The sequence below is a fragment of the Quercus robur genome, chromosome 7 (assembly GCF_932294415.1).
Source record: "Quercus robur chromosome 7, dhQueRobu3.1, whole genome shotgun sequence".
Lineage (NCBI taxonomy): Eukaryota > Viridiplantae > Streptophyta > Magnoliopsida > Fagales > Fagaceae > Quercus > Quercus robur.
Genome location: NC_065540.1, coordinates 9232300 through 9304388, shown reverse-complemented (window position 1 = coordinate 9304388; position 72089 = coordinate 9232300). Strand labels below are relative to the sequence as shown.

Sequence of the window (72089 nt, the reverse complement as noted above, 5' to 3'; positions counted from 1 at the left end):
CATTAGCACAAAGGTACAAGGCAAAACAAGTTTTGAGACAAAACTCAACAATGTCAATCAAACTTTTTGATTTTCTATTTTTTATGTGGTTTTTGGATTTTTGACACATAAGAAGGAAAAGATTGATAAAAAACAACAATGTAAAAACAACAGAAGCAGACAAAGCAATAAATAATCAACAAAATCATGCTATACAGATAGCCAACAAAGTAGTGTGTGCCCCAACAAATAAAATAACACAATAAAAATAGGTGAAGCACACATCACACAAGATATTCAAGGAATTGTACCAACACCAATGGTCTTACGGAGGGATTTAAACCGTGGACCATCAAGAGGTTTGGTGAAGATGTCCACCTTTTGATTGTCTGTGTGTATGAATTCAAGACACACAACTCTTTCTTCCACCAAATCTCGAATGAAATGGTAACGTATCTCTATGTGTTTAGATTTTGAATGCTGGACCGGGTTCTTAGAAATATTTATGGCACTGGTGTTATCACAGAAGACACACATTGTATCTTGAGGAATTCCATAGTCATGAAGTGACTTCTTCATCCAAAGAAGTTGTGTGTAGCAACTTCCAGCGGCTATGTACTATGCTTCAACAGTAGAGAGAGACACGGAATTTTGTTTCTTGCTCATCCACGAGACAAGATTGTTACCAAGGTAAAAGCAATCTCTTGAAGTACTCTTCCGATCGTCCACACTACCAGCCCAGTCTGCATCTGAATAACCGGCAAGGCAAGCATTTGAGTTTTTTGAATACCACAAACCATAATCTGGAGTTCCATTAATATATCGTATAATTCGCTTTACCGCAGTCAGGTGTGATTCCTTTGGAGCAATTTGATATCTAGCACAAACACTAATGCTGAACGTAATATCCGATCTACTAGCTGTAAGATAGAGTAGACTCCCAATGATACTCCTATACAAGGTGGGACTTACTTCCACCCCGGAAGAATCAACATTCAGTTTAGTAGACAAGCTCATGAGAGTTGAGGCATGTTTTTTGGAGTCTAGTCCAAACTTCTTGACAATGTTTCTAGCATACTTTTCTTGTGAAACGAATATGCCTTCCTTCTTTTGTTTGACTTGAAGGCCTAAGAAAAATGTGAGCTCCCCCACCATACTCATCTCAAATTCTTTCTTCATCTCATCAGAGAATTCTATAGCCCGATCATCAATGGTAGCCCTAAACACTATGTCATCAACATATACTTGAGCCATAAGGAGGTAATCTTCATCATTCTTGACAAACAAAGTCCGATCGGCATATCCCCTTTTGAATCCTCTATTCAGGAGGTAATGTGTAAGTCGATCATACCAAGCTCTAGGAGCTTGTTTTAAGCCATAAAGGGCTTTCTTCAATCTCAACACATGATCAGGAAAGTGAGGATCCTCAAAGCCTTTGGGTTGTTCAACAAACACTTCTTCATTTAGGTATCCATTTAGAAATGCACATTTTACATCCATTTGATAGAGTTTGAAGTTCATAGTGCATGCAATGGACATAAGAATTTGAATAGACTCAAGTCTTGCCACAGGAGTAAATGATTCATCAAAGTCTACTCCTTCTACTTGAGTATATCCTTGAGTTACTAATCGAGATTTATTCTGTATTATCTCTCCATCTTCATCGGTCTTGTTTTTGAAGATCCATTTAGTGCCAATGACATGAACATTTTCAAGCCTTGGAGCAAGTTCCCACACATCATTTCTCACAAATTGATTCAGCTCTTCATGCATTGACTCAACCCAATTCTCATCTTGGAGAGCTTCTTCTACCCTTTTGGCTCAAATTGAGCAAGGTAGCAATGGTATGTTACATGATTGGCCAAAAGGATGTTTCCTTTTCTGAGGCGAAGACCTTCATCTAAAGACCCTATAATGTTGCTATCCGGATGGTTCTTAATCACTCTTGATGATGGCTTCTTTGATGTGGAGACTTCATCATTCCGCGAGATGGGAGGATGAACTTCCGGAAGAGTGAGAGGACTTGATGTTCTAGACATTGATCTTGTTTCCATTCTTGGGTTCATGGGAGTTGATTCTTCTTCTGGTGTAGATCCTTCAACTTCTATATCAAGAGCTTTGACCTCAACATCGGGTTCTTTGGTGCTCGGCCCTTCTCCATCATCAATCATCTCTACCTTTGTTAAGGCATCATCAATTTTGACATTGATGGACTCCATTACTGTCTTAGTTCTCTTGTTGAAAACCCTATACGCTCGGCTAGTAGTAGAGTACCCAAGGAAAATACCTTCATCACTTTTTGCATCAAATTTCCCAAGATTCTCCCGATCATTTAGAATATAACACTTGCTTCCAAACACTCCGAAGTACTTTACTCTGGGCTTCTTTCCATTCCAAATCTCATAGGCGGTCTTCTTTGTTCCCACTTGGAAGAATATTCTATTGCCAATGTGACAAGAGGTGTTCACGGCTTCTCCCCAAAACTTTTGAGGTATTTGCTTGTTTAGTAGCATAACTCTTGCCATTTCTTGAATCACCCGATTCTTTCTCTTTACCACTCCATTTTGTTAAGGAGTTTTGGGGGCTAAAAATTCCCTTTTGATTCCATTCTTTTCACAAAATGACTCAAATCTTGCATTCTCAAATTCCTTCCCATGATCACTTCTTATCTTGACAATAGGAACCCCTTTCTCGTTTTGTAGTTTCTTGCAAAGGATTTCCAACTTTTCACATGCTTCTGATTTTTCTCTAAGAAATTCAACCCAAGTGTATCTTGAGAAATCATCAACAATGACCATAATGCACCTCTTTCCTCCTAGACTTTCAGTTCTTGTAGGCCCCATTAGATCAACATGAAGAAGCTCTAAACATCGTGAAGTAGCAATCACATTCACCTTATGATGGCTTGCCTTTGTTTGCTTTCTCATTTGGCATGCACCACAAATAGTCTTCTTCACCTTTCCAAACTTTGGAAGTCCCTCAACTGCTTCAAGTTTAGATACTTTAGGTACTTGTTTGAAATTCGCATGCCTAAATCTGTGATGCCAAAGTTCCAACATGTCAACACGAGCACTTCTACATGAAATTGGACAATGAAATCCTCATCACATATTTGAGTGATGCTCAAAAGATTCGCCTTCAGCCCTTTGATGTATAAGACATCTTTCAATAAAGGTAATCCAAGTATCTCAATAGTCCCTTTGCCGAGAACTTGAGCATGACTTCCATCACCAAAAGTCACATAGTCACCAACCTTCTCTTTGAGTGTCTTAAACAGTGATTTATCTCCTGTCATATGATGAGAACACCCACTATCAAGATACCATAAGCATGAATTAAATACCTTCAATGAGGTATGCACAAATAAGCTCGCATGAGACAAACATTCTTGACCTTCAAACAGAATTTTATCTTCAATTTCCATGCTTCTGTTATATTGACATTTCTTTTTCAGATTATCAACCTTCTCACACAATATTCTATTTTTTCTTTTGTACTTCTTAATCAAAGATTTAGATTCAGATATGCTATTATGTAAGATGTGATTCTTATTTTCAAAATATTTTAGCATGTGAACAAATATCCTAGCATGTTTCTTTGTTTTTAATAACTCTAAGAGTTCATTGTTAGGACACCCTTCAAACATACTCATAGAGTCATTATCATAAACACTTAGACCACAATTCAGCATGGCCTTTTCCATAGCAGCATCCATAGCAAAGGGGTCTAGGATCGCACTTAGGTAATTAAACCACAGCAAGTGCACCCGCTCTGATACCAAATGAAAGTTCAAATAGTGTATAAAACACTCTTAAATGTTTAGACCCCCAATAACAAAATTACCAATTCAAACTTTATGACAAACAATAAGTGTGCGGAAAATGAACACAAGCTATAAACAGAATTGGTAAACAATCTAAGCCAATTAAAATCACATCCACAGCAGAAAATAAAAGGCAAAGATTAAGGGAAGAGAGATGCAAACACAAGGACAACACACGATGTGTTATCGAAGAGGAAACCGAAACCCTCGGCGTAAAACCTCTTCGCCGCCCTCCAAGCGGTAAGTAATCCACTAGAAAATGTAGTTGGGATACATGAACAGTAATAGATCCTCCAAGCCTAATCTACCCAGTGTACCTAAGCCCTCCAAGCTTCTTGATCCAACGAGGTTGCGCCGAACCTATTTTTTTTCTAACTTCCCGGATTCCGCTACTTGATCATAGCATCAACCAATGTGAAATTGGTTCTTTCCTAACTGCTTCCCAAAGCACCAAACAGCCCTCTCACAGAAATGGATATGGTGAGAAACGGTTTTGGTAATAAGCCTCTCAAGGATTTGACAATGGAGAGGAAGAGAGTAGAGGAATTTGAAGAGTCTCTTATGTGAAGATTGTGGATGAATCAATCTTGTTTTTCTTTAGGGTTTCTCTCTCAAAATTCTCTCTAGAAGCTCTCTTTCTTTCATGGGTATAAGGGGTATTTATACTAAGGTGAGAATGGAATGTAAAGAGTTAGGTTTTTCAAAACAGGGCTGGCTCGCGGCTTGGTCTCGCGGCTTGACTAAGTCGCGAGTTCCAGCCGCAAGGTAACTGAACGGCCAGTTGTCCTATTTTGTCTTGTAGTCCTCCAGTTAGCATGACGCTTCAACTTCTGGCATGCCTGGCACGTGTGCAGCTTCTGGCGGCTTGCAGCCGCGAGATCCAGTCGCGAGTCCCTGTTTTTCTTGCACACTCTTGAGCATTTCTTCACATTATCTCACTCACTACCCTTACAAGAATCCCACCTAAATACAAGGTTACTAATTGCTGAAATACAAGCAAATTTGGCACGGAATAAAGCCAACAAGATGGTTGATTAAATTCAACCTTACAATCTTGTTGCAGCCCTTTGTTATGGCGATGACCTTGGTACTGAATCTGGACCTGAGGAAGCATTGACATGTCCCAAGAGCAAAAAGAGACCAAATTCTAGAAGTAGCAATAAAAAAATTCCAGAAGATAACCTAGCCTTGGTATGCAGAGATGAAGAGCCACCAAATACACAGGGAAAAGAAAATGGAAAAGCAGAAGCTCGAACTATTGAAGTTTTCCCTCCGAAAATTGTAGCAATGCGTAGGGTGAGATGGAACATGAGCAAGGGTAGTGAAAGATGGTTGTGCTGTGGTGGAGAGGCCGGAGTTGTACGTTTTCAGGAGATTGTTTTGTTTGATCGATGTTGAAAGGAAAATGGCCTTGAAGAGATGAGACGAGTCCCTAATCTGTATTTATTTGTTCCTATTCTTAACTAATCTGTATAATTTTGTTTAATTTTCTCAACAAGCTATTTAATGTAATTTCCCTATTCTATTCCACGTGAGTGAATGTATAGGTTTCTTTTGTTGTTTCCATTACGTTATTAGCGAGACCAAATTGTACGAGTGACCCCAAAAAAAAAAAAAAAAAAAAAAAAGGAGCCACCAAATTGATGGGAAATTGTTGTGCAGTGGAATGGCCAGAGTAATGTATATTGATAAAGTATCAATTGCCCTCAAAAGTTAAAACTGTTCAAATTAAATTATTGGATATTTGGTTCGAGCATCACTCACAACTCAATTTCCATAAATAATATCTTTAACTTCACTATTTCACTCCCTCAAAAAATATTTGTTTGGTTTGTATCTAGATTCTTGGGTGCATATCTTAGCTCTAAACCTCAAATTTGTGCATAAAATGGTGCCCCACTTACTGTGCTATCTCAAAACAGTAACGCATACCTGCATGCCCTTTCTCTTTCGTCCTTTTCTTTCATTTCATTTGTCTTGCCTCTCACCAACTAAAACAAAACCCATTTTCTTCAAGCACTTGGTCTCTCTTTTCTCAAACTCAGATTGTCTGCTTCGGCAAGAGAGCAAGGATCTCCTACGGAACTATTCATGGCTGACCTTCGCCGACATCGATTCAACAATAGGCTACGGTAATTTCCTTACTTGTCTCTCTCTATCTCTCTTGCTTTGTACCTATCAGTTTTGTCTTTGCTTTTTTGAGGCAACCTACGATACAAACCTCAGGTCACAGGGATGAAATTCTTTCGAAATTTTGGGTTGTTACTATGTCTTTCCATATTTGGAATTTATTTATCAATGGGTTTTGCTTATTTTGGGTTTTAAGTGATTATCTATTTTGGGTTAGATAATTTGGGACAGTTGAACTGAATCTGTTGAAGAAAAGTTTACGGTATGGATGGTCATAGAGCAACATCTCAATACAACAATGGACATGAGAGAGAAAGAGAGAGAGAGAGATGATGGTCACTTGGGACAAGATCTAGCTAGCAAAATGAAGAAGGTGAGTGATAGACCCAAAGTGATAGAACCAAAGGTTTTGGAACTTCTAATCTTCGGCTGCGCTGAAGGTCTTTTTCGGATGCCCCGAAAAATTTCAGAGGAGAAGTGAAAGGAGGAAGGCGAAAAGGTTAAGGAAAAGGAAATGCATTTATGAAATGAGAATTGGTGGGTATTGACTTCCTAAGGGTCCGTTTGGGAGTTTATAAAGGAATGGAATGGAATGGAATGATCATTAAAAGAATGGAATGGAATAGAATGGAATGGAATGGATTTAGTAGGGAAAGGAATGGAATAGAATGGAATGGAATGGAATTTAAAAATCTTGTTTGGATGTTATAAAATAAATGAATGGAAAGGAATGGAATGGAATGGAAAGTAAGTAATACCGTTTGGAAGTGACATTGGAAGGAATGGAATAGAATCATTTTATAATAACATTACTATTGTACCCCTCATTTTAAAGAACATAAAAAATAATCAATGAGAACTTATAATTGTTTTGAAATGTTTAGTATTTAGTGGATGATGTGAAACTAGTTAGCCACAATTGGGTCTGTGTTAGATTATTGAATTACAATATAGTTTTGTCAAGGTGAATAGAAATAATCACGCTAATCAATAATTTAACAAATGAAGATAATGGCAATGAAAGAGAATAATAGTAAAATAACCATGGCAATGAAAGTAACTCTCTTTGTTTCCCTTAAGGTTGTTGCTCTGGAGTCCAGGCCTTGGGTTTATGATATTCTCATCTACGGCACTGTGTATTGCCCAAGAAGTAGCAGTATATTAATTAAAATAATTTATGATATTCTATGATACTGTTTTACATCTTTATGATATTCTCACCTACCTACTATTATATTAATTAAAATACTTTATGATATTCTACGGCACTGTGTTGATATTCTCACCTACTATTATATTAATTAAAATACCTTACATTTTACTTTTTTCTCATTTAAATTTTTTTTTATTCTTGTTTTTTTCTTAACCGCACACTTGTCTGTTGTCTAACCTTGAACACTAGCTTTTGTAGATATTTCCTATTAACCATACACGTGTGAAGCCTGGGAGATATAGTAGCATTGGATAGTTAAAACTGGAAGTTCAACACACCACTTGCTTTATAAATAACAGAGGGAGCAGAGATCGTGAGGAAGCAGAGATCATAAATAACAGAGGAAGCAGAGCGGAAACAGGGTAAAAAGAAAATTGGGCGAGTCCTCCGGCAGTTCTCACTTTCAAATTTACAGTAGTTCTATAGTAGTTTTTTTAGCAGTTCTCACTTTCAAATTTCTAAATACAAGTTCGAATCTTAGCTGTACAGGTAACTCTAACAACAATTTGTGTTTCTTTTCACTTTCAAGATTTTTAGGTGTATAAAATGCTAGTTTGTTTTGGTTTTTAGGTGTACAAAAGCACTATATGTATATATATATATATATATATATATTTTTTTTTTTTTTTTTTTGGTTAAAAGGGATATATATTATAAAACAACTAACTATTTACAAACCATTCATATCCGAATACAATACAGGGAGACAGAGGGAGGCTGATCAAACAAAAACACTATATATCACTCTCATAGCAAACAGTTCATAAAAATTAAAAAAAAAAAAAAAAAAGCCTAGCAAACAACCGTAAAGAAAAAGAAAAAGATACACATACTTGGTCTGAGCAATAACCGAAAATTGTAGCAGACAAAAGAAAAAGCAAGACCAACGGCAGCAGCTTCACTCTACAGGGAACAGAGAACGGACAATAGAATGATAGCTATATTTTTTTACGGCTGAATGAGAAAAAAAGGGTTGATATTGAAGGGGTATTTTAGGAATTTTAACAAAAATTTCATTAAACTTAAATCCATTCCCTCTCATTCCTCCCAATTTTGAGAGGAACAAAAATTTGAGGTTTTGAGGGAAAAGGGAGGAATGAGTATTCCCTCCTAACCATTCCATTCCCTTCCACTAAACTCCCAAACAAGGGAATGGACATTCCATTCCCTCCGTTAAAACTCCCAAACAAGAGGAGGGAATAATATTCTAAAAATATTCTTTTTATTCCATTTCATTCCATTCCCTTCCCTCCTCCCAAACGGAGCCTAAGAGTAAAGAAAAAAAAAAACCTGCCTGGAAATAAATAACATACTATTTATTGTTGTTATACTCTAATTAAACCAAATCAACATTCACGTTATTATCCTTTTTCTTTTCAATTTTTTTATAATTTTTTTAAACATTCATTTATTTTTTAAATATATACACTTTTTCCAACCTTTCTCATTCCTTTACCTTTTTATCTTCCTACTATCATCTACTTTAATATCACTATTCATATTTTCTTTCATCTTCTTTTATTTGTCTCCCCTTTATTTGTCTCTTCTTATTGATTCCCTTTTACTTTAAATTTGTCATTCCTTCTTCTATATTTTACATATTTTTCCCTCACAAAAAGTTTATCTCTCTCTCAATTTTTGGTGAATTTTTATTTTTCTTGCATCTCTACTTTAGGTTGATAAATTTTTTGTGTTTTTTAATACTCTAATTTAGGTTGATACGATTTGCTTTTGTGTTTTAAGTTATTATTATTATTATTTTTTGTTCTTTTTGATTGTTAAATGTTATCTGATTACATTATAAAGAATTAAAGATAGTAAATAAGAATATAATATTATTCTATTACATAGCATGATTTGGATAATTTAGTGTTTATTGTTATATCTTTTAATTTTAATTATTTTTTCTTCTTCTCATCTTATTTTATTCAATTTTGAAATTCAACCACATCCTCCTATCATTAAATTATTTATATTTTCTCTCCCTTTTTGTTTTAAAAAAATAAGTAAATACACTTTTGGTCCCTATATTTTGGGGTCATTTCTATTTTGATCCCTACATTTCTATTTTACCACTTTTAGTCCCTAAAATAAAAAAACACATTCCATTTTGGTCTTTATCGTCATTTACTTAACGGAAATATCCTACGTGGCAAATATAGTGCACTATTGGTACAGTAAATGCCGACGTGTCCATTAAAATAATATTAAAAAATCTCACATCAACATCCACGTCAACCTCTAACTTAAAAAAATAAATTTATCAATTTTAAAAATTAAAAAATTATAAAAAACATAATTAAAAAAAATAGTGGAATTTAGATTTTTGTGTTTTTGTTTGTACTTGTTTCTTTTTCTTTTTTATTTTTCTTTTTCTTCCCCAGATCTCTCTCTCAGTTTTTCCACCTCCATTCTTTCCTTTTCTTCTTTCTTTCTTCTTCTTTTTCTTCTTTCTCCCTCTATCTTGGTGCTTAGCCTTCTTGAACTCTCTTTATCTTTTGATTTTGCTCAAACCCAAACCCAAATGCCTTAAGATCCTCTCTCAAATCAATGGGTCTCTCTCTTTGGCTCAATAAGGTGCTTCTCTCTCTCTCTAGCTCAAATCGACACTCCCTCGGTGGGTCTCTCTCTCAGATTGGTGGGTTTGTGGCTAGCTATTGATGACTTTCTCTTCTTCTCCGATTCCCTTTTCTGCCTTGGTCTATTGGGTGCGATCGGTGGTTGTGAAGCAGCAGTCTGTTGGGTCCGGTGGTGGGTTGAAGGGTGAGTTTGTTGTTGGAGTGGGTTTGTTTTGGTGTTCTTGTTGGTATGGTTGAAGTAGTGTTCTTGTTGTACTTGTTCAGTTATGGGTTTGTTGATTGTTGATTGCTGGGTTTAGAGAGAGGTTGAGATGTTTTGCTTTGTGTTGGTATGGTTAAGCTGGGTTTGTGTTGGTATGGTTGAGGGATTGAGCTGGGTTTGTTCAATTGTATGGGTATTTTGTTAATGGTTGTATTGATTTTGTGGGTTTGTATGATTTTTTTTGGGTTTGTGCTTTGGTGTGTTCTTGATGGGTTTGTATGATTTTCTGGGTTTGTTTGATTTTCTGGATCTATCGTGGCATTTATTTTGAGAGTAAATAGTTTATGTTTGTTATTGTGTTCTTTGTGTTTGTGATCTTGTGTTAATGTTTAAATTTGAGTTTGTGTTTTTTGTGTTTGGTTTTGGGTTTGTGCTTTATGTTCTTGTGTTGATGTTTAAATCTATGATTGTGTTCTTGTTCAAAATGAATTAGATTTGAATTTATGTATTTTATTGTATTTAATTTTGTTTTTTCTTTTTTTATTCGGTTAAAATTTATTAATATTTTTTTTTTTAATATTTAGAAGCTGAGATGACATTTTTTTAAATGCCAATTAATTTTTTTTTTTTTTAATTAGCTATGTCAACGTTTAATGTGCCAGCAGTACACTCAATTTGCCACATAAGCAATTTCCATTAGTGGGCTAACGGTGAGGACCAAAATAGAACGCATTTTTCATTTTAGGGACTAAAAGTGGTAAAATAGAAATGTAGGGACCATAATAGAAATTACCACAAAATGTAGGGACCAAAAGTACATTTACGCCATAAAAAAATGTAATATTTTACTTAAATTCAAATAAAAAAATTGTCCTCATCAAATTGTACTCATTTTTTTAACATTTACACTTTCTCCAACCTTTCCCCTTCGCTTTACTTTTTCATCTCTTCAAACCTTCTACCCTAATATCACTCTTCCTCTTTTCCTTTATCTTCCTTTATTTTGTTTCCTTTTATTATCATCCTCTTAGCGTAAAATTGTCTTTCACTCTTCCATTCTTTGCATAATTTTTCCTCACAAAAAATGGTTATTTCCCTTTCTTTCTCCCTCATTTTTTGGGTGGATTTTTTATTTTATTTTTTTTGCATTGCATCTCTACTTTAGCTTGATAAAGTTTTGTGTTCTCTAGAACTCTATTTTGGGTTGATGCGATTTAATTTTGTGTTTTAAGGTTTTTTTTTTTTTTTTTTCACTTTGATTATTAAATGTTATCCTATTGTATTATAAAGAATTAAAGATAGTATATACTTTTATTTGAATATGGTATAGTTATATTGTTGCCATTTCAATTTTTTTTTTTTGAGAGAGTTTCAACTTATGGCGTCCGCTCCTGATGATAGCTCTTTATCATCAGACCAAAACACCAATCAGTTTTTGGTGTAGGCGATGATTGAACCCCAGATATCTTAATCAACCGTCAGAGACTTTACTAGTTGAACTAACTGGAACCTACAAAGATAGTATATACGAATATAATATTATTATATTACATAGAATGATTTGGATAAATTAGTATTTATTGTTATATATTTTATTTTTACTTTTTTTTTCTTCTAATATTATTTTATTCAATATTTAAATTCAGCCACATCTCCATATATATCATTAAATTATTTATATTTCCTCTCCTTTTTTATTTTAAAAAATTAAACATGTAATATTTTGCTTAAATTCAATAAATAAAATTGTCCTCACAAAGTAGAGTAATACCAGGGAAACACTCATTCTCACTCTCAATGCATCAAAGGAAAAATAGAATACAAAACAAATGTCAATTTAGAAAAACTAAATTAAAAAAGAAAAACTAATAATGCATATTTAGTGTCATGGAATCATCATCAAATTTTGGGAAATAATAGGTTGCCAATGGAGAGAGAGAGAGAGAGATGGTAAAGAAAAGAAAATACAAAGTAATAAAGAGTAGATAAAGAAAAAAAAATCAAACGTCAATTAGTAACTGTTAATTGGAAAACAAAGAGGTTATAAGGAGAAGTAAAATATAAAGGCTTATCGACCATGATCCAGTCATAATAAAGGCCTCAGGTCCGTCTTGATAAGTGCTCCTCGGGTCTGTCGTGATAAAGGTTTAGACGGACGAACATACGGTGAATGGATACTGACAAACGGATGGTCCTCATCTCCTCACTTTTATACTGACGAACGGATGGCCGTGCTAACGGGTAGAAATGATGGGGCCCACATTCCTTTACGTAGTCTCCACACATATATACTCATATGGAAATATCTTGCACACCACGTCCAAAGACCCTACTACACACTCATATCTTCCCCATATGGAAAGACACCCTAAAATCTTGGAACCCTAATTCCAGATCTTCTCTACAAGGAAAGATCCCTACATTCAAGGGATCTTAGTCTGCTGTTCACCATTATATAAGCATCAGACCTCCTCTTCTCCCCAGTATGCAAAAAATTCTTAGCTTTCTCACTATAGAGTTCTTAGAGATTTCTCATTCACTGACTTAAACTTTGGAAGGTCTTTGGTCGGCACCCCACCAGTGCTCTTTGTTTGGTAATCATTTTCTTGTTCTTCAGGTATCCATTGGAGTGTTCAAGGACAATCAGCTCACTGATGATTTTTGTGCATTATCATTTCTAATCATAACTAAAAAAGAGATGTTCTCTGGTAATAGTAGAAATTACACAAGTAATAAAGTTAGAAAATTTTAAAATTCTATTTTTAACATTTCATTTAACCTTATTTATAATATAAAATATATATATATATATATATTCATACACTATTACTTTTGAAAATCTAATGAATGATACTATCTGATGGTTTTTAGACCCCTTAAAACACAATTGATTTAACCTAGGTAATTAGCCAAGTTGTTACTTAGTCCAATTTAACAAATCTAAGTTATCACAATTACAAAAATCATATCATGCAAAGCAACGGAAAATAAATAACACAAAGATATGATCACCCAGGAAACCAAACCGGTAAAAACCTGGGGGGATTTGACCTAGCTATCCTCAAGGTAAACTTGAATCCACTATCTTGAAAGAATCGAAGTTCATACAATAAGACTTACAAGTCCCCACACTTGACTTCTTACTGCACCAACCAGTAGAACTTACTGACACGACCACGTGCAAGCTCCGAATCCACGGACTCCTTCTTTCTTGGATTCACCACCAGATACAAGCACACCTGCTTGTGTTTTCTTTAAGCTTCAATGGCAGCAACCGAGTTGATCATCAAGGTGTAAATAAAATCTTCTCCTTGAAAACCCTAAATTTGTGTAAAGGAAAGCTCCTCTAGATCTCACAAGAGATTTACACAAACCGCAATATGAGCAACACTAAAACGTGGCTAGGTTTTGCCTTTTATACTTAGGACAAATTAGAAAACCCTAAAATGTTTTAAACAACTAGGGCTGAGTTGGAAATTTGCAGAAAAAAACATTCTGCCCTAGATTCGATCGATCGAGCCTAAACTTCGATCGATCGAGCCAGGCCGAAATGCATAATCTTTTCTGCATTAGCTCGATTCTAACTTTACATAAAATTCACAACTTTGAGCAAGACTAAAACACTTCTAAATACATTGTTTTGATCATGGTTTGTCAACAATACACATTAGAGTTCTAAATACATAAATACCTAAGTCTTTAGAACCTAACAAACTCCCCCTTTAGCAATCTGTGACAAAACACAACTAGAAGCTCAAAATTTACAAAATAAAAGCCCTTTACACAAATAATGCTCATAAAACAAATTCAATTCTAACTACTATCCATCAGTTGCAAGTGTAGACAGCAGCTTAATTGAATCAACCTGTATATTTCCTGAAACACTTAACAAAATGCATAACCACATGTGTGGAAAAAAATACAAGTAAACAAATTAAATTCTTGATTTCAAACAACACACAATAAAGACATATATCAATAAATAACTCATAAATATAAATCAATAAATAGTTTGAAACAAGAAACATATAAGGTAACAAAAAATAATACTCACATGGCAAGAGCTAAAAAGATAAAAAAACAAAGTGAAGCACCTAGATACAATCTAAATTCCACAAGTTCCAACCAATAAAATACTCTCCCCCTGAAAACAAAAACTCTACAAAGTACTCCCTCTTTTTGTGACGGAATGCCAAAGGGCAAACAAAATCCATCATCAAAAGGGAGGTGGTGTGGAAGAGCGTCTAAACTGTGCCAACTCCGCATGCAAGGCACGGATCTCATCGAGCACGTCCACCAAAATCTGTCCATGAGCCGCCTGAATGGTCAAGACATGATCCAACGTACGTCGAATGTCTGAATCATCCGAAGTAGTCAGTGGAGGAACATCAGCATCAGCAGCAGCAACACCAGACGTCTCAGTAGCATTTGCACCTGTAGAAGAGGGAGGAAGGAAAACAGCACTAGATGACGCACCTCTAGGACGAGAAGGAGCAACTCTCAAGTGAGCAGCTCTCTGTCTAAGAAAGGTGGCACCTATGGGAGCAACGACATGAACAGGCTCACCAGAAGGGAAACCATCTAGCCCCAAAAACAGCAGAATCCTATGAATGAAAATAGGATGAATAAGCGCATGCCCTACGGCAGAACTCCTATGAACCTCGTTCAAAGAACAAAGGAACAGATGAGAGAAACTGATAGATGCACCAGAAACAAACGCATACAAAAATGCACATCACTCTAGAGGGATGGTGTGGAAATGAGAAATAGGCCACAACGAATGACACACTATCCTAAAGAAAAGATAGGCAGTCTCGGTAAGCTCAGTGGACATGATTCGAGGATCAAAACCCCACTAGATAGATGACCCAGTGATGTATGACATGACAACATCTAAGGAAGGAGACTCATCATAAGGATAGTCAGGCTCCCGAACAACCGAAACCCCAAGGGCCTCAGCCATTACCCGAGGGGTAATGGTGAACTCAACACCTCGTATCCAACTCCTAACAAGGGTGTTGGAATCATAGATATGGCAAGAGAGGTTCGAGAAGAACTCTCTAATCAGGGCAGTCGGGGGTGGATGATCTATCTCTAAGAGAGGCAACTAATCTCTAGACTCAAAGTTAGCCTTAATGGCCGGATCAATCTCATCTAAAATCATAGCACGCTCAACCCAAATCTTACGCTTACGGTTCAAATTCTCAAAGGCCTCTCTGCTTTTATCATTCCTAAACATCTCACTCCTAGAGGGAGACTCAGAGGAAGTGGAAGGGGTCCTATGGGCTCTAGTTTTCCTAGGCATGGTGCTAGGATAAGGACCAAAACACAAAGCAAAGGAACAAAAACACAAAAGAAATACCAAAGGCAGACTGCAAGTTAGCACATAAAAAAATATAGAACAAAAATCTATATGATGCATGAACAATTTAAATGGCATGATGCATGTCCTAATGCAGTGCAATTAAGTTCAAATAAGTTCAAATTCACAAAATTGGCTTGAGCATAGAGTTTTAACACAAAAACCCCAAAATTTTGAAAAACCACTTGATCAATTTAAGAGATATTGACTAATTGATCATCATACAAGAAAGAGTTCAGTAAATAATGACCAATTACATCAATTGAACAAGCCAATTTCATCAATTTAGCCAAATTTGAACAAAATCCCCAATTCGGGGTAATTACAAGCCCTAGAATTTTCAATTTTTCACAAAGCCCCAAATTAATCAAATTAACCACCACATAACATGAACATAACAATATAGGAGCAAAACCCAATGATCAATTTTAGAAAAAGAGGATTGATTCAACAAAAACCCCAATAGTGAAAAGTTCCGAAAATGCCCTTTAAATGCATGAGTTTATGCATGAAAATATGAAAATAAATGCAAAAGGAAGGGTATAAAGGTCTTACCGGCCTTGGGAGACAAAAACCTTGCAAAAAATTTGGTTGAAAACGACAAAAAATCCTTAGTGGAGCCTTGCCAAGTCGGAGAGAGAGAGGAAAGTTTGAAAAAGTAAGTTTGAAACAGTCCAATCTGAGTTTTAAAAAAACTTGATTTTCGAGTTTCGATCGATCGAAACAAACAGAGACTTTAACAAAACAATTTAAAAAAATTTCGATCGATTGAAAAATAGAATGGATCGATCGAAATGGGCAGAGGCTCACTAAATTTGAGGAAAAAACACAGTTTTTGAAAAAAATTCAGAAACAACTCAAAGCATTGAAATTGAAGAACCAAATGCATGAGTATGTGATGATGTGATTTTCAAAAACAAGAATTTAAGCCCAAAATTCCCAAAATCAAAATTTCTTGCATTCTCCATAAATTTTCAAGCATCAAATTGATTTTGCACAAAATTCAAGGTATTTGCAAAAACTTGGTTGGTCAGACCATATACACACACAATAACAAGTATAATGTTTAGCAAAGAGTAACTTGTGTAGTGTGTGCAACTAGCAAAAACTTGAGATACATGTGAGGTGATATGTGAATAGCAATCAATCACAAAATCTACAAAATTCATCACATAGAATTTAAAAGAGACTAACACCTAAAGAATTACATCATATAACTCTCACATCTCCTAGATCATAAGCTTGCAATCATGTAAGTTTCTTGAATTTATGCCTCATAATATACCTACCAATTTAAAGTCATGTGATTTTGGCATCAAGCCTAATAGTACACACCAGTTTTAAGTATTAAGCAATTTAAACCGAGACTTCACCTTATGTTCTTTTTGTGCATGTGCTACACTTTCTCGAGCATAAAATCTTATGATATGCACTAAGGTGTTCATGATTGGCTAGTGAACAATGGTGAGATGGTTATTTATGCCTTTCTCTAAAAGTTCAAGTCCGACAGTTAAAAACATGTGATTTCAAGATTAAGACAGTGTAATCAAAAACCATAAACATCTTTCCCACACAACATGCACTACAAAGTTTCAACTAGTAAAGTGCAAAAACTAAGCTCATCAAAGCTAAATAAGGTACAATCGACATGTTATGTGAAAATAAATTGACCAACCTTGTTCTCAAAAACCAAGAATAATAGTACAAAACACAATTTGCTTCCTTTTTCTTCCCTTTTTCCTTTTTTTATTTATTTTTTTATTTATCAAAAAAACACCTAGAATGAAATGCATGAATGTTATGCAATGCAAATCCCAGAAAAAAAAAAAAAAAAAAAAAAAAAAAAAAAAAAAAAAAAAAAAAAAAAAAAAAAAACAAAATCAAAGAACAATGGTCACAAAGGGTAGAGCAATGAAGCACAAGGACCAAGAAGGCCAAGACAGGTCAGGGACACAGAATCACATCAATTACTTGACGAAGTGTCTCAAACTTACTTCTATCAAGAGGTTTGGTGAAAATGTCGGCATTCTGGCGTTCAATAGGAATATACTCAAGACACACAATCTTTCTCTCAACAAGATCCCTAATGAAGTAATACCTAATCTCTATGTGCTTAGTCTTAGAATGCTGAACAGGGTTCTTAGATATGTTAATAGCACTAGAGTTATCACAGTAAACAACCATGGTATCTTGGGATATCCCATAATCAGTTAAAACCTTTTTCATCCAAAGAAGTTGTGAGCAACAACTTCCAGCAGCAATATATTCTGCCTCGGCAGTAGACAAGGACACAAAATTTTGCTTTTTACTCATCCAAGCAACAAGATTAGCTCCAACATAAAAACACCCACCAGTGGTGCTTTTTCTATCATCAGCATTACCAGCCCAATCAGAATCAGAGAACCCAGCAAGAAACAGATTAGACTCTTTACTATAAAATAATCCATAATCACAAGTTCCACCAACATATTTAATTATTCTTTTGACAACATTTAAGTGTGAAACTTTAGGATTAGATTGAAATCTAGAACAAACACCAAGACTAAACGCAATATCAGGCCGACTAGCAGTCAAATATAAAAGACATCCAATCATACTTCTGTATAATATAACATTAACATACTCACCTGACAGATCATTTGTTAATTTTGCATTGGCGGCCATTGGTGTTCTAGCATGTGCAGCATTGTCCAGTCCAAATCTCTTGACTAGATTCCTTGCATATTTTGCTTGGTTGATGTAGATCCCTGAGTTCGTTTGCTTCACCTGTAATCTCAAGAAATAAGTTAGTTCACCAACCATACTCATTTCAAACATTGTCTTCATTTCATCTGCAAAAGAATGAGCAAGAGAATCATTAGTAACACCAAATACAATATCATCAACGTAAATTTGAGCTACAATAAAACTGTTCTTATCAGAGAGTAGTGTCTACAGATCCCCTTTTGAAGCCATGCTCAGTGATATATGCAGTCAATCTATCATACTAAGCCTGTGGAACTTGTTTCAAACCATACAGAGCTCTCTTCAATTTATACACATCATCCGATCTGTGAGGGTCAACAAAGCCTTTAGGTTGTTCAACATATACTTCTTCTTGTAGCATTCCATTCAAGAAAGCACTTTTGACATCCATTTGATATAGCTTGAAATTCAGATGACTAGCTATAGCCAACAATATCCTAATGGATTCCAATCTTGCTACTGGTGCAAAGGTCTCATCAAAGTCAATCCCTTCCACTTGTGTGTAGCCTTGAGCAACAAGTCTTGATTTATTTATGATAATAGTGCCATGTTCATCTGACTTGTTCTTAAAGATCTATTTAGTTCCAATTACATTTACACCCTTTGGTCTAGGAACTAATTCCTACACATCATTCTGAACAAATTGATGAAGTTCTTCATGCATAGAGTTTACCCAATCAGCATCTTGAAGTGCCTCATCTACCTTTTTCGATTCAAACTGGGACAGATAGCATGAGTGTGTAATTACACTTAAGACTTTTGACCTTAATCTCATGTTATCATTCAGACTTCCCAATATATTTGAGGAGGGATGATTAAGCCTTACTCTAGAGGAATGACCTTTAACTAGAGATGTAGATGTACATTTCTGTTCTAATGAAGGACTAAACTCATGTTGAGCCTGTTGAGTCTCATGAACCAGAGTGGATGGTTCAGGACTTGATGGCACAAAAATTGCATCATTCAACACCATTAGCTCTTCATCACTATGTTTCCCAATATAATCAACAGGAAGTAAGTCATTAACCTCCATATGCTTATCTTGAACCGGAGTAGTACTTTCTGAATGTGCTTCTGGACATACTTCATCATTGATCACAACATTTGACGATTCCATGACAGTTTTGATTCTCAGATTATACACTCTATATGCTTTACTAGTAGAGGAGTACCCTAAAAAATATCCCTTGTGACTCTTTGCATCAAATTTCTCTAGGTTCTCTCTATCACGTAGAATGTAATAATCACTACCAAATATCCTGAAATACTTAACAACCGGCTTCTTTCCTCTCCAGAGTTCATAAGGAGTCTTCTTGGAATCAGGTTTGAAATACACCTGGTTGAGTGTATGGCAAGCAGTGTTAACTGCTTCTCCCCAGAAAGATTTTGGCAATTTTTTATTGTGTAGCATGACACGTGCCATCTCCTGAACGACCCTATTTTTCTGTTCAACTATTCCATTTTGTTGTGGTGTCTTGGGTGAAGAAAACTCTTGATGTGTGCCTTGTTCATTGCAGAAGGTAGCCAACTTGGTATTCTCAAATTCTCTTCCATGGTCACTTCTGATCCTGGCTATCACAGTATCTTTTTCAACCTGCAATTTCTTACATAGATGTATCATCTTTTCAGGAACCTCAGCTTTATCTTTCAAAAGCACAACCTAAGTATATCTGGTAAAGTCATCCACAACCACTAGAATATACTTCTTTCCTCCTAAACTCTAAACTCAAGTAGGACCCATAAGATCAATGTGCAGTAACTCCAGAGGTCTTGAAGTTTGAACACTAGTCACAGACGGATGTTTAGATTTTATCTGTTTACCTATCTGACATGGTCCACATATGCACTTATCTATCTTCTCAAACTTAGGTAAACCAACAACAGCATCACATTTGGAAATCTTTTCTAACTGCTTATGACTTGCATGCCCCAATCGTTGATGCCACAAATCAACTTGATCAATCTTTGCACTAAAACACTTGTTGCTTATGCTTGGTGTCAATCCATAACAGTTGTCCACTGTCCTTACACCAACACACATACAGTCACCTCCTCCATCAAGTATCTCACATTCATACTTAGTGAAGAGAACATTCAGTCCATTGTCGCAAATCTGACTGATACTGAGTAAATTTGCCTTCAGTCCATCAACATACCAAACATTTTCAAAGACCGGTAACCCTGGGATATCCACAGTTCCAATGCCTCTGATGACAGATTTACTTCCATCTCCAAAAGTGACTGTCCCAATCTTTCCTTCAAAGAGGGTCTTGAATAATTCTTTGTTTCCTGTCATATGCCTGGAACAACCACTATCCAAATACCAAAGACAAGAATCACGTGCCTTTAAGGCAGTTAAGGCAGTATAACACAAATAATTATTACCACATATGATAAGACCAAGACGTCCAAGGAAAGATTTAACAAACTCAATAAGTGACAAATACACAAAATAAGCAAGTTGATGAATAAGCAAAAAGAATTTCTAAGAATCCATAACAATAGGGGTCAAGGATCAGATCAGTGATCAAAAGATCAATAACAAGAGAGCAACCCGCTCTGATACCACTTGATGGTTTTTAGACCCCTTAAAACACAATTGATTTAACTTAGGTAATTAGCCAAGTTGTTACTTAGTCCAATTTAACAAATCTAGGTTATCACAATTACAAAAATCATATCATGCAAAGCAGCGGAAAATAAATAACACAAAAATATGATTACCCAGGAAACCAAACCAGTAAAAATCTGGGGAGGATTTGACCTAATTATCCTCAAGGTAAACTTGAATCCACTATCTTGAAAGAATCGAAGTTCATACAATAAGACTTATAAGTCCCCATGCTCGACTTCTTATTGCTACCAACCAGTAGAACTTACTGACACGACTACGTGCAAGCTCCGAATCCACAAACTCCTTCTTTCTTGGATTCACCACCAGATACAAGCACACCCGCTTGTGTTTTCTTTAAACTTCAATGGCAGCAATCGAGTTGATCATCAAGGTGTAGATAAAATCTTCTCCTTGAAAACCCTAAGTTTATGTAAAGGAAAGCTCCTCTAGATCTCACAAGAGATTTACACAAACCGCAATATGAGCAACACTAAAACGTGGTTAGGGTTTGCCTTTTATACTTAGGACAAATTAGAAAACCCTAAAATGTTTTAAACAACAATGGCTGAGTTGGAAATCTGCAGAAAAAAAACATTATGCCCGAGATTCGATCGATCGAGCCAAGCCGAAATGCATAATCTTTTCTGCATTAGCTCAATTCCAACTTTACATAAAATTCACAACTTTGAGCAAGACTAAAACACTTCTAAATACATTGTTTTGATCATGGTTTGCCAACAATACACATTAGAGTTCTATATACATAAATACCTAAGTCTTTAGAACCTAACACTATCTCTCATTTAACGTCTCTGTTATGCAAATTATCAGTTAATAAATATATGATAGTGGTAAGAAGCGTTACAAATGAGATCATTAAAAAAATGATAAAATTAATTAGCCACTATTATTATGGAGTAGTAGTCTATAGTTTTACGCATCCAAAGAAATGGAATATATAGGGTTTACTTAAAGGCATGTGTAAAGATTCACATTATATATATATATAAAGGTTTTAAAAAAAAAGGTATATTTAAGATTTTTATTTACTTAAAAACTAATGAAAAACCAATGATTAATAACTAAAATTATAATATTAATAAAATATTTAATGAGATCATACTAAAAAATTATCTCGCGCAACGCGCGGGTATGCAACTAGTAAAGAGTAAAGAGCTAGCTCCTAACGGTCACCCACTAATTTGATTTGGCAAAACATTGATGAGGGCCCCACTATGACCAAGTTATTTACAATAGTGTCATTGAAACACTTAACTCAAAATTTGAAAACATCCAAATTTTGTTTCAGTTTTCGTAACTCAAATTCAAAATTTTGAATTTTAGTTATGGAAACTCAACTCAAAAATCAATCCAAACAACTTGGTTTTCAGTGGGGCCCACTTTTTTGAGTTTTGGGTGATGAAAACTAAGTTATATAACTCAGTTTTCATCAATCCAAACACCTTAACATGTTCTTCTATTATGATACCATGATAAACTATTGAAAATTCCACAATAATAGAAATATATTGACCATGAAGAGATGAGATGAGTCCCTAATCTTTGTATATTTGTTCATCTTCTTATAAGTAGCATTTTAATGTAATTGCTCTATTATATCTTGCGTGGGTGAATTCATGCATGGGCCCTTTTGTTACTGCCATGCTCTTTGATGAATGGGTTTCAGTGACAAGGTAGGGGCGGCTGCACTTGTAAGTCAGGGGTTCAAATGAACCCCCTGACTTGAAAAAAAAAATTATATATATAAAATATTTTTTTATTAATTTAATTACCCTTAAAAATAGCTTTGCACAACTTGGCTTAAATTTTGCACACCCTGATCACAAATCAATTTAACACAAAAATCAAACAACATAGATCAGTTCATCCCAAAACTAATTAACAACACAAATCACTCTCACTTTCTCTCATGAATCTCATCTCATCTCTATTCTCTATCTAACTTTCTATATATCTCCGACTCTAAGAGTAAAATATGAGTGTTTGTGAGTTCTGAATGTCTCTCTTTATTATAAATTTATATTATATATGTGTGTGTGTGTGTGTGTTTGATACTAATTTTGCGCATTATTTTTTTTTTTTTTGATATAATGTTATTTGTGTGAATTGTGATATGTGTGAAGGTGTACATGTATAGTATAAATATACTATAACTTTATATAATTTAATAACCAAGAAATACAGAGGATTTGTTACATGTGTATATTATTATGATGTTATAATAACTTTTTGTTATAAAACTAGTGATTCAAGAAAAAAAAATTAGTAAAGTTAGTGATTGTTAAATATATTATTATGTATGAATGAGTGTAGTTATGTGGGTCAATAATTAATATAAGGTCAATAATTTATGAAATAACTAATAAGTAATGACAACTACGCAAAAATAGAAATGTTATACAAACTTAACAAAATAAAATGATTACATTTACATTGACAATAGATAATGACAATTGATAATACACTATTATGTGACAATCTCAAAATATAAAAACTTGTAAAAAGAAATTGTAAAATTTCATGTATGTGTTTTTTTTTAATAACACAGTATATTCAAGTTATCTTTTTATTAAAATTTGTTTAATTTAAGTTTCTTAATGACCTCTTCAAGAAAATTCCTGGAGCCGCCGCACTGATGGTAGTAAGGATGGGTCCTTTTGTTGCAGCATGCTCTTTGATGCATGGGTTTCTATGACGTGTTATTACTATCGTTATCATTGTTTCTTCGTTGCAAGTATTAAAAGGTCTTATCAGCTTTCCCTGACCTTAACCAGTTTTTTTTTTTTAACATTTGCTTTGTATTAGTGCAACTGTGCAAGTATTGGGGCGCCTCTAGTCTAGTTACCATTTGTCACAACATGAGAAAATGTCTAGTCTAGTCACCCATTATATCCCAAAGTAACTAGTTAAGTTATAATTAAGGTTTATCTTAATCATTTAATTTATATAGTTAAGATTTATCTAGTAAACAGTACTTAATGTTAGATCCATTACACGCTCACACAATACAAAGTCCCTCCACACCAATTCAAGGGATTGCAAGCTGCAAACCTATGTGAGAAAAGTATCAACGTGCTACAAAGAAAGGGGTGGAGTAATGTTATATGATTTTGGATTTTCTTTTTGATAAGGGTAATTTTGTAATATTGGGACTTACCCATGGCAAGGTGTAGAGTGACACCCCGAATCAACCCGTTGGCCTTGTGTCTATCAACACATGACGAACCATAAGTCTACAAAGCTGACAAGATTAACTTATGACGGGGATTGAAAGTTGATGCCGCCATGATGAAGGGAGGAACTAGGCTGACGGTTCTAACGTAACCCAAATTTGGTCTTCACACATATGTATAAGGAAATTTCTTATGCCTTATGCCCAATGTTGAACAATAAAGACTCCTACAAGGAAAGGGTTCTGTAAAATACGATCATGAGGATTCTTATAAGAAAAGGACTTCTAAACCAAGGAAAAGATGTCAACCTTCTACTAAGATACGCATAATTTACCCGCTCTGGCACTCTAGAGTTGTGAGAAATTCTAACTTGACCTTCGGAGGGTATTTGGCCGGCATCACACCGGTGTTCTCTGCGAGGTTTTCTCTTTTTGTGTTGTGCAGGTGTTGTTTTGAGTACGTGAGAATCGTGTAGCTTACTATTGATTTTTTGGCATCATCACTTTTCTTTCTAATTTAATATGATTCGGTTGTGATAAACATCAACAAGGGCAAAAAGAAAGGTACAGCTAGGGTAGGACTAGGACGTGTGTGTTGTGCAGTGTCCAATGCATTTTAAGATCTCTTTTCTTTTTGTATTTTTTTACTTTGTTTTTTGAAATAGAATCAATTAATGGATCATAAATTGTGAGTTTATTAAAATGTTGTACAATAATTGCGATGACCATGTAAGATACTGTCAACATTTGCGACTCGAAGAATTTTCTCTAGAATGGTCATTAAGAAATTTAAATTAAAATAATTTTTATAAAAACAAAATTGAATATATTGACATAGAAAAATAAATACAAATAAATACATAAAGTTTAAAATTTTCATAGTTTTCATATTTTGATATCATTGTATAATAGCTTTATTTTCCATAATACCAACTACATATTTTTCAATATACACAACCAATCAATCATTTGTCTACTAATTTTCCATTCAATTACCAACATCTTGCCTAAATAAGTAACAATATGAACAAAATGCATCATCCTTTTTTTTTATGATTTGTTCCAACCAAATTTTTTATTCTTTAAACCAATCAGTGTTAAATCAATGCAACGCCCCACTAATTTTTTTATTCAGTAAATCATGGTTAAGAGGTTGACAAAAACCTCCTTGTAAATATGCTCTTCATATTTCATCTTGATCATAAGGGATGAAAATATGAGACATTTTCTCATATCCTAGAATCTAAAAGAAGATTGTTCAAGTTAATACGAATTTCCTAGAAGATGAATCTTGCAACACAAGTGATTTTTTTTTATAACAAGTTCATCCATAATGCTAGTAAAAGAATAAAGGATGAACAATAAGGTCATTTAACATACTCAACTTAGGCATTCAACCATTACACTAATCATGTTCAAAGAATTCAGGCGATATTTAGCGCACATGCACATATACAAAATGTATCACATAAATCCAACAAATTTAGCTAAAGATATATTAAATCTATAAGGGTGTGCTTTTGGTTCCTGAGCCCAAAGGATAGAAGGAACCAGGCCCAAAGAGCCAACACAATAAATTTGTAGAGGGTGGGCTTAAAAGCTAGGCCTCAATGGATCAAGCCACACGCACAATGGATCAAAGATATTAAGAAAGAAAAGAAGACAAGTTTAAAGCAAGGAAATCCTTCCTCGGCGAGGTCCGAGGAGAATATTCTTGTATATAATTCTTTTGGACTTGGATACAATTCAGTTCTTGTTGCTCAAGTGTGTTCTATACAGATTTTCCGCTCCCCTCTCCCTGGAGTCTCTTACATTATATAGCTCATTTTAAATGATCTTGGCCTTTCATTTATTGATCGTTTAGGCCACTACTTGAGTGTTTGTCCTATCAAACACCTTTCCAAGCCCCTTGTAAGTTGAGGTAGCCAAGATAATACTGTTCAAGGGTCTTCTCCATATAAATGTAGCCAGGAGAGTTGGTGGGATGCATTAAATGTGGTGGTAGCCACCATCCCTTTAGTCATGTCAGGGCTAACCCCTTCCTCGAAGCTCTTTCTCTACAGTGTGACCTCCTTTGGTAACGTGCCACTGACGTGGCCTTAATATCCGAACGTGTGGCCTTCTCAGCACGATAATGGACTCCTCCGCTATGGATGGCACAAGTACCTTATTTAAATCCTTGTGCCCCACAAAATCAATTACTAACAGACTATCTATTTGAAAAGGTGTGTTTTTATTTTTATTTTCAAATAGAAATTTTAAAATATGCTTTTTGAAATTAAAACACAATTTTAAAATTCACAATTAAACATTTGATAAAAATTTAGTTTGACAATTGAGCTATTGACCTAAATTAATTGTTGTTTTGATGCAAATTTCTAAAATTAACCTTCAACATACCAAAATTTTGAACAGGTCAAATTTTAATTTTAATTTGGTCAAATTTTTATTTAGGTTCAGTTAAGATTTTTTTTTAGAATGGTCAAAACCCCATATTAATTTAAAATTAATATTTTTAAGATATATAAATTTTTTTTTTTCAAGTGAGAATGGTCATGTTACCACCCTCACCAGCACAAAAAGTTGCCCCTGGTTGTCAAATATTATGTGTGGCATATTGGGATTATAGAACCTAGTAATATCAAGAACCTTGTAGTATAATTGTTGTAATTGAGCAGTATGTTGGGTTTTTCAATGGAAAGCAAAAGTATCATATTTTAGCCAATCAAACTCGCAATTCACTCACATCAAGCCATGTAAATTTATGTGAAAATATATGATTGTTATAGTAACCGTATAAATTTACACTTGCACTATTCATTTTGCATATAATTTTTTACTCTTTTTTTATGTATCTCAAGGTTGAGGAAAATAATGGATGATAGTTGTTGTGTACAAAAAAATAGAAACAATTAAAAAATTAAGAAAATTGATATTTTAATCAAATATAGTATAAAATAGATAATTTTATATATTGATTATTTTGAATTGTAAGTATATAAAATAGAAAAAGTAAATTCTTACACAAATAGAGGAATATACTTGAATGCTCCTACCCTAATATAAGGGGGGGGGGGGGGGGGGGAGGGGAAGATGTATTACTGTAACTTTGCAAAGTTATGTAAAAATATATGCTAAAATTCACCCACATCAGACCATGCAAAGTTATGTAAAAATATATGATTGTTATAATAATTGTGTAAATTTGCAATTGAACTATTCATTTTACATTTAATTTTTTATTCTTTTTTTATGTATCTCAAAGTTGAAGGAAAAGATCAGTGGATGATAGTTGTTGTGTATAAAGAAATAGAAACAATTTAAAAATTAAGAAAATTGATTCTAATAAAATATAGTGTAAAATAGATTATTTAGTATTGATTGTTTTGAATAGTATGTAAAAAAAAAAAGGGTAAGTTCCTACGCAAATAGACGACTATACTTGAATGCTCCTACCCTAATATAAAAGAAATAAGAGATTTATTATTATCACTTTGCAACATTATGTGTAATTATATATGTCAAAATTCACCTATCTCAAACCACACAAAGTTATGTAAAAATGCATAGTTATTATAGTAACCGTGTAGATTAACACTTGCACTATTTATTTTGCATTTAATTTTTTACTCTATTTTTTATGTATTTCAAGGTTGAAGGAAAAGAGTGGATGATAGTTGTTGTATGTAAAAAATAGAAACAATTAAAAAAAATAAGAAAATTGATATTTTAATAAAATCTAATATAAAAATAGATAATTTAATGTTGGGTATTTTGAAAAAAAAAAAAAAAAAAAAAAGATATATTACTGTCACTTTGCAACATTTAGTATAATTACTTACATGGCCACGAACAAGTCTCTGGTTGATTAGTTCATTTTTCAGATGTTTCACCTACTCATGGGGTGTATTTAGCTGGCAATCACTGACTGAAAATCCTAAATTTAAACCACCATATTCTCAAATTTTAGACAGATGATCTGTATGTTCTTTCCTCCTTTGATCTTCAGTCAAAACTTCATTCCACCGCATGACAGAGAATATGTACGTAGCATCATCAAAGGTGCGCTGATAATTTTATATATATATATATAAGAACCATCATCTCAATCGATCTACAGTAAAAAACTTATTTCTCTCACTACCGTCTTCTCAATCGATCTACAGTAAAACACTCATTTCTCTCATTGTTGAGAGAGAGATTAATTAAGGCATCAAAGATGTTCCGAAATCTACTTCTGCTTGTTTTTAGTCTGTGTCTTGTAACAACGTTGGTCCATGGATCAAATGACAATGAAAGAAAGGTACATACATGGGAGGTTTAAGTTCTATAGTGCATGCATCGCCTATAAGTACACGAACATAAAACATTTCACGACTTTGAGATAGTTTATTATGACTGGTACATAATAAACTGATGCTAACAGTAAATTCGTGTAAAAATGATACTACTTGAATTATAACATGTCATTTGACGTGTTCAATGCATCAATGATTGGTTGACCCACTTGACAGTAGCTAGAGCCTAGAGCTTTGAACTTTTTTCCCTTTTTTATTTTTTGGGTTGAGAATCACATCAATTTTTTTATTTTTTTTGAGAAAGAGAATCACATCAATTTGACTACTCATTAGCTAGTTTTTCTAAACGTTGATCTTGAACTTTACTAATGGTAATTTATATGTCCCAAAAAAACTATACTTTGATGAACTGACATGGATTTATATTCATTTTTTTGAATAAAAGGAATACATTGTCTACATGGGAGCACTGCAAGGTGCTGGAACTTCTGCGATGGTCGACCACCACAACCTGCTTTTGACGGCAATTGGAGAGTACTACTCCAAAACCTTCCATCCATCAATAATCTTTGTTATTTCAATACTGTAAATTGTTTTCAGTGACACCAAACATTCATTTTTTTTTTTTTTTTTTTTTGCAGTGAGGATATTGCAAGAGAATCTAAAATATATACCTACAGAAAGAGCTTCAATGGGTTTGTAGCCAGGCTCTTGCCTCATGAAGTACAGAGCTTAATAGGTATACACAATTATAAACTTCTACTCTCAAAATTGATGATACTGTTTCCTCTGATATTATATATAACCCTTGCATTGACTTGCAGCTGAAAAGAGGGTTGTATCAGTTTTTCCAAACACAGTGCGCAAACTTCACACAACGAGAACATGGGACTTCTTAGGAATGTCTGAAACACTGAGTCGAGCAAACGCTCAAAAAGAGAGCGATATTATTGTTGGCCTCTTGGATTCAGGTTGGTTTTTTTTTTCCTGCCCCATTTGAAAGGGATTTGTTACATAATTCAGATTAAAAATTACAAATCTAATTAAAGTGTTTCCAAGAAACCTGAACCTTTTTTTTGCTTTTCTATTCATAGGAATATGGGCCGAAGCTCCTAGTTTTAATGACACAGGCTATGGACCTGTCCCGATTAAATGGAGAGGCAAATGCGTAGACTTCCCTGGCTGCAACAGGTAGTACTTTCTTTTTTCTTGGTTATTCCGGTTGATACTTGTAAAAATTTCAAAATGTTTATTTTTAAATTAAAATCTAATGTATGATATGATTATGCATCATGCAGTGCACATATATGTACAAATATATGTACACGGGGTTGAGGATATATGATCATTTAAATTTTAAATTAGTTTCTCAAAGAATTTTGTGAAACTCTTTATACAATTAATATATAATATTTTTCACAATTATTGAAATGGTGCGTTATGATTGGTGCAATTATATGGTGTCAATGGTAAATCTATGTAAAAATGGTTTTGATCCAATTATAACTTACCACCATAATTAACAACTTGTGAAAAAAAATAAAGAATAAAAAAAAAAAAAAAATCTACCATTGCTTTTATACAATGTGTAATGTATATATTTTCTGTGTTATTTTTGTAACATGGACAGAAAGGTGGTAGGTGCAAAATACTTCAATCTGAACCAAACTTATACTGATCAAGATACTCCAAGTCCGGTTGATGACGAAGGTCATGGCACTCATACTTCATCCACTGTAGCTGGTGTATTCGTCAAGGATGCAAGCCTCTATGGTCTAGGCACAGGCACCGCACGTGGTGGCGTGCCATCGGCACGTATTGCCATGTACAAGGTGTGCTGGGTTAATGGTTGCAGTGACAAAGACGTTTTGGCTGCGTTTGATGAAGCCATTGCTGATGGGGTGGACTTGATATCAGCCTCCATGGGTGGTCCATCCAGGTCCTTTTTTGAAGACCCTATTGCCATTGGATCTTTTCATGCAATGACGAAGGGGATTCTGACTTCCTGCTCTGCTGGGAATGATGGGCCTGATACTTCAACGGTGCAGAATGTTGCTCCGTGGATAATGACCGTGGCTGCTTCTGGTACTGATAGGCAGTATAGGACTGTGGCTACTCTGGGTAGTGGCGAGCACTTTTCTGTAAGTTTCTACCACTTGTCTGTTATGGTGAACAAAGACCACACTTTGAGTATAAATTCCAGTAAATTCAATTTATAAGATATCTTATCTTTAAATAAGCAACTTACTAAGTTTAAATTCCACTAGTACCAAAAAAATAATTGATGTTTTAACAAGATGATAAAGCAGATATTGAGTTTGAACTTAGAACATGTGCTCTAATAATAAGATAGTTATTTGTCCCAAAAAATTTCTTAGGAGATTGGTGAATTTAGTCATTTACGTATTTAACCATTATTCTTGAAGGTTTCATACTAGCTCTTTCATTCTAATGCTCTTTATTGATTGGTTGGTGGTTGATAGGGAATTTCAATCAATACATTTTCACCACAAAAAATGATGTACCCACTAACAAGTGGAGCCCTTGCAGTTAATGTTAGTGAACCCTATGGGAATGCCAGGTATGAGACTTTAGCTTGATTTGGTACTGAAATTTGTTGAAGTGACATACTTTCTTGAGTGGTTCTCCCTAAGTTAATCAATAAGTTCTAATCAATTTGAGTTTAAAAATTATTACAGTGCTTGTGATTTCGGGACACTAGACAAGAATAAGGTGATGGGAAAGATAGTGTACTGCCTGGGAAGCAACGGCCAGGATTACAGCATCAAAAGGTCCGGTGGTGCGGGAGCAATCATGACGCTTGAAGATGACACAGATACAGCCTACTCCACTGTCATCCCTGGGACCTCCATTTTCCCCAGGGACAGCAAAATGATTGAGCAGTATATTAATTCCACCAAGTATGTTACTAATTTGCTTTGGTTAATCTATTTAGCAACCTAGTGTTAATACCTATTGTTTTAGTATTGACCTCTTGAGTTCTATCTTGGGATGAAAACTGCAGGAACCCTCAGGCTGTAATACAAAAGTCAATTACTATTAATGTTAGTGCTCCCTTTGTGGCTTCTTTCTCATCCAGAGGTCCTCAAAATATCAATCTCAACATCCTTAAGGTAAAACCTCTCTCAAGACTTTTACTCATCTGCTTGACATTTTAAAAATGAGTTGGTTGAACTTGAAAATTCACTCATTTAAATTGTATAAGAGTCCCGGATGCTCTAAGGCATCTATTAATCATCTATTTTAGAAAATTTTTTATGAGAAATTAAAAAAAATTTAAAAAAATTAGTTACTTTTTCATTTTCCTAAAATTGTTTATTAATGGATGCTTTAAGAGTATCCATTAGTAAAACTCATTGAACAAATAAATAGTTGAATTGGATTTGATTGGATGGTACCAACGAAATTGAGTGCAGTGCTAAACCCATTTTTATTGAATTAACTGATCAACTTGCTCCATCTCATATGTACTAATTGTCAATGGACAGCCTGATATTTCAGCACCAGGAATAGACATATTAGCTGCTTATTCAAAACTACCAACAACAACAGGGTTTCCGAGTGATGATCGACACACAGTATTCAACATAATATCAGGAACATCTATGGCTTGCCCTCATGCATCAGCAGCTGCTGTTTATGTCAAGTCCATCCATCCTGACTGGTCACCTGCTGCAGTCAAGTCTGCTCTCATGACTACAGGTGAGACCTCCTGAACTTACATGTAGTGAAGTTTACTCCTGATTTTGTAGTCGATATATTTGGACTGACCATGTCTAACTCTAGGCCTAGGCTCCTTCAGTTTTCCTTCAAACTATAACCAGTAAATTAATCATTAACCAAGTTTGTAGTGAACCAAAATTTGTTGCTTCTTATATTGATTATAGGTGTCCATTTGAAAAGAAAAGAAACAGGATTTTCAAATTGATTAGTCTCAAAATTCTAGACATGAAATGTCGTCTCTACTATCTTTACTCAGCGTATGCTGTTGAAAGAGTATTCATTGAAAATTATTGACAAAATTATTGCTATTCTACTCCTTGGTTTAGCCACTCCTATGAAAATCATAGACGCAGACGCCGAGCTGGGTTCCGGATCAGGACAAATAAACCCAACACAAGCAGTGAACCCTGGACTCATCTATGACATTTCCACGAGTGACTATATCAGTTTCCTATGCAAAGAAGGCAACAACAACACAGTAATTGGCCTAATTGTTGGGGGCACAGAAAATATTGACTGCACCAAATTCAAGCCAGCACAAGGCACTGATGGCCTTAACTACCCAACTATGCATACCCAGCTCGACAGTAACAGTACAAGTATCTCGGCCACCTTCTACCGGACCGTGACTAACGTAGGATATGCCACATCGGTGTACACATCGAAGGTGACATCACCAAGGGGTCTAATTGTGAAAGTTATCCCAGAAACTTTGAAGTTCAGCAAGTTGAATGAGAACCAATCTTTCACCGTTGAGGTGAAAGGCGGTTTAGAGCCATTTGGGAGTAAGCTACTCTCGGCTTTGCTAGAGTGGAGTGACTCTAAATACAATGTTAAGAGCCATATCGTTATCCTTAGGCCATTAGCTGATTAGGTCTGTTTATTTCTAGCCAATGCTTGTATTTAAGGTCTGTTTGAGATCCGTTTATTTTGCTGAAATTGAAAATTTTTTGTTGAAAGTACAGTAAATAAAGGTAAAAGTTAGCTGAAATAGTACTATGAAACTCATGAATAGTATCAAAAAGGGCAGTGAGACCCATGATTAGTAGCAAAAAAAGCTGAATAATAAAATAAGTTGGCAAAAATAATTTTGCCAAACACACACTTAGCCAATGTATTCATTTATTAACCAATTGCAAGTTTATTTTTCAAATTCTTTCATTCTTTGTAATGCAATTCATAAACTAAAGATGTTTCCAGGAATTAGAGCAATATCAAAAAGTGTTTTCTTATTTGAAGGACAGTTAAACATAACTCAGCAATTCATTGCCAATGCAGTCATGTGTTTGAATTCAATTGAGAAAGCTAAAATGAGTTGTCATTTTCCAATATATCCTCTCACAATGCCATTTAATAATGTACAACAATAATTATAATGTTATCCCTAATAATATTCAAAGTCAATTGCAAAAGTTCAATTACACCCACTAAATTTTGAAGTTAATAAGTAACTAGTTGCAGACCCACGCAATGCGTGGGAATATATAATTATTTTGTAATATGATATAATCCATAATCTATTAATTGAAGATAATCTGTTCATCTCTGTTCACCTCAAAATTTGAACATTAGTTGCCAACAGAAAATGATAAGACCACCAAAAAAAAAAAAACCCTAAAGTAAGGTTTAACAAGTTAGGAGTGTCAATTCGGGTTAGCGTGTCGGTTTCGTGTCGTTTCAAGATAGGGGTATTCGACTAAATGGCTCAACCTTAACCCGGCCCATTTAATAATCGTGTAATGATCTTTCAACTCTAACCAGACTTGTTCGTATAAAAAAAACTAGACTTGTTAATAAGACGAGCTGACTTGATCCAACCCATTTGACACACTTAATAAACGAGTTATGTTGGCTTGACACGAATGCAACATAACCCATTACAACTTACATAATATTTAATATAACATCCATCTAGAAATAATTTTTTTTTACATCCCAGAAGCAGTGCATACACTTCAATTCTTCAACCCACATTCAAATAATATAGTTCAACAAAAATATAACATTCATATAGATATAAGTTCTTTACACTCTAAAAGAAGTGCATGCACTTCAATCCAAATTCAAAATAACATAGTTTAACAAAAATAACATAGTTCAACAAAAATATAATATCCTTGGAACTCGCCAAATGCTAAGTATCAATATTGAAAGAATTGGGGCAAATAGTAGACTAATTTGATTATGACTATGATTATCATCCATAGAGAGAGAGAGAGAGAGAGAGCAATAATCGATTTGAGACTTTGAGTTTGAGAATTGAGCATGAGACTATAAGATAGTAGAGTGAGTAGTACGACTAAAAAAAAAATAAAAGATATTTATAAGAAGGTTTAGAGATTTAGGGTTTGTAGGGTTTAGAGATCTAGGGTTTGTAAAATTTCAATTTTCAATTATATCCCTTATAAGTTTTTTTGTAATTACTCACTTTTCTTTTTAAATTTAAAATATATGTTGGATATAAAAGGTATTTGAGAAATTTAAAATAAAATGAATATTTATTTGTTATATGAGTTAAACAGGTTGTGTTAAGTGGGTCATTTCAGGTTGACACAAATAAATTGGCATGTCAAATATTTCTATTGCGGGTTATGCGGATTGATCCGCTTATGACACGTTTTCTTATTATGTTGCTTTCGGGTCGACCCGTTTATGACCCAAACCCATTAAGGCACAACCCTAACCCGCAAAAACTCATGTCGTGTACACGGGTTAGGTCAAACATTGACATCCCTAACAAGTAAATCATCACGTACAAAACTTTATTTACAATAAAGTAAATAAATAAAATGTGTTTAAACAAACCTTATTTAAACAAAATTATCAAATTTAATAGATCCTCACTTGTACTAATTTCCATCAAAGACCAAATTGTTAAACAATAATGTGCCCTTAATTCCACCCATGTCTAGTCCACCACACACATTTATTAATGTGTCCGTATACAAATCACCCACTTGCCATTACATTCATTTTATCAATATTCTAAATTCCCACAAAGAATCAAAATAGTGCAAATAGTGTGTATACAAATGGTAAGTAAGTGAGTTAAGAACATAGGCATATATATATATTATATCTTTCTAACCTGACCATGTACATCCATATAATATTGTGGTCAGATGTAGCCTTACCAAATTAAGTCCATATTTTAATTGCCTTGTAGCTTTTTCTACCCGTTATTTCATAGTTGTATAGATAATGTTTATGAATTTAAAGAATTCAAAACGTTTGTCATAAAAGTAGTTAACACATGACAATCAATTCTATGATTTAAAAAGCTTCAGCCTAAGCCTTTAAGTTTGTGGTAAAAAACAATTAAACCATGCTTTATATCACTATATATGTGATTTTTTTTTTTTTTTTTTTTGAGAAGGATATAAGAAATTAATTGTTAAATAGAAAGTAATTTACAAATCTCAAAAGTTAGTAAAAAAGAAAACTAATGAAAAGGATATGAAAAATAAATTAATTTGATCTTTCCACTTAAATGACCATTTGATCCATAATAATAATTTTATAAAATTTTTCCAACACGTTGTGGTCAAGGTTGGTGGCAAACTTGCTAAGCTCGGCCAATTGTTCTTGCCTCGGAGAAGATGGCAATTAGCATTCCAGCTCATGAACTTCAAATGGCTATGGAAAATTATCAAATTGTATCAGTTGCTATGCCCCAAAAATAGTAGTTGTTTTTGCCTTCATTGGATCACGTCAACTATATCATACTGTGTTTAATAATGAAAGAAATAACAAAATTCAAAATTTAAAACTTAGTGTATAGTAGTATTGTTAAGTTTTGTCTAATACTCATGTACACAGTATTCTAGATATTCAAGAGGAGAAAATTCTAAAAAGAAAATCAAGTTGTTGAAAAAAATTACATAATCCAAAATCTAAAACTACAAACCCAACTATTGTTCATGTACAAAATATTATAGATAGATATTCAATAATCAAGAACCAATTAATTTTTCCATCCACACAACAATTAGCTTAAAGCTAGATACTAATGGAATTTAAAAGGAATTCAGTTCTTTGAATTTTATCACTCTTAAAATCCCAAACAATTTCTCAAAAGCTAAACAATCCATAAAGTTATTCATCAACCAAACAAGCCAACTAAGGTCCAAAACACAAAAATTCCAGCCACAACACAATAGTCTACTTAAATTGATATACTTTGAAGAATTTAAGTTTCATTTAAAAAATTAAGATAAAAAAATTTTAAACTATTAGACCCCAAGTTCCATACAACAAAAACAATTTTTGATTCAAACTCTACTCTCTTTTCTCTTTCATTTTCACAATTTCAGGGTCACCAAACAATCCAATTAAACAATAAACAACAAATTATTAATATAAGAAAAATGAAATCTAATCTAATATAATTGATGGGTATTGAACTATAAAAAGCAAATTATCAAGCACCACTCAAGAAAAACAAAATATTTATTCCCCTTCAAAAGTTTCTAAGAAAAGAATGGTTACCAATTGATTGGTATGATCTTCAATAGAATAAAAATCTTCCAATGATTGTGAGGCTTGATTGTTGACATCTGTCAATGAGTGGACAAATGGAATAGAGATAAAAAAAGAAATTTAGTTCATCATATAAAATGACGGGAAAAAGAGAACAATAGCAATTTCTCTTTGGTGAAAATAAATAACACTCTTACTATAAAACAAAGACCAAAATGAAAACATCACATTGAAGTTAATTATCAAATAGAAAAATAATCATAGCTTTTGAGTAGAGTTGTGGGGTGCCTTTGTGTTAGAACTCATTTCCCTCTCCCTTGTGTGTGTGTTTGTTTCTCCAAATATATATATATATTATAGCAAACATATTGAGAGTAACATCCTTGCAGCCTAGAGAAGGGAAACCATAAAGCAATTTATAACAAACATGATCAAATGCCAAACTCAAATCAATTTTGAAAAAAAATATAAATATATATATTTGAATAGTTTTGAGGCCGCAAAAACTCAAACTCATTCACCATGAAATCCCAAAATTGAATTACATTATTTTTTTTTTCAAGTAATGAGATGGAAATAAATAAATAATAAGAATAATAAAAATAACAAAACTCATTTTGAGTTCACACCCTTTGGACTTGGGCTACTAATGTTTGCCTCTAGTGTACTTCAGTTTCATCTACAAGCTCTAGAGTCATTCTTTGTCCCTTGCACTTATTTGATTGGGTTTTGGCAAACATACTTGAGTCATGACAAAAAGAACGGTTAAAACACTCAAGAAACTATCCCATTGAAGGCCATACCAATCAATTTGTGGAGAGAGAACAATTGATAATTTATAAAAAAAGAAATGAGAGGTGAGGAGGTGAAGAAGTTGCAATCTGTCGATGACTGTTATAATTCCATATAATAGAGGTAACTGAAGAGTTTGGGTTAATGAAGAGACACATAGTAGAGTTGGAGATAGAGTAACACTTGAATCTAAGGAGATGCTCAATAAATGTCAATTGATAAATCAAAAAATAGAATCGAAAGAAAGAAAATAAATGATGACATGGTGCCGACGTGACTTAACTAGAGCATAGTAATAATAAATGCTATGCTTCAGCTTTTAGATATATATAGATTAGTAATAAACTAATTTCCTACTCCCACCAACCAACCTGTTCATGTGATTAGTTTAAGAGAAAGTGTGGGAAAGAAGTGTTCTGATGCGGGATGTGAAAACAACAAGAAGCAGAACATTTTATTTCTAGAAGATAAGAAACAAAACATGTTTGCTTTTAAAAATAATCTCAAATCCATGAGGGTCTACTTCTAGAAAATAAAAAATAAAACAAGTTTGCTTCTAAAAATATCCTTGAATCCACAAGGGTCTACTTTTAGAAAATAAGAGATAAAATCTGTTTGCTTCTAAAAATAACATCAAATCCAAGAGGGTCTACTTCTAGAAAATAAGAAACAAAACACGCTTCTTCTAAAAATAACCTTGAATCATCAAGAATAGATAGTCTGGAATTCACCAGAGAAGAAAATATAGTCTAAAACATATCCTAATTAATACCTAATTATAATAAGATTCAATTTGACCTTAAAAACATTATAAGCACTTAAAAAAATAAAATACCCTAAACCTAAAAGAACAAAAATTATATAAAAATAACGAAATTAATGAATTACAAAAATTAAATTATAGATTATGTCATTCTAAAAAAAGTGTCAGTAGAGTTTCTTGATAAAAAAGGCTTTACATAAGATTCTCGATAAAGAATGTTTTTCATCAAATTCTTAAAAAGTGTCTGTAAAGTTTCTCGATAAAGAAGGCTCGGACAACTCATAGCTACAAGCAAGGTTGTCAAAATCGGAATTCTACGTAGAATCGCAGGAGGTAGATAGGATCATAAATCGTAAGATCAAATTGTAGATCGTAAGATCCTACCTATTTTCAGATTTGAAGCAAAAAACGCATTGATAGTAACTTTGTATATTGAATAATCACGTAAATTATAAATCTTCCATAAAAAAATAAAGATTTTGATCATATGATGTAATTTGCATGTCCTACATCACTATGTCTATACTAATGAAACAAATAAATTTAAGTTTTAACGCAATGTATTTAAAAAGTTCAATAAATGTTCAATTAGAAACCAACCAAGTACCAAAATACTAGCACACTTTTTCCTTCAGCAGCAGTTCTTGAACCCTTATCATCACGTAATATTGATAATCAAATGATACAATAGTGATCACACATTCATACTATACACGTGTTTTTTTTTTTTTTAATCTATAAAGGAAGGCATTAGAATTGTTACTTCATTATCTTCATCAAAATATGTACCATCATCTTCTAGTCAACACCCTTTGCTCACCACTCATCATTCGAATACAAGTTCTTCAAACCAATTTCTTCTTTTGCACTTGATGGTTTTCTCTTTTTATCTTCAAATTTTACATAACGAATACCAATTCATACATTTTTTTTTTTTTTGGTTTAGACAATTTTCTCCTTTTTGAGTATACTTAAAGTTGCACTAATTTTAATAGACAATTCTCAACTAAGGGATAATATACCAAAGTCATTTGGTCTTACTATTCCAAATGTACTCCAATTACTTTCACAACCTAAAGAGCTATATGTTAAGCTCAATATTCTTATAGCAAAAATTTTCAATTCAAGAAAGTCATCTCCATATAAGTCCCACCACTTAGTTGATACATTTATGAAGTACAATGTCTTAGTCTTGAGATTACAAATTACAACTAAAAAAAAAAACTGATTTTTACGTTTTGGTAGGATCGGTAGGATCTCCTATGATCCTATACGATTCTACATATGATCCTATAATATTTACGATCCTCGTGCGATTCTAAATGTTTTAATAAGGTGAGATCATAAAACCGTACGATCCTACGATCTAGATCGCGATTTTGACAACCATGGCTATAAGTATAGAAGGCTTAGACAACTCAAAGCTACATGTATAGAAGGATTAGTCTCGTATTTTTATCCAAGCAGTTCAAATCAACAAACTTTGACCTACATCCCTGTTGGTGCCACAAATACAACCAAGAAAAAGCATTGAATATAAGGTCAAATGATATATTTAAAGATAGTGCCTACTTGTTAAGCAATACAACTAAGAATCCTGCAGATACAACAGTGACTCCGGAAACAGTAAAGATTACAACAACAGTCTTAGTCTCGAAATTTTGGGGTCAACCGACTCTTCAAAGAGTATAAATAAACCAAAATAAGCAGTTCAATACCATTAGCTAAACCTCACTGATGAACTCTTCTCTTGCTGCAAAAGTACAAGTCATGACTCATGATGTATGGTTACAATACGTCAGCACCCTGTGATTCTCGTTTGCTGCCCTTTTCTAACTTAAAGCCCTGAAGAATTGTTCCATCAACTCAGTACTCATTTACTCAACAAAATTTCCTAGGATAAACCACTCGGAAATAATACTTTCTCTTGAAGAATCACTCTTATCCCTTCCTTGAAGATTTGTCATGTTAACCTAACCTAGAAGAATAAGAAAAAGTTTTTAACCTTGAGCAGTGTACATCAGATTACAAGCCTGCCTGCCTCTGTTCCTTCAAGGGCCTTTTATGGTTATGATTAAGCATTCTGAGCTTGGCAAAATTTCCAAGGATTTGTTAAGAACTAAGCATTAAACCCACACAAAAAACTAGGGGACAAAAAGCTTTTCTTTTGAACTCGTCAGCCAAATCTTGGCTATAAAACTCAACAATGCATTCGACATTGACGGCCATTGAGATTCTTAAGCTTTGTCAGTTCCTTCCTCCTCTTTCTCGCTTCTGCTGCAGCAACCGCATCCGTTAGCTTCTTATTTGAGTAAATGGCTAATTCTTGATTCTTTTCTGGCAAAGCAGTAACAATATGACAAGATTTTGAAGGTTTTTCACTCAAAGTGTAATCTGATTGGAGCCTGTTCTCGTGGTTTACAGTAGATGCAGGTTGTACACAATCTTGTGGTGCAGGTGTAAAGAGCATCTCATTAGAGTGGACTACTGTATGCTGACCACCTCCATCTGAAGGGCACCCAACTGGGGTCTTGTTTAGGTCATTAGTAGGTCTGGCTTCTGTTGAAGCAGTAGCTTCTGTCTTTACTTTAATGGGCAGAGAGCAATGGTGGTTCTCTACATGAACTACAGTATTTGAAGATGAACTAGCACTATATTGGTTATTATGAGAAGTTTCTTCCTGTTTATTTTCCATGCCAATGGAGGGATGAGGTTGGAGTCCATTCCCATGATCAGGAAGAGGGAAGAACCAAGGATATGGCAATACATAAAACGGGGTTCTAGGCCCATTGAGATCTATGTGGTTATCTTGTTCTAGAGAAATATCAGGCCTGCAAGTACCTCCTGGCATGTCAATGTTTGACGGAATGACAGTAGCACTTTGTCTCCCATGTAATGATGGAACAGGATTTTGAGATGGAATGATGGAAGGCCAGAAAACAGGCATAAGTGGAGGACGGTCAAACAAGAACAAAGGGCAATTTGTAGATGAAGACGTAGAGGTTGCAACATCAACTGACTTATGCTCAGGTGGAGTTTCCTCAACCTCAACCTTTATTGCCTTTACCATCTGCAAAATCAGGAAGCATGTCAAAATATGTGGTAATTCTTCCAAAGTCAAACATATCTAATAAATTAACTGTAACTTACTTGCTCCTTTAAGAGTTTATTTGTGGTCTCCAAGGACTGATACTTTTTCAAAGCCAGCTCCTTTTCCTTCTCATTAGAAATGTCACAAAATGTGAACAAATTAATGGGACGTAGTTTAAGAAAGTTCAAGGAAAAAAAAAAGATGAGAACTAATATACATACTACAAAAATACTTTTTATATTACTTCCATGCCACATGCCATTGTCCATGAGAGAGAGAGTGAGGGAGAGAGTAAAAGGAAGTTTTATAAGAAGATTATTGATAATTTAGGGGTACTATTCCCTACCCGCTTCAAATTTTCATTCTCCCATTGTAGGTCAGCAGCTTTTCTGGCCAACTCCTCACAAAGAGCCTGGACACCAGGGGAAAAAAGAAGAAGATGATCCTCATAACTAATTATTTCAAAAAAAGAAAAATGATCCTCATAAACATCATAACATGATAGCATAATGTAGAGGATCCATATCATGCACTATAGAAATGAAAGAACTCATTATTGGTGATCAAAGTAAAATAATTTTAAAAATAAAATAAATGTTGTGAATGCATCAGAATCTGTAATATGTAGTTCTCAAGACTAGTGATTCATTTAGCTATCTCCACAGACAATGCTTATTTAAGTGGAAAAAACCAAAATGGACACTTTGTAGTGCCTTCACATATATTACTAAAAAACTTATGCTAAGAAAGGCAAATAATTTATTTCCTCTTGTTGTGGAACAAACACTATATTTCATTTATAGATAATTATTTTTTTTAGAATCATAGATAAATTATCTTGATAAGTAAAATGGAGACAAATAAAAAAAATCAATTGATAATATTTTATATATCAATGGTGGTGACACGTTATACTTCTACATTATGGCTAGCATGTTTGACTTGACAACAAAGAAAACTATTTCTTGCTTCCTACTTTAAGCACTCAAGAAGACATCAAAATCATGTACTTATCTTTGTGGCTGACAAAATTAGAGAGGCCATAAATTTTTATTGACATTATAACAAGAAATTTTTATTGTACACTCCCTGTGTTCTAGGGTGTTCCTTTTTGATATCAATAAAACTTATTACTTATCAAAAAAAAAAAAGTTATTCCAGGACAGATCAATGATACATATGTTGCTAAAAAGAAAAACTTAAGAAAGCCCATTTTTATATTGGCTAGAGTGAGCATATTTGATGCAGGTGCATATCTAGGCATCAGATTCGTCTAATCCCAAGATTTAAGATGCAGAATAACAGCTAAATCATCAAAAAATTTAATTATCTTTTCAGACTTCTAGTTACTTTAGGCTCAACAGAAAAATCCAAGCAAATTGTGAGACAGATTAGGAAGAATTCTCATGGAACTTCTACATCTCAATAAATGCTTCTACATCACAATAAATGCTTTCTGCTTCTTTTCTTTTTCTTTTTTTTTTAAGTTTTCACCCCACGGAAAGGAGAAGGTATCCCATACATGTGTCCATGTTACATACGTAAAAAAAGCGTAAGACTTAATGCAAAAAGAAAACATCAAACAGACGTGTTCAATAAGTGAATGCCCAGCAAGAGGGTCTGCTAGGAGTATAATTATAACAAATTTTCCCATTACCAAATGTTTCTCAATGCCCCTAGTACTATTTGGTCACTTGCAAGCAGCAATACTGAACGGAGTGTTCTTGACTTATAATAAGGATGAGGCTGGTAGCCAGAAAGGTCAGTATTCTCTATGACTAAATGCTTACCTGCCTACGGCGAATGGTCTGCCTGGCTGATTCTCTGTTTGCTAATACCCTACGAATTCTCCGTTCTTCCTTTTCAGCCTAAACAGGAAAGGTTCAATTAGACGAGCAGTCAGTAACATAACAGAATTGCAGAATTTGATATTTGAAAACTTTTCAGTACCTCAGTTAAATTTCGTCTTGATTTACGGAAACCAAATGATGCATAACTCATCGTACGGTTGGGAGTTGGTTTAGGCAATTCTGAATCCTGCTCATCCTTTGAATCTGTCTTGCTTGGGTCCTGCTCCTCTTTTTCTGGTTCTTTAAATACACTAGTGCATATCTTTTCACATTGCTGCAGACTTGCTACTGTTTGATCCTGCTATAAACAAAAATATTTCTCAAGTCCTGCACAAAATAGTGCGACTTGGTGACAGGGCCATAGTTGCTTCAATCCAGATGTCACTAGGTTGGCTAACCAAATATAGACATATTAATTTAGGAACCTAAATGATATAACAAAGTGAGAAGTGAAGGAGAAATTGAAAGTTGTGTTTTGAATCTTTTGATTGATGCACTCAACACACAGGACTGCTTCCACATTCTATATTCCACATCATAAGCTCAGTATTCTGCAAATTTTCAGAAGAAATCTTAAATACTAAGTTTGCATGTCTTTTCAGCTCTGATATCTATTGGATTTGATCTAAAACGCCTCTATATGTTACATGCAATTTGGTCCATTGAAGGTGTGTTGTCTCTTTACGTCCATTACAGAGAAATTCAAACTCGAAATCACCACAGTTTCAATTCCATTCCTTTTTCAGCTGTTTGTCACATTAAAGATGTATTATTCTATTACATTCTCAAAATCTCCACGTCTCGGCTCTTTTGGCAAAGCTTTTTGCCAACTTATTTTAGCTTCTATACAACTTTTTAAAACTTTACTTTTTCTAGATACAGCTGTACTTTTGCCCTGTGTATTTTTTAAGACCAATAAACCAATGAAAATAAGCCCTCCCAACCTAAAGAGAGGGTAAGACCATCCAGGGCCACCTCTACCATATAGGTCATTTAGGCAATCACCTTAATCCCCCAAGTGTACAAAGGCCCCATAATTCTAGTCATAATATCTTTCTTTTATATTTAGCTGGCTTAAAATAAAATACATTTCCTATCTTCTTCTTTTTTTCCTTGAAAAAGTGTTAGTGTCTAACTAAAAAATTAAATAAAACCTTTTTTTTCCTCTTTCATTCTAGTATCTCTTGAGAACTAGTCACCATCAAGCCCACTCTTTTTTTCCTTTTACCCCTAAACTTATTAGCAAAATTCATATTTAAGGTAAGTAATTTTATTTTATTCTTTATATAGCTTATGCTTTTTTCTTAAGAGAATTTCAACCTATGGTGTCCGCTTTCAATGATAGCTCTTTATCATCAAACCATAACACTAATTGGTTTTTCATGTAAGCAAGGATTGAACCCTAGATCTCTTATTCAAACATCAGAGACTTTACTGGTTGAGTTAACTAAAACCCACATATAGCTTATGCTTTGTATACAATTGATGTGAGAATTTGTAGTATTAATTTGATTTGATTAGTAGAAAAATAAATTTTAAATAAAAAATAATAATATAGGAAGTTAAAAATATTATTTCTTTAATTATTCGATATAAGAAAAAGTTCACTTAAAATTATCACCTTAGGCATCAAATTGTATCGAACAGGCCCTGGTAAAAACTTAAAGAGTACGTATAATAGTACACTAAAATAAGGGCACTATTCTTAACTCTTAAGCTGCAGAGTTTAATTGAGAGAAGAAGCAACCATACATTAATCCTTGAATTATGATAACCCTTATGTGTGTATGTTCACAATACAAGCATAGAATTGCATATTCTAGAATTATACATGATATTGTTGAATCAAACACAAATACAAATATAAATCTGAGGCATTACTATTTCTGAATTAAGAATCAAATAACTGTTCAATAAATTTGCTAATTTTGGACCAACACTGTTTTCACTTTAATAAAGTTCAGAAACATAAAATTCAACAATTATAGTAATAAACCAAAAAAGAAAACACAAAAACAAAAGCAGTAACGAGGAAAAACGAAATGAGAGTTGGTAGTTGTGGTAGACAAGTGTAAGAAAGTAACCTCAGCGAGATCCGAAGAGGTAGGAACCGAGTCCAGTGCTAGCGGTGGGTTCGAGTTATTCAACGCCGAGTCAGCCGGGGGAGACTCGCTCTTGACTCGCTTCTTGGCTCGTTTTCCTTTGCTTCCCCATTCACCAGGTGAGTCACAGCCAGTACCGCCACTACTCTCTAGACTCACCGCCAAATGCGCCAAATCAGCTAAAGCCTCCGCCGCCTCAAGCTCAATCTTCACCATCCGATCCGCCACGTCATCGTTGGACGAAGACGACGTCGTAGAAGAAGCACTAGAACACGAGAAAGACAAAGGGCTCCTCCAAACACAACCAGAAGCAGAACCCATAGCCATGAAACAAAGAAAAAAAAAAAAAAAAAAACACAAAAACAAAAAGTACAAGGTAGAGAGTATTTTACTTCGGCTATAGGTATAGTATAGAGAGAGAGTGTGTGCGTGTGTTTTTTTCGTTTTTGCGTTTTAATAAAGTTTTTATTGTTTTAATGTTGTTTTTTGTGTGTATTGGGAGTGGACTGGTTAAGCTAGGCTAAAGCCCACAGATTGTGTCGGGATGCCAAGTGTCGTGCCAGTTCACTATTCGGACATTTTTGCTTACTCGCACCCATGTATCTGTGAACGCCACGTTTTCGATTTTGCCCACGTAGGCGAAGCAAGCACGTGCGGTTCTTAACACGTAGTCTTTTGTGGGTTTTGGGACAAAAATGACAATCAGTGGAGTGAGGGTGGGGGGGGAGAGAGAGTCGGTCGGTGTGTTGTGTTCTTAAGAGACACGCGGTTCCTTTCTTTAATGTACACGTGTGTTTTGTTCATTGCGTGCGTTGTTGTTCAATAAAATTTTGCCGGGTTTTAAGGGTGTCAGTGGATACGTGGAACTTGGAGGACCAGAAAATACTTGAAATTATTACTGCTATCTTTTTTTTCAGGTAAAAAAATCTTTTCTCTTTTAGGATTTATAGATTTATTTTTTTTTTTTTAACATGATCAAATGAGAAATTTTAAGGTTTTCATGGTGGATAAGTGATGTAATTTACAATTTTATTAAAAGATTTTTACTTGTTTAAAATTGTTGAGTTAAAAAAAATTTTAAACAATAATTAATTACTGACACAATAATTTTAAACAAATAAAAATCTTTTAATAAAATAGTGAACAAATAATTATATCTATCGAAGGACTAGAGACCTGTTGTGTTTGGTAGTGAATCACAGCTGTAATTTTAAACATAAATTTTTTTTTAATAAAATGATAAACAAGCAACCACTTTTAATTAAAGGGTCAGGGACCTGTTGTGTTTGGTAGTGAACCACAGTTGTGAAAAAGTGTACAAGTGGTTACAGTCTTACAGACTTACAGCTATGCCCACTTGGTCCCTAGTTCCAACTGGCTCGCAACTGTGCCACCATTTTTGACTGCCTTTTTCTTTGTACAGTCAACTCAGGCCAAAATGGCCCATTAGCATGTTTTTTTGAACTATTTAGCAACAGAGCACTGTTTCGGAACTATATAACAATATATCACTTTTTCTGGTACTCGAGCTTGGTGAGCTCGAGTACCATGTTTTTTTAATCCACTGTCGCCCCATATTCAAGGAGCCCTATAGTGGCGTTTTTAAGCCCTATAGTGACGTTTTCGGGCTCTATAGCGGCGTTTTTAAGCCCCCATACCAGGTTAAGGGGCCCTATAGTGACGTTTTCGAGCCCTATAGCGGCGTTTTCCTGCAAAATTTTTTTTATAAGTCCCCATAACAGGTTCAAGGGGCCCTATAGTGGCGTTTTTAAGTCCTATAGTGACGTTTTCGGGCCCTATAGCGGCGTTTTTTTTTTTGAGAAGATGTTTGACCATGAAAAAACATGGTACTCGAGCTTGGTGAGCTCGAGTACCAGAAAAAGTGGTATATTGCTATATAGTTTCGAAACAGTGCTCTGTTGCTAAATAGTTCAAAAAAACATGCTAATGGGCCATTTTGGCCGTCAACTCAAATCAATCTACGAATTTTGTTACCATGCAATAAATTCGGATGCACATTGGGCTGGCCCAGGAAGAAGATGAGTCCTTGCAAATTTTAATGTAATGGGTTATGAAGGTCCTGGGCTGAAAACTGGGGACTTAAGTTGGGTTTACTTTTAATAATTAGCCCAACTAGAAAAAAAAAACTAAACTTTCTTTTTTGAGAGATTGTTTCAGCGTCCGCTCCTGATAATAACTATTTATCATCAAACTAAGATACTAATCGATTTTTAGTGTAAAGGAGGATTGAACCATAGATTTTTATGGAACCATCAGAAGTTTTACTAATTGAACTAACTAAAACTCACAACTAAACCTAAACACATATTACCGTTCTTCTTAGTACATATGCAACTGGCCGACCATGCAATTGAGGGTGTGTGAGGGAGATTTTTTTTTAACAAATTTGTAATTGGCGAGATGGAAAAATACCAAATTACCACCAAACTACAAAAATGATGGGTCAGTTGAAATGACAATTGTTAGTTTTAGTTGTGTTGTGTACTAAACTTTAAAAAAATGATTTTAAACTTACAAATACGTTGGAAAAGTATCACTTTTTCATATTAACAATTTAACATGGGTAAATATGAAATTAATTAAGGAAAAAAAAAACTTAAATTTCATGAGCTATAAACTAACAAGTGAATATATGTGTATGTGTGTGCTCGTGCACAGGGGTGCGGGTTGGGTCGGGACTTGGTTTTAAAAAAAAAAAACAAAAAAACAAAAACTCATCTACCACATAACCCGACCTTCCACTTTAATAATTTAACCTACCTAACCTGCTTGAAAATAAAATTCATATTCATGCAGGGTAGTGTGAAACGGAGCAAGTCAGGCAATTTGGGTTGGTTCTTGCACAGGCCCACATGCAACAAAATATGATTTTATCTCTTTCATTATTATTTTTTTAAGGAAAGTTTTGTTTATAAATATGAAACTTGATATTAATGATAATCATTAATAGACACTGTATTTGGATATGAAATTTGATCATTACGATATTTATTAAAAATGTGTTTATTATAATTGTGTTTTTATATGGAATTAATAAATATATATATAGGGGTAAAATTCTCAAAGTCAACAGTGGGCCTTGGGTCCCGCACGGAGTCCAACCATGACCAAAAGGAGAAAGGGGGAACCAAAGACTTCCGGCCCAATCCTTTTGAGCCCAGCTTATTTAAAAAGACGTCCGAGGATGAATGTCTCCTCGGACACACAAATACGGGCCCAATGTACGCCCCCTCCATAGTGAAGAACCATCCCAAACAAACGTGGGTAGTAGGATGAGCCTCACACAGCAAAAAAAAAGAGGAAAATGTAAGACGCCCAGGGAGAAACCACAACTGCCGCATTAAATGCAAGGAAGCTACTTTTTCAGCCGCATTAATATGGAGAAGACAGGCGAACAGTGTTACATTGACCAATGCAACTCACAGAAGGAGAAGGAGGATGTCCGATGAGACAGGCACTCAAGTGAAAGTCCAGATGGTTAACAAGTGTAAGACTCTTATCAATTTAAGGAGGCAATATAAGAAAAGGAAATCCCCACAAAGAAGGGATCGGAGAATTTAGAGGGAAAAAAGAGAGAGAGAGAGATTAGAGAATTCTGTAGTCTTTAATCAGAGCAAGAGGTGCACTCATACGTCTCCTCGGACTGGTATCCTGTGGACATAAATGACATATTCTCACGTTCAGACCGTTGCATGGCATTCAACTAATTAACGTTCACTTCGTCCAGCCCTAATTCTGTAACCCGCTCTCTACAAATTCATTGGCTAGGGTCATTTGGGCCAGAACCACTTACTTGCTAGACCTGGGCCCCAAAAACCGCCCCTACAATATATAATTATGATAATTATTAATTAATATATATTTATTGTGATTTTATTTGTATATTGAACTATCTATTCTATCATTTAATTGAGGGTTTAAATATTGAATAGAAGAGTAATGTTACAGGTACAAACTATTTTACAAAATTTTTACAAAATGTTGATGTGGCCAACCTTTTATTGGTTTTCATTTAGGTCTACCATTAATATCACTTTTTCATTTACCAATAATCACTCACCACATCAGCAGTTTGTAAAATAGTTTGTATCTCTAGCATTATTCTTAAATAGAATTTAAGTCCAATTTATATATATATATATATATATATATGTATATTAAAACATTCATGTGTAAAATTGTGAGAACATAAAGTTTAGTGACAAAATATTATGAAATCAACCGAAAGTTAAATTTCTTCAGCTTTGCTAACTATAGGCTTTGCTATGTGTTGTGTTAACTTATTCTACGAACTAACATGTGTCCATATCTAAGATGATTTGATTTGAACACATGATTCCACATTGCACAAATTAAATGTCAATTTCTCTAATTATCTACCCATAATTATCCACATTTATTTGACTATTACAATTTGAGATACATCTTATCTTACCTTTTACTTATTTATTTTTAGGATTTTCCTCTTCACGTCCAAATTATTTAATACATTTATAGGAATTATAGCATAGATTTTTTTTTTTTTTTTTCGTTATTAAAAACCCAACATATTCCCTAACAAACTGACACACCATACATATCCACCATAAAATTAACATCAATTTCATTCTAAACAAGGGTAAGAGGGAAACGGAGGATGGTGGAGGATTCTTTTGCATTCTCCCCTGAGATAGGTATGGAACAGGTTTCCTATGCCCTACCCCACCCCACTTCCGCTTTAGGGTGGGTTTCTTCCCTGCCTTGTTCTAGTGAGTACCCACAAGTACCCTACCCCCACTTCACGCTCAATTTTGTTTATGCATAATTTATTCAAATTTGATTATATCATTTATTAAATTAAAACTCATAAAACATCTAAAAACAAGTTCTTATATTACAAAACATTTTCAAAGCATAACAATACAACAATTCAAGTATTAAAAAACACAAAATTAATTCAAGCATAACAATACAACATTTAAAAAATATAAACAATTTATTTCTTGAGACATATAAATATAAATTTCTTAAAAAAAACAAAACACCAAAAAAATCATAAATTCAAAATTTGAAAGCTAAAGCACATATATTTCATATTTAATAATAATAATAATAATAGTTTTTAATTTTTTAATATAAACAGGGCGAATGCGGGCGAAAAGTTAGCATCAGTTAAAACACATGTTTGGTACGTGAATTCAAATATATGTTTTCAGTTTTTAAACAACATTACACGTATTTCCACACGTTTTTTCACCCATATATATTTCAAAAAAACTGAAAATTGTTATTTAAACACACATATCAAACGGGATTGCGTAATTTTATTGCAACATGAATTGAAATTTGAGAATACTTAGTCACATGGCAGCAGGGGCGGAATTGTGTTGAAGGTTGGCCCCCCCAAAATTTTGAATTTTTTAAAATTATATATATAATTATTTTAATATTTTCAAAATTTAGTCTATAAAAAAAAAGAGTTGGCCCTCCCAAATATTTGAATTAGTCCAATAATACTCTTAAAAAAAATAATTGGTCTGATAGTTATAGAGATATAATTTTATTTTTTGTAATTTTATTTTTTATTGTAAAATGTACTCTTACATCTGTTAAATATTTGATAAAGTTTGGCATCAAACATGTTTGAATTTATCTTTTTTAACCCATTATGTGGCGATTAACAAGTCATCGACTCATTAAAAAAATCTTGTCACTAAAACTACACATGAAATGTGTCTTTAGTTGACACATAATAAGTTAGAGTAAGATAACTTTAAATATGTTTGGAGCCTAACTTATTTTAATGTCTTTAGTTGCAAGTTTTTGAAATTTTCATCAGTTTAATTGATAGATTTTTTACTTTAGTATAAAATTTGATAATTTGTATTTAAAATGAAACTTTTTAAGAATTTGTTTCTCAAAAAAAAAAAAAAAAAACTTGTGGGGCCAGAAAATTCATGGCCCAGGCCCGCTCTATATCAGGGCCCAGGGCCTGATCTGAGGAGACCTATTGTTAAAGATGAGTTTAATGCAGGGATAAGATAAGTGAAAAGACTGTCAATACTGTAGTAGAGAACTCTGTACCTGACAGGCCCCTATTCTTGACCATGCTATTCAACATTTACGTCTACTCCCAACCACTGGAGGTATGGGCTGATAGGACAAGTCCTCTTCCCAGAAGGTAAAGTTTACACGTGGACCCTAAAGAGAGGAAGGAATACGAGTATAAAAGAAAACGAAAGCCAAGAGAAGAGGGGACGGAAAAAGAGGAGAAGAATGGGAAGAACTTAATGCTCCTCGGACTTAGTTCGAGGAGTCCAACCCTTCAGGCTACATCATTGTATGGCTTTGATGTTCAGGCCGAACTCCCTTCTACATGAGCCCCCCTAAAATCAGGACCGGACCGTTGCCCAGCGATCAAAGGCAAGCCTTTTAAGCCCATTCTCTACAAATCATATTGTAAGGGATCTTTTATGTACGAGCCCAACGTCATTCTTGGGCCATTAAATAATCGTGTCCTTACAAAACTTTTTAAGAATTTCACTATGAAAATAGAAAAAATGAATTTTATTTTATAAAGATCGTTATCAAACATAACTTTGATTAAAAATACTAAGTTTTTTTTTTTTTTTTTTTGGTTGAGTGAGTGTATATATATAACTTATCAAATAAAAAAGTGTGTATATATATGTGTGTATATATAATAAAAAAACGTGTGTGTATATATATATATATATATATATATATGTATATAAGGGTTGTCTTGATAAATATATTAGTGTCGCAACTTGGCTCCCCCAAACAAAAATTCCTAGCTTCGCCCTACATGGCAGTGAACGAATGTAACTCCTGTTCTTTAGAGTAAACAAATTTCTTTGTGATATTTTACACCTACTTGTTTAATTGATCTTCTAAAAAAAACTTAGTCTAATTGAGAAATTATTCATTCACAATTTAAAAAGCCTTTTCAGCTTCAACGTGTTTCTCCTCAACAACGAGCTCTACCTTTCCATCCAATTTTCAGACTAGTCTCCTTGAGATAACATGGACTCACCTGGGCTTCAAGCAAGCGCAGGGACTTGGTCTAATCCGAGATAACATTGACTTACCTGGGCTTGAAGCACAGTGCAAGGGCTTGGTCTAATACATGTTTGACGAGGTAATTGCATATTCTTAGTATTCTATCCTTTTTTTTTTTTTTTTTTTTTATTGGGTATGGCTAAATCTTACTTTGTTTTTTTTATAATAATAATAATTTTTGATTTTTGATTTTTTTAAATAGCTATTATGAGATTTGCATCACTCCGTAATAATGTCTTTTATTATTAGGTCTAAACAATAGGCATCAATTGATTTTTAGTGTAAAAATAATTTAAGCCTATATTCATTTATTCAATGGCGAGAGACATCACAAGGTTCTTTTTTTTTTTTTTTTTTTTTAATACAAGATCGAAATTCTACTCTATCCTAATCTTAGTGTATATGTGTGTGAAGTTCCCTCTTAGAGATTTGAACGTCAGCCCTTACCCTCTACATCCCACAAGTATTTATACTTGTGGAGTAACCATTGCACCAAAGGTGTGCGGTGATAAGAGACATCACAGGTTAAACTTATTGAAACCCACTTTTTCGTTTTGATTGATTGTTGAGTCGACAATTTTTGTTCTTAAAACATGTAGCATACTACTTTTATTAGGTTTAAATTTTAATTTTAGGAAAATTGTATTTTCTCACCTTTAATTATGGTGCAATTTGTAACATCCAAGTTTCAAATCAAATTTTGATTCTCAAAAAAAAAAAAAAAAAAAAAAAATATATATATATATATATATATATATCAAATCAAATTTTAACGAAAACATTCAAATTTTTGTTATACATAGGGGTGTTCACCAAACCGCATAAACCGCACCAAAACCGCCAGCAAAATGGCATAACCATACTGCACCGTAAGTAATAGTGCACCGCACCGCACCGCACCACACCGCATGGTGCAATGCAATTTGTGGTTTTATAATACGAAAACCGCACAAACCGCACCGCACCCTCTCTATATATTAATATATTTATTTATTTTTAATATTAAATATATTATTAATAGTTTAATAACCCTAGTTTTCAAAAAAAAAAAAGTTTAATAACCCTAGCAAGTGTTAACTAGAAAAGCCAACCCAAAATAAAGAAAAACTAGCTCAATAATTTAAAACTTAGCCCAAAAAAAAGGGAAAAATTAGTTTTGGGCCGAGTAGGAAAAACCCAAAATTTGAAAAATATACCAACTTCAAATCGCATCTTATATATTGTATCACACATGTGACCGCAAAAATGAGGTGCGGTGTGGTTATGGTTTTGGCTAAACTCTAAACCGCATCACACCGCATATGTGACCACAAAAACAAAGTACGGTGCAATTATAGTTTTAGATAAACCACACCGCAAAGTGCGGTACTAAAAATGACCCAAAACCATACTGCACCGCTCCGTGAACACCCCTAGTTATACATGTTTCTTTTTGAAATTTTTTACTCTTTAAAGAATTAGACTTGACGAAAACCTAATAGTAGAGAGTAAAGGCTTAAAGTACGTAATTATTGCTATAGTCAAGAGTGAACATTGATCGGTAATTAGCTTTTTCTATGAAGAGAATATGAAGTGTTATTAACTCTTGACAATAATATTTATTATTTTAAAGCAACAAAAAAAATAGTTATGAAAGAAAAATGACAAAATGACTTCCTTTTCTTTAGTGTGTTTTCTTCTTGAACTTGGTCTTTTGGTGTAGTAATTTGGGGAAGATGGTTGCAAAAAATATTAGTCAAGCTATTAGAGCAGTTGTCTCAAACAAATTATTTGCAAGGTATGTTGGACTAATTTTTTTGCTCATATTCAAGTAGGGCTATAAATGAATCAAACTGTTTATGAACAAATTGAGCTCGTCTCAAGAAAAAAGCTTGTTTATGTTCGCTTGTTTAGTAAACAAGCCAAGCTCAAACCGAACCTTAGGCTCGATTATTAAACAAGCCAAATTCAAACATAATAATGTGTTCATGAACAAGCACATAAACATTAGAGCCCAAATTAACTATAGTACTATATATCTATATTTAAGCTTTGCAAGATGCAAACAGTCCCAAAATTGTCACGGAAATGTTGACTACATTCTGTAATGACGCGGAAAGGAGCATAATGGAATTGAACAAATATTTGTAATCCTTCAGCTTTAGATGCTATGTTATGCTGTTTCCATTTAAATCTTTCATTTTGTGTAGGTTTTGTATTATGAGTTTATGATCTAATTGCACTATTGCAGGGTTCAACAATATGTGGATTTTAGCCAGCTAAATGGTTTTGTATACCACCTGAAAGGAAGTAGCTCTAGGTAAAATGCAGGTTCATTTCCTTATTAATTGTAGATAATAGCCTTTTGCATAATCTGCTCATGTAATTCTTGTAGCAACTTTTTTCATGAGGTCCACCCCAAGAATGTTAGATTAGGTAATAGGCTTCATTCCATTTGAAATTAGATCAGACATTATATGCTATAGTAACTTATTTCCTTTCAAAGTTTGATTCTAGACTTCTAGTCATGTGTACTAAATTACTAACAAATTAACATCTACACTAAGAAATGCACACATGCATCCTAAAATTTCTAACGCATACATACTAAATGTACATATCAGATACAGAAATGTTGAAAACATTTTTATATGTAATGTGTCCTTAATATATATATATCCGAGAAAAAAATATATGATTTTCTCTTATGTAAAAAACTCAACTTGATTTTTAGATATATATATATATATATATATATGCTTTTAACAATTTTTATAATAGTTATTTATTTTGAAAGATTTAAATAAACATAAAATTAATAATTAATTGTCTATGTATATAGAATTTTCTTGATGTTGTATCTCATTTAATGTCTGTATCAATGTTTCTTAGATGATAATAATATGTTTTTGATGTGCTTTCAATGTAATTTCTATTACAGGTGCTTGCAGGCCTTAGATAGAACCACACACCAATTTTGGGTGTCATTTCTATGTCGAGTTCTAGCCAAGGCTGTTTTTTATTATGTAACTTAGATAGAGGAAAATTCTAATATGATTGAGTCTTTTTTGGCTCAAGATGTATTGTTTTTATCTTCTTCTTAACGAAAGTTACGAATTTCTTATGAAAAAAAAAAAAAAAATTTATTATTTCCTTGTTGGCCTTTGGCATGCAGGTGGAAGAAAAAAAAACCTTTGTAATTGTGACCCATGAGCAATAAATATAGATGGCAAGTATACTTTTTTTATTATTATAGAGTTTTAACTTATGTTGTTCGCTTCTGAGTATTGGACTCTTTATCATTAAGTTAAGACATCAATTGGTTTTTGGTATAAGCAAGGATCGAACTACAGATCTCTTATTCAACTATTAAGGACTGACAAATATAATAATAAGTCAACACAAAGTTTTAGAACAAGGGTTACCATCATCTTTGATAATCAGTAATTTATTTCTTTTATTTTTCCCCTTTGTTTTATCTTCTTTTTGGTGAAAAAGTGTATGTTTCCTATATTCAATTTTTTTTTTTTTTTTCACAGCAAGTGTTCAAGAATGACGAAATGGATGATTCTTTCTCTTTTATTTATCAGTAAATTTCGAGACAAAACTTTTTGTATTTTTTTTTTCACAGCTGTTGTATTGGTTAATGTGAATATGGTGTTACTTAAAAAGACTGGTAGCCAAATTTGCTTATTATCATCATTGTCACCCTGTTATTATAATTACTTGATATCTTCGCAGTACACAATACACAAGCAGAACCTAACTAGTACGATCAGGAACAAATAAACAGGATCAAGATGATTCAGGAGGAGAAGTAGAGCAAGATCTTTGGCTATAAAGCACATTTTTATTATTATTTGGGCAGCAATTTTAGGTAAGGGAGTTTAATTTTGACATTGTCAAAACATTAACAGCATTTCCATTTCCATTAATGGCCATAATCTTCCTTAATCAGAATCTTCATTCGCCTTTCCTATCTGCAAACAAGCAATGCGCAAACCATACCGTCAGGCAATTACAAGAGATGACATTTAAGCAAAAAAAAAGTCGGGTTTGAGGGTCAATGGGTTGTGCTTACATGTTCTATTCCTCGTAAAAAGTTGGATTTTCTTTAAGTATTTAATTACTTTTTAAAATAAAGTACTACAACTCACATAATATACCTAGATTATATTGCAAATTTTCAAATTTATCAAAATTAATTCTTAATATACCAAAATAAATCAAACTAAAAAATGAAAATAAAGAATATAAAGTAAACTTATTTATATGCGTTAGGTAGGGTTGGGTTGGATTGGGTCAAACGGGTTAAAAAAATTATTAAACTAAAACCAACATAACCCATCATCCAAGACTCAAAATAAAATACCAACCCAACCAACAATTTAACACCAATCCGAGATATCAGAGCTGGGTCAGTTTGATTGGATTGATGGGATTGATGCACAATCCTTACAGATAACAAACAAATAATGCAAACAAAAAAGATAAGGTCCACGTGCGAATATGACTTGATTGCTAGGGCTTATGTTTAACTTTTTAAAGTTTTGCTTTTCTAAATACAACTATATTTTTATCTAATTTATATTTTGAACCCAATAAGCCAGTAAAAGCGTATATTTGATAAGTCATACATGAAATAATTATTGGGTGAAAGGAAATAGTTACCTGAACTCCGACAAGGTTTACCCCATGTTCTCTTAGAAATGATAAAAAGCGCTCAAGGCTGTCATCTCCGGGCTGGTAATGTCCACTATTTCTAGAGATGAGCTGACAATGTTAGAGCAATCGATAATTAGACGCCACAAAAAAAGCACAAATACATTATTTGAATTGAAATCGTGTACGTCTTCAACTCACGAGTGTGCAAAATGGTGTCTGTAACAAGTTTTACAGTACATTACAAACCAGATCAACAACATAATTGCTAGTGGCCAAGCCCAGCCCAACAACTTTTCCCGTGTAACAATCCCCTTATAAAACTGTACCTTAACAAATCCATGTTCTGCCTCTAGGCTTCCAGCAGCTATTGTAGCTCCTCCAGCCAAGAAGCTTGAATGATGGAACTTTCCTTTCTCTTTCTGCAAGGTATTAACAGTGTCTTAATTAGTTGTAAAAGACAATTATAGAAGCATGGAAATATGAAAAACTTGTCCCAAAAAAAAAAAAAAAAAATCCAAATAAGTTTCGGCTTGTTTAGTCTGTCTTACCTTACCGATATAGAGTCTCCCTGAGGGACTCATAACAAATATCCACTTTGTCTTGGGCCCTTCCGATCCTTCAATTGTATGAAGCTCATGTCTACTTTGATTGTGAACAATTTTCCCCTCAGCAACCACATATTCGTATTGGTTTCTCTCTATCTAATTAATTTCAAAAAATAACATATTCACCAGAAAAATAAAGGTCTTAATTTGCAATTTCATTTATAATGCAACAATATGCATAACAGTTAATACTCAATGTCAGTCCAATAAATGTTCTGAATTTGATTTATGGAAGCACATACCGGTCCAAGATACTTAACGCATTGTTTTTTAAGCATTTTTCTTGGGCATTCTGTGAGGTCAATCTCTTTACCAGCTCCATGATCCAACCTGCATTGTAAATGTAAACAAACTTCAAGCAACAAAAACTAACCTCAATCCTTACTAGAATAATTACTCCAAAACTTGATTGAGCATAACAATTGTCTATTACCTGTTAAATATGTCTGTTAAAATTATGGTTAAATATTTAAATTTATTATTGTCTATTAATTTTTTGGAATAAATAGTAATTTATGATAATATCAAGCGGATGATCCTTTTCTTTTCTTTTCTTTTCTTTTTGAGAAAAAGGACCATGTTGTTTATATTAAGAATTTGAAAAATCAGAAACAGGGAAATGTAAAACATCTGAAGGAACAGATTCTATTCAAAGTAACAAACGTAAAGAAAGTCTTAACTCTCCTGACTAATATTTCTCAAGCAGATCATCCAAATGTTAATATTTCTCAAGAAATTCATGAGGCCCATATTATTTGTCATATATATGAAGATCCTATGTGATTTGATTTAACTCCACTTTCCTAATAAAGCAAGTTGCAACCATTAATAATGTTGAACTACCATTCAATTCCTACCAGCTAAAGTTCAACAGTTCCACTTACCAAAAAAAAAAAAAGGATATACACAAACTGTCCTAAACATCATTTTTTTGTCTTCACGTATAATACATCAATGGTGGACTCGAATCAAATCACCAATCACTCTAGCTAGTAGGAATTGAAATTATTGAATGGTATTTAGACTTTTAAGTTTTAAAAACTCATTTTTTAAGTCCATTTTTCAGATCTAAAACCTAGACCAAGTATTAAGACTTTTATGATATTATGATTCAAATTTTTCGATGAAGAAAAGCTTCCAAATCCTTAGCCCACAATTTTTTTTTTTTTCAAAGTACTCTCAAAGTCGGCCCCGTTTAGTAGAAGAGTTTGAATAATATTGTTTGTATTTTTTTGAAATACGTATGGGTAAAAAAGTATGTGAAAATACGTATAATATTATTTAAAAATTGAAAATATGTGTTTAAAATGTTTTACCAAATGGACCCGCAATATCCAAAGTTCTAAAGTCAAACTTTCTTTTTCCTATATATATGTGGTGCTAAAAGTTCATTTTTTTTTTTAAGTCCTTTTTCATCTAAAACCTAGACCAAGTCCTTTCTATATATGTAGTGCTAAAAGTTCCTTTGAGCATAATTTTTGCTTACCAATAAAAAAATGGCTGACCAACATTTGATCTATACCACTGGTTGAAGTACAAACGTAAGCAACTCCCATAACGATGCCGTGGATCAATCTATGTGGTTCAAAATACAATGAAGAGTAAAGTTAAAGACATAAAATGATAATATAAAAAATAGGATACAGTTAAAATTAGCAAAAAAATCAAATTAACAAGATATATTATTAAGCAGAAAGGTTTTGGAGAAGAAGCTAGTACTGCTTCAATCCAATGCTGGAAAGCCAATATTTGTGCTTCGTCATCCTCTGAGAAACCTCTGCCTACCTGCTCAAAAAGTTAAATTTTCCGTGTTAGCAAAACTTAAATTAGATTTCTCATGACGATTATTTGTTATTTGTGGAAAGTTGATAAAAGTATAGTTGTAATTAAAAAAAAAAAATTGAAGTTTTAAAAAGTTGTTTATAACCAAATAAAATAACAATAAAATTAAAAAAAAAAAAAAAAAAAAAAAAAAACTATCTAAACACATTTTAAATCAGTTTGTGTTTGAAAATAAAATATGCGCATTTTAAATTAAGACATCTTGAAATCAATTATGAACTGTACTATATATGAGTTTTAAAATTTTCATCAACTGATCGTTTTTTACATAATTTTCTGATAATTTTATGACATCTCTACCCTATATAATAATTAAGAAAGACTGAAAAAGTCTACTTCAAATTCAAAGAAGGGTACTGTTTCAAAATATATCACTTCCTATACTTTAAATATAAATTCAAAGAAAGTGCTTCTTTATGAAAGCTTCCCTCCATGTAATGAGTTATTATTTGAATTATGAAAAGAAAAAAAGAGGAGTAAGATAAACTTCTAAAAAATGTTGTGGTTATGATTGAAAAAATGACTACGTAGACAAGACAAAAAAGGTTATGTTATCATTATAACGTTGTTTTGGAACAGGTTGATCTTGTTAAGTCTTAATGACATTGGTAGGCCCCCTTGGTTTTCTCTTTTTTCTTCTTTTTATTTTTTTATTTTTTTGGGCTTTTCATTGTTAAAAGGAAAAAAAAAAAAATTCGGTGAACTTGCAATATTTCCCCAACTTCAAAAGTGAACAATGAACGATACGAAACCTTGGCATGATGATCACTCTACAAGTACAAGTTCTTGTGGTGGAGGAAAAGACAAGAATGGTCAAGATTTAAGTTTTTAAGAGCATCTATATTGGTGGAGTCATAAATTTAGCAATATGACTCCACAAAAAGCTATTTTATCTATTTTACATTTTTACTTTACAAAACATCCAATATCAGTGGTTTTAAACTCTCTTCTGGAAACTTAAACTTCGGCTCTTACCCCCTACACTCCACAAGAATTTATACTTGTAAAGTGACCATCGCACCAAGGGTGTGCGGTAATCACATACATATACACTTAGTTTATGTTAAAGTAGAATTCTATATTAGATAAGGAAAAAAAAAAAAAAAAGTATGAACAATGACCTCCGTAACTATTGACAAAAAGTATTTTGCATCTGTAGAATTTCAAAACAAACTAAAAATTTATTTTTCTATTAGATACCTTTTTGGGAAAACACTTATGTTAAATTTGACACTCCTAACAATATAAAGTGTTTATTAGCAACAATTGAAGGAGGATATTACCAAATTTTAAACTTTAGAGAGATATTTAATTTGTACCATAATTGAAGGAAGAAAATGTAATCAAAACTTTCTACAAATAACCTTCCCCACTTCACATAGCTTTTTTTTTTTGGATCATCTCTGAGAACTCTGTTGGTTGACTCGTAGTGAACAAGTCCTTATAATATTCCACTACCACTTCCTCCACTTCACATAGCTAGATGGATTGAATTAGCTTATGACATGTTTAGCAACCCCTCTCATCTAAATATGTATTTTAACAATAGTATCTCTCATATTTAAGTTTCCTTAGTCTCCTTTAAAAAAATTTGTCTTCACAACAAATAAAGATCTAATAAAAACCAACTTATTTAATAGTATACCCTCTGCACGTTATATATATATATATATATATATATGAGAAAAAGGCTCTTATTTCTTATTCAATTAAAATATCATTCGTTTTAACCAAATGTACTTGTAAAGACAATTAGGGTTGCTCAAGCAACCAATCCACTCATCCAAATCGGGCCAATCCATTCTATTTTGGGCTATTTCAATCAATGGTTTGGTTAATATTGGATTACTTCTCATGATTATGGTCGAAGGAGGCCAAAAATCTATTGAGATACATCCATGGGAGGCCAGATCAAGCATCCATTCTCCCCTTCTTGCCATCCCTTCCTTGCCATTGACTATGATGTTTGGTCAACCTTTTCCCTTTCTCTCATTGTTTATTGAGTTGTCATTTTTAAGTTGATATCAAATCTCAACAATCACTCAAGAAAATCTATTAAATCCGAAAAGTAACCATGATTTGCTCTTTTGTACTTCTAAAGGTAGTATCTTACCGTTCACAATAGGCAAACCCATACGTGAATAAAGCTCACATGCTGTGAGGGAGTCACAAGATACAATGGTTATAAATTTTTTGTTCTTCAAATCCTATACAAAAAATTTTAAATCAAAATATAACCACAATATTCAACTGAGAACTTAGAGGTTATGTTAGGTCAACAACCTAATTGGTATCGGTTAGCGGTAGGTGTAGTTTTTTAACCTCATCGATGTTCTCGAATCGAGTGGAGGGTTGAGTGTCAACTCAAACCTGCCTGACTGCCTGCGACTTGATGGACCCATGAACACTTTACCCCACTTCTCAAAAAGGGAGGTGAGGGGAAAGACAATAAAAAAAATCCTAAGAAAATCAAATCCTAAAAATAACACAAGAAAATTCATTAAACCCCAAAAGTAAATATGACTTATTTTTCTTTTCAAGATAAAAACCGTCTTTTACCATTGATGAAAACCCATAAGTAGATGAGGAGTAAGTATTGTATGAGACTGTCTCATATAAGAATTTTTTATAAATAGAGCTCACATTCACTATTTTCTAGGATTGGCTTTGGGCAACGAAATCTTCCTCGAATCAAGGAGATACTATATACAAACAGTTATAATTTTCCATTCTTCAAATCCTAACCAAAAAAAAAAAAAAGTAAAATCAAAACAATAGGCACAATATTAAAAGAAAGATTTCCAAGAATTGATATTCAAACCATAGAAGCATTAAAGCCAATCCGAGTCCAGCGAGTATTGGAACTCCTCTCATTCAAGCACTCGAAGAAGAAAGTCGTACTGATGTTCAGTATAGCAAAGTCTATTGCATGTCCCCTTCATAATCAACACCATTTTTTCAGTCCAACATTCATGTAAAAAACCAGATAGCAAGATAAACAATAAGCAAAGATATTCCAAGAACGTATGATATCTATAGAGAGAGAGAGAGAGAGAAATACCAGAGCTCGGCTATAAGGGTGTCAGCTAACTTGCGCCGGTCACGAAAACTCCTATACATGTTCTGCAACTTCACAGCTGCGTGAGTTGCAGCCGGCAGAGAATCAATGGCCATTTTGTGTCGTTGAGAGTTGAGACTTTGACTTGAGAGTTGAGAGAGCTAAGTACTTTGGTTCAGTTGTGGCTTTAGCGGGAAATCTAACATGTCAATTTATAGTATGAGAAAACATAAGATAAATTTATTTATTCCTTAGTTTTCACGTGGTCCACTTCCAAAGCACATTCTCACTAGTATCCTTCGCGGCAAGACCCAGTGGATTGTGAGTGACCAAAGAGGAATTTTTAGCTTCAAATGGTAAAGAACAAAGAAATATTCAACTGCCTTTATCATTGATACATATATACTTAAGGAAAAAAAAATTAAAAAGGGCTAGAATCTGAATTTACAAAAGAAGAAAAATGTAGTCAGTGTCAGTCACATTAAAAAATTTGCAAAAGAAAAAAAAAATTAGACATCTCTAATGACATAAGATTTAAGGGTGAACAATTACAAAACTTGATCAGTTAGGAACAATGTATCCTGTTTTTTAATACTTTTAATTTGGTAAAATAAGTTTAGATCCAAACTAAATTTGTTTCATGGTTTCAATTTCTCTATTTGAGATAAGAATTAAGTTTTTGTATGCAATTTGATTATTGAATATAAATGTAAAGTCATTATCTTGAAATTATTCAATGTATTATGCTCTTATTTTATATAAAAGTGGATCTCATTTGCAGATTCCACATATGTGACACACACTTCATGTGAGAGAGCAAGATATAATATACTAGGAGTATAAAATAATATTTTGATAAATTTTTGAGTTTCAAAGCCTCCTAAGAAAAACTATTAAAATGAGAATGGGTGGACTTGCCCCTTCGAAGTCGTGTTTGTGAATAAGTGGAATTCCTCCTTCAAAGTCATCTTTGTGTTTTTGGTTATAGAAGCATATAGAGTTGACTAACGCTTAGTCTTGTCCAATGGTCCTTTGTGGCTTTTAGTCGTCGTCTCTATCCACACACACACACAGCATAACATAATAAAATACAACGTGTTAATCCCATAAAAAAAAAAAAAAAAATACAACGTGTTAAGTGAGGAAGGCCACTTGTAGATGAGAGCATCAAGAATTTAACAATGCTTCATTTCTAAATGAGAGCTCAGTTATATTGATTTTCTTAATAGCATTTTTTTCAGTTAGTTATTAAATTCATATTTTATGAACAATTAAAATCATTGTAACCCATCATAAGTGGATTTCTATTTTCAATCCTAACCCAACCTATACTATAATGAATTGGGTTAGGGTTTAATTAACAAGAGCGGGAACGGGAATGAATTGGGCTATTAAAGTGTTTGGTTTGGATGTTGCCACCACTTTTCTTTCCCTTCAGAAGCAACCACGACCCTGCAATGCCATTAGGAGTTGCGACTATCCTACAAATTCTGTACCCATGGTGATTTTGATTTTACAAACAACAACCAACCTTTAGTTCAAAAATTTTGAGGTCAGTTATAAACCTTCAACAAATTAATCAAGGTCAATCACTTTCATTTTTTTGTCACTCTATTCTATCCAAAATCATACTCTGTTGATTTTACAAAAAATAAGATAATTTCATCATCACCTTTTTGATGTTTTATTTGCTTGTGTTTGACATGTGCCATACACTCTAGGAAAGTCAAGATGTGACAAAATATACTTATACACAATCTAGGATGTCAAGATGTGACAAAATAGGCCAAGCGAGATAATTCACATGATGAGAGAGCACTAGAAGGAACACCTTCAACGTATGGCTAAGATAAAAGGGCACGTTTTCTCTTTCCATGGGCAGTGAACTCTTGAATATAGTAGTTGGATTCAACAGGAGATTATACAGCTTCTACGCCCTACAATTTGCCTCAAATTTTTGACCACCAATTGGAATTCCAATATAGTGGGTTAAACAGAGAATAAGTAGAGATTATGGAACATGATTAGACCTAAAAAGCATTATTCTCTAACCATTCAAAAGAGTTTTAGGTGACATAAAGAACAGATATGTACACTAAGCATTCGTTAGGCAGGATGCAAAATCTAAGTGATATATGAATTTAATCAGCAGAGGTCCCATCACCATTACTGATATCCGACTGGTGGTGAGATATAGATGCAGTAGGTGATGCAAGACCAGCCATTCGCCTGAAGGCTGATGGTGTGGGTGGAGTTCTTGGAGACAGGCTAACAAACTCCAAGGCATGTTGCCTCAGTTCTACAGGGTAGTCAGCGACACAACCAATTCTTGGTCCAGCTCCACTTGACCACTTACATGAGAGCTGATTGCCTAATTGGTATGATTTTGCTGCCTTCTTGGAATTGATTCGTTGCAATATTGCAGTCTTGGGAACCTCAGCTCTCGGGCTCTGAAGACCACCAGACAGTGTCCTTTCGTAAATGTTTTTGGTTTCAGTTTGAGAAGATTCAGTTGATTCTGGGGATGAGGGTTTCTCTTCTTCATCTGGAATTTCGAGTTCTTGAGTTTTTGATTTCGTCGAACCTTCAACTAAAGTCTCATTCCCATTGAGTTTGCCCTCATCATAGGCATCCATATCTTCATTGGCTTTGCATACCTGAAAAGAAGGTTGTGAAAGTTTTGTCAGGCAATTACAGAAGGCATTTTAACTTTGCAATAACCAGACCACAGACAAGTAAAGTGATCAGAAAAGATACACTCCGGTTCTAGTACAGTTGTAGCTCAATCCACACCTCTTGGTGTTTCCAAAAGAGACATTCAGGGTTTAAACCCTCCCTCCCCCATTGTAACAATCTAATTATCAAAGATAAAAAACCAATCCATTTGACTGCTCTGTAATCTGAAGTTTAAGTTTTTTGCATCGTTTTAGAAAATCTTCTTTCCTGGTATTAGGTTGATTTGATTTTTCTTATCCACCCCCCCCAAAAAAAAAAAAAAAAAAATCTTTTACACTATCCAAACTTTTCTTTGCCAAGTAAGCACCAAGCTTTTTTAGAATGACAATTATGAGTAATGTGGTCAGACAAATGAAAAATTACCTGAATTTCATCAAGGTTCAGCCCATTTTCCTTGAGAAGGGATAAAAAGCTGTCAAGGCTGTCATCTGTTGGTCGGTAATGTCCACTGTATGGAGATACGGACTGTAAATTAAAGCAAAAGATCAGATGCAAGATGAGCGCATCTTATCAGAGCCAGAACTTTGATTTGGCATTTTAACATGTAACTTTTGTGCGCATGTGTGCAGGAAAAGAAGAAGACTGCCACCTACTATATCCAACAATGCATCAGTGTACAGTTATTATGAATTACACTGTTTTCCAGGTATAAACAACAAATATGAGCACTTGGTTTAGAACTTCTGAATATCACAGCCACAGTTCAAATATAAAAATTAAGCATACTATCAATGACTAGAGCCATGTATAAGCTCCAAAAAAGGACACCTAGAGCAGTCTTCCAAACCTATCCCTATGTAGACAACTACAGCTCAGAATTTTGTTGTAAAAATCTGTACCCATTCCAGTGCTGACAACTTATGCCATGTATAAATCTGTAGGAAATTTACCTTAAGAATTCCTTGCTCTGCCACTAGCCTTCCAGCAGCTAACGTAGCTCCTCCAGCTAAGAAGCTAGAATGATGGAATACTCCTTTCTTTTTCTGTAGAGGATTAACAATGTATTAGTTTGTTCTGGAATATTATCAGAGCAATGGAAGTATATAACTTGTCAAAAAGAAATAAGTTCCCAGTTTTTTAAATCTCTTACCCGACCAACATACAGTTTCTTGGTGGTGCTCATGACGAATATCCACTTGGCTGATTGTGAATCTTGGGTAGTATCAAGGAGATCTCCAGTTTGCTTGTGAATTATTTTCCTTTCAACAATGATGTATTCATAATGTTCCCTCTCTTGCTAATTTCAGCAAATAAAAGCCACCAGGAGAAAGGCAGAAAAATTATAAGGGGAAGGAAGGAGAAACAATTAAAAAAAAAAATGCTAGATCCTTAACAATTTCAGTTATTGTGCAGCAATTGCATTAAAATCACTTCTAATTTAATTCAATTCATGCAAACACATACAGGTCCAAGATACTTGATGCATTGTTGTCGCAGCTTTGATCTTGAGCATTCTTTGAGATCAAGCTCTTTGCCTTCTCCAGCATCCAACCTGCAGAGAGTTAAAATAACAAAAATTTCAGCAACCATTTGCCTTTACAACTAGTAAAAGACAGTTTTTTCCATATGAAGGCTGTATCAAGAAGTCAACAACAGGCAAAAAGTAATTACTGACCCACACATTTTGTAAGTTTTCTAACCCCCCCCCCCCCCCCTCCCCCAAATTTTCCATTATGTAACTCTATAAAAGCTCCATTTATCTATCATCTCTAGAACATTTTAAGGGAATATGTGACTTTCAGATCATATGAAACATGTATGGCATGGACATACTGTATGACCATAACCTTCTGATTGAATATAATCCTACTTGAGCAATAAACCAGAAACCAACATCAACAAAATGGATGAAGAACCTTTCATATGATAAATAAATGAGAGACACAAAACTCACAAGACTACCATCAAATAATTACATAGATTGTGATAACTGAAAAGCACCTTATCAATATCTAGCACAATCCAATATAAAAATAGAATATTTTCTGAGCAAAATAATCTTTTTTTAAGGTAGATAAAATATTCTTGACAAATCCACGCCATATGTTACAAAGGCATCAGAAACATTATATACCCAGAATGCATACTAGGACAAATTTGTCCATGTAAGACAACTCGCTTTGTAAAGCTTGACGAATTTGTTTCACCTCTAAGAATTATGCTCATTTTGATTCAAAGTATCAATATCATGAATCCCAATACCATAAAAGAATAACTTTTTGCAATGCCAACTTATTTTGGAGCAAAATTTTGCTTACCAGTAGAAAAATGGCTGACCAGCATCGGCTTTGCACCACTCTTCATAGTAATAATGCAAGCTATGCCCATATCGATGCCTCGGATCAATCTACAATTTCAAGTAATAACATTAACATTAGTGAATACAAATTATAAAACAAAAACAAAACTCTAATTATCAGATAAATTGCAAAGGCTTTAGAGAGAAGAAAGTAAATAGTACTTACAGCTTCAATCCAATGCTGAAAAGCCAATTTCTGTGCTCTGGCATCTTTGGACAAACCCTTGCCAACCTGCCCAATAAAAGTCCAAATTTTAATTAAATTGAACTCACTTCATTCACACCCAAATCGTCTTTTTCCCAAATTACTATCAAGCACATGCCAACTATTCCCTACAGTAACTACAAAACTTATTATTTTCTGATCCAATAAGAAAACTTTTATAAAAAAAAATTAAACCTTTATTCAAAAAAAAAAAAAAAAAAATTACCCTTGCAGCATTCAAACTAATCCGATTCCACTTGGAAGCCAAACTTTCTGGCTTGGAGAAATTAAAGAAAGATATCGTATTGTGGCTCTGTCTAGCAAAGTCTATCACTTGCCACCTACACACACAGTCACACACAAAATCACACTCTAATAATAGTCTTATCCTTCAGTCAAATATTCAATTCAACAAGAAATATATATATATATATATATATATATAGCACAGAGATATGGTGCACCCACCAGAGCTCTTCAGCGACAACAGCGGAGTCCGCTAACCTACGCCTCGTACGGTAACTCCGGTACACTTTCTGCAACCTCACCGCCGCGTCCGACGCGGGACACGCGCTTTCCGGCGCGTGAGCCTCAGACTCCTTCTCCTTCTCCTCCTCCTCCACCACTGCGAGCGTGGACTCCACGTCAGACATCCTCTTCTTCTTCTTCTTCGTCAGTGACTCGTCGGTGGTGGAGGAGGGTGAGTCAAGCGGGTCGGAGCTCCGAAAGTCCGGGTGAATGAGACCCGAAGACGACGAAGATGGCACACCCATTTCGTCGAGAGAGTAAGGAAATGAAGAAGAAGAAGAAGAAGAAGAAGAAGAAGCTGGCTTTGACTGGAGCTCCAAGCTTTGAACTTGAACCTTCATTAATTTCAAAACTCAAAGACCGTGTCAAAATAATGAGCTATGAAGAGTCTCTGATTATATGCTGTAAACAAAGACCAAACAAGAACACAAAGAGAGAGACAAGCATTGAGTTTCGGAGTTTCGATATATATATATGGTTTCACCGGGAAACCTACCTGTCAATTTATATTTATGTTTTTCCTTTACTCTGTTTTTGGAAGTAGCGGTTTTGTTACGCGCTTTTTTGTAGAGCTAAGGCTACTCGCTGTTGCAGACAGAATCAACTTGTTGAGTCGAAACCCCGAGAAATTTGATTTTATTACGGCGATTTTTTAAAGCAATACAAAAATTCGTTGCCTATTTTTTTTATTTTACACAAATTGTTTTTTAAAATTATTTACATCAAATTATTTATTTTATGTTCTATTTTAATCAAATAATCATTTTTCATTCTTTATTTGTTATTATCTTCATAAAACAAAAAAAAGTAACCATTTTATTTTAAATTATTCACATCAAATTATCTATTTTATATTTTATTTTAATCAAATAATCATTTTTCATTTTTTATTTATTATTATCTTCATAAAGTGAAAAGGAAAGTAAGAGATAGAAATTTGATAAGATAAGAGGTGAGAGAAAAAAATGAAGATAATAATATATAAAGTTACAATAAACTATATATATTTACATAATTACTATTGTAATTTTACAAATTTACACATTTTAACTTAATTGATGTGGATAATTTTGAAATTTAATTGTAAAAGTCACATTTTTTTTCATTTACAAACGATAAATGCTTTCTAAAGTATAAAGGCGACATTTTTGTCGAGTTAAAAGAATGGAAACTGTTAAGAAGCTAGAAGGGAGACTTGAAAGAAGGCCAAATGAGAAAGACTTTGACCTTGTGCGTGCTTGACGTGGTACACTAGTGAGAGTTTAGTAAAACACTATTGGGGGGGGTCATTGCTTTGGGTTTTCCAAGGCATGAGCCATGCGGAAGTGTGAGAAACCATGAACTAATGGGCCATTAGTAATGGCCACGCGGAAGTGTGAGAAACCATGAACTAATGGCCAAGATTGAAATTTTTAATGAGAAAACTAGAAACAAATTAGTAGAAAAATGATTTAGTATTAAAAAGGTAATATTGGGTTTGATTACATTCAAGGAGGTTAAGATGTGGCCCTAGATTTTAGTTTAAGAACTACTTAAGTGCTTGCCCCATGTTTTAGCCTTTTAGGTACAATTTATATCTTTTGCTAGTTTGATTTTTAAACTTAATAAATCAATGAAAATAGATTCTTTTTCCCATGAATGAAGCTGAGGATTGCTGAGAGTTTTGTAATTGAATTTGTACTTTCTTATATATAAAGTGTTTGGAGATTTAGGACAGAAAAAATTCAAACTGCAATGTTAGCTGTATATTGTAATTATCTCTAAAAATAAAAAATTAAACTAAGGATTAGCATGATAATTTTTTTTTTTTCTTTATGGAGACTGGAGAGTTCATCACTTCATTGACAATATTGTTGTGTTGTTCAAGAGTTGTTCACATACCAATTATCATCTTGTTATTATATATGCTGGAGACCTACCTCCACAAGTTCAAATCCTATTTCACTACCATCACTCATTTTACATGGAGTCAAAAGTGTTGAAATAATCAAATAAGTACGATGATAAAAAATTATAATTATTCTGTTGACTCAATGTCACACAATTAGTTCACAGAAGAATGCTCCTTTACATTTTCTGTAACCAAACTTATAATTGAAAACTACTCAAGAATTCTGCTGATTAGCAGTAGAGATAATTGTATTAGATGATGCACTAGGGCACTCTTTTTTTTCCTTTTCTTTTTTTCTTCTTTTTTTTTTTTAGGGAGACTATAAATTTCATTCAGATAAGAAGTGTTTGTTCTAATCTAGGGCTCTCTTATGTTTACTATGTTTGATAATTGCCACTAAAAATTACGAAGGACGTACACTAAATATAATTTTTTTTATTTTAAAGATAACGTTTTTTTGTTTTTTTTTTTAAATACACTAATTTTCCTAGAGGAACATAATGCTTAGAATGTGTTCGGTTTAATATCTGTACATGCATGTGGTCACAAAAAGATTGTACAGTATGCATATATCATCAAAAGGAAAATATAAAATGATATTTTTCTTACCAATTAAAACAAATAGGAAAAAGGTAATTCGAGATTGAGTTAAAAAACTCTTTACATTATATTTTTTTAGTTTTTCATGTAAAGGGATCATCATTTAAATAAACCCATCTGATAAAGATTTATTTGTCACACCATGTTACCTTGTTAATGTTTAAACTTTAAACCTCAACATCCTTTTGAGCTTTGATAAGCTCATAACTTCAAATGGCTTCAAAAGGATTTATAAAGTAGGGATAAAATTATGCATGGCCCATGGTTTCAATAGTTGACTTCTTAGTCAATTTTTGGGGTTCACCTTCAAATTTTAAAATGAGATAAAATTAGTGTTCTGTATTCAACTATTCATCAACATACAGGGTATGAACTATGAACTATGAAGTACTTATCCGTATCAATTTATACGCATTGACCGAATCAAAAGCTAGCCACATCCACATGCACCGAAAAGGCAAAGACGCATATTAATAAATCACTCCCTTCAACCTCTTTCAATAGAATATTCTATGTATTTTCATTTTCATAAAAGGTTGTTTTTAAAATATAGGTTCTAATAATATTATTTAAATATTAAAAAATTATGTGTGAATAAAAAAATAGTATGAAAATATATATTATATTATTTAAATATGGAAAGCTGTCGTTTGAATTCTCCCACCAAATGCCCCCATGACCTTTTCAAAACTCAGTTACTTATGGTATAGATATACCTCTATCTAATTTTCATTTTAAATAAAATAAATCAATAATAAAAATAATTAATTATTCCTAACGTACGCATAGTACAACACTACAACGCACAGTTGGGTTCTCATGAGTGATGTAAAGGACAAATCAATTGCACTTTTTCTTTTTTGTGGAGAACAAAAATCTATGGAGTCAATTGTGGAGACTGCAAGGTAATATTTGGTTCTACAAAATAAATAGTGTTTTATTATTCTTTTTAAGAATATGAATATAGAAGAAAAAAAAAAACACATTTTTACATTTGAACTTATTTTAAAATTTGTTTTAAATACATAATTTAAATATAAAATACGCATTTTTTCGGTTTGGGTATTATTCTCTATTTTAAGAAAATTATATATTTTTTTAACTTACACGGGTCACTTCAATTACTGTACAGGTCTGATTTGATGGGATCTGTACAAGTCTGACTTGATGGAATTTAATAGTCGATGACTTGTTAGATCTAGTCATTTTGAATAAATTAATGAACATGTCACTTTACTCGTTTTTAGCAGAAAATATATATTCATTTTTTTTTTAAATCTAAATTTTAAGATATTAAAAATGAAAACTAAGCAATGGTGGGTCTTTAAAAACTGAAAATGAATATAAAAATCCCTTTTTTTTTTCAAACCAAACTCCGTCCAAGCTAATAATCTTCATTAATTTAAAAGGTAAAAAACAAACAAAAATAAAAAGGAATTCAAAGAATATTGTAATATGTATCCCTCCTTCTTCGAAATCCCAGACTTTGCAGTTCGGAGTTTATCAAAAAGACTGTACAAACGAAGTCAAAGTCATATAATCTGTGTTGAAATCAAAAGCAAAATTTGTTTGGTCATAGCTGGCACTTTGAGACCACTTTGTTTGTCAGATTCTTTAATTGTATCTTAAGCTGTTTTTTTCA

At 33.5% G+C, this 72089-nt stretch overlaps 4 protein-coding genes across 5 annotated transcripts; 1 reads left to right on the top strand and 3 right to left on the bottom strand.

Moving 5' to 3' along the window:
- Nucleotides 1-28059: 28059 nt before the first annotated feature.
- On the top strand, nt 28060-32873 carry LOC126692091 (subtilisin-like protease SBT4.15). Its single transcript, XM_050387564.1, has 11 exons — nt 28060-28143; nt 28584-28672; nt 28780-28877; nt 28963-29109; nt 29233-29329; nt 29769-30279; nt 30622-30719; nt 30838-31059; nt 31164-31272; nt 31648-31861; nt 32209-32873. Exons 1-11 carry the CDS (start codon nt 28060-28062, stop codon nt 32754-32756), a joined length of 2217 nt encoding a protein of 738 aa, XP_050243521.1. The 3' UTR covers nt 32757-32873.
- A 6555-nt stretch (nt 32874-39428) lies between these two features.
- Nucleotides 39429-45411, bottom strand: LOC126692092 (uncharacterized). 2 transcript variants are annotated; one of them, XM_050387565.1, is made up of 6 exons: nt 44942-45411; nt 42958-43158; nt 42798-42875; nt 41354-41419; nt 41067-41132; nt 39429-40986 (listed from the first exon to the last, which is right to left on the bottom strand). In XM_050387565.1, exons 1-6 carry the CDS (start codon nt 45284-45286, stop codon nt 40117-40119), a joined length of 1626 nt encoding a protein of 541 aa, XP_050243522.1. In that variant the 5' UTR covers nt 45287-45411; the 3' UTR covers nt 39429-40116. The 2 variants fall into 2 exon arrangements, with proteins under 2 accessions (XP_050243522.1, XP_050243523.1); XM_050387566.1 differs by having other exon boundaries at nt 42958-43155; nt 44942-45409.
- A 12062-nt stretch (nt 45412-57473) lies between these two features.
- Nucleotides 57474-62304, bottom strand: LOC126690983 (IQ domain-containing protein IQM3-like). The gene is made up of 5 exons (XM_050386072.1): nt 62192-62304; nt 61952-62066; nt 59008-59073; nt 58811-58863; nt 57474-57618 (listed from the first exon to the last, which is right to left on the bottom strand). The coding sequence occupies exons 1-5, from the start codon at nt 62302-62304 to the stop codon at nt 57474-57476; spliced, it is 492 nt and encodes a 163-aa protein (XP_050242029.1).
- A 1766-nt stretch (nt 62305-64070) lies between these two features.
- LOC126692089 (IQ domain-containing protein IQM3-like) lies at nt 64071-68431 on the bottom strand. The gene is made up of 9 exons (XM_050387563.1): nt 67897-68431; nt 67655-67769; nt 67390-67455; nt 67183-67271; nt 66329-66416; nt 66015-66161; nt 65815-65907; nt 65288-65389; nt 64071-64845 (listed from the first exon to the last, which is right to left on the bottom strand). Exons 1-9 carry the CDS (start codon nt 68295-68297, stop codon nt 64330-64332), a joined length of 1617 nt encoding a protein of 538 aa, XP_050243520.1. The 5' UTR covers nt 68298-68431; the 3' UTR covers nt 64071-64329.
- Between the last annotated feature and the right edge of the window lie 3658 nt (nt 68432-72089).

Bases quoted from the DNA above. Each gene is read 5' to 3' on its own strand.
- LOC126692091 (XM_050387564.1), top strand. From the start codon at position 28,060: ATGTTCCGAAATCTACTTCTGCTTGTTTTTAGTCTGTGTCTTGTAACA. The intron at 28,144-28,583 runs GTACATACATGG...TTTGAATAAAAG, and splicing joins CAAATGACAATGAAAGAAAG to GAATACATTGTCTACATGGG. The intron at 29,110-29,232 runs GTTGGTTTTTTT...TTCTATTCATAG, and splicing joins TGTTGGCCTCTTGGATTCAG to GAATATGGGCCGAAGCTCCT.
- LOC126692092 (XM_050387565.1), bottom strand. From the start codon at position 45,286: ATGGCTATGGGTTCTGCTTCTGGTTGTGTTTGGAGGAGCCCTTTGTCT. The intron at 41,420-42,797 runs GTAAGCATTTAG...CCTGGTGTCCAG, and splicing joins AGACCATTCGCCGTAGGCAG to GCTCTTTGTGAGGAGTTGGC. The intron at 40,987-41,066 runs GTAAGTTACAGT...CTGATTTTGCAG, and splicing joins ATAAACTCTTAAAGGAGCAA to ATGGTAAAGGCAATAAAGGT.
- LOC126690983 (XM_050386072.1), bottom strand. From the start codon at position 62,304: ATGGCCATTGATTCTCTGCCGGCTGCAACTCACGCAGCTGTGAAGTTG. The intron at 62,067-62,191 runs GTATTTCTCTCT...TTGATTATGAAG, and splicing joins ACCCTTATAGCCGAGCTCTG to GGGACATGCAATAGACTTTG. The intron at 57,619-58,810 runs GTATAGATCAAA...TTTACAATGCAG, and splicing joins CGTTTGTACTTCAACCAGTG to GTTGGATCATGGAGCTGGTA.
- LOC126692089 (XM_050387563.1), bottom strand. From the start codon at position 68,297: ATGAAGGTTCAAGTTCAAAGCTTGGAGCTCCAGTCAAAGCCAGCTTCT. The intron at 66,417-67,182 runs GTAAGCAAAATT...AACTCTCTGCAG, and splicing joins GGTCAGCCATTTTTCTACTG to GTTGGATGCTGGAGAAGGCA. The intron at 65,908-66,014 runs GTAAGAGATTTA...AATCCTCTACAG, and splicing joins AGAAACTGTATGTTGGTCGG to AAAAAGAAAGGAGTATTCCA.